Genomic DNA, 72089 nt, shown 5'->3' with positions numbered 1-72089 from the left:
TCATAATCTTGCCTGTTAATAAAGTTAAGTTTATTTTGTGCAAGTAGATTGTCTTTTAATTCTTTCAATTTAGTTTCTAGCAAATCTGTATCAACATGTTTTAAACTATTGTTTTTACTTTGTTGTTCACATAATGTCTTCAATTCGTCTGATTTCTGATCAAACAACGACCTACTAACATACTTTACCTCAATATCATCACTAATTGATTTAGACAATGTTTTCAATTGTGAATCGAAATACTGTTTTTGTTGTGCTATCTCCTTCAATATATCAGACATTGAATGCAATTTACTTTCAAACACTTTTTTAGTAATTAAATCAGACTGTAGTTTTTGGAATATACTAGTTGATATTGCAAGTAATTTGCTGTCTAAATATTTCCTATCTACTAAATCAGATGATTCAGTTTGCAATTTAGTGAATATATTTGTTGATATTTCAAGCAATTTACTGTCCAAGTATTCTTTGTTAACTAGCGGTGATGATTGATCAGACTGTAGTTTTTGGATTATACTAGTTGAAACTTCCTTTAATTTACTATCCAAGTATTCTCTGTTAACTAGCGGTGACAATGGATCAGACTGTAGTTTAGTGAATATATTTGATGATATTCAAGCAATTTACTGTCCAAGTATTCTCTGTTAACTAGCGGTGACAATGGATCAGACTGAAGTTTATTGAATATATTTGATGATATTTCAAGCAATTTACTGTCCAAGTATTCTCTGTTAACTAGCGGTGACAATGGATCAGACTGAAGTTTATTGAATATATTGATGATATTTCAAGCAATTTACTGTCCAAGTATTCTCTGTTAACTAGCGGTGACAATGGATCAGACTGAAGTTTATTGAATATATTTGATGATAATTCAAGTAGTTTACTGTCTAAATATTCTCTACTTGCTGCCACTAATGACGATGTTGCTTCTGCTGCTGCTGATGATTCACAACCACTGTTTAAAACTAATGGTGCTGTTGTATTAAACACATGATGTGTCCTACCAAATCGATCTATTGTACTACTCACTGCAGTGGCGCTACTGCCCGACATCTCTATTCTTGTCAAGTGTTAAACACATACTAACGACTAAAAGCAACATTGCCACCTAATATAATACCACTTTCTTTCAGTTCTTCAATAATAGAAGCTATTTCAACTGAATGTGATCTATTTCCCGCCTGCTGTGATGAAAGCAGAATATTTAATCTGTCTATCAGTTCATTTGGATTATCCCAGTAGACATACTGTCGACTAGTAGATTCATTTCTTATAAAACCCATACCACTAACAGCCGCATCATCAATCCTAGATCTTTTTCTTTTCCTACTACTACTCGATGGAAATAAAGATTGAATAATTTGTGATTCATAGCCTGTATTTCTCTTTACATAACCGCGTCTATCTAAATGAGCAGCGGTAAGCTGCAATATATTACAATATTTTCTTAAATCACGTTCTGTGTACAGTTTCTGGTCAGGCTGTTTTTTAAATAGAAGTTCACACAAACCAACTGTTAAACGATACTTATTATTATTGTCGATAATTAAATAACCATTGCCAATACTAATATCCTTTACACCCATATAGTATTCATTTACTTTACTATCATAACATATACCATAAGATATACAATTATTTATTTTTTCATTATGAAATTCACGTATATACTCATCAATAAAATCCACTGTTATTGTTGTTTTATTCAAAATATCACTTACATTAGATCTATTCAACCCTCATCCACATCCATTTCCTTGCCCGTATCTTTCTCCTCCTCCTCCTCCTCCTCCTCCTCCTCCTCCTCCTCCTCCTCCTCCTCATCGTCCTCTGATTCTTCTTTAAGTCTGCTACTAGTGTGTGCATGTTGTACAAGTGTATCTTTCAATTGTTTTAGTGGATTGATAATTGGTTCTAATGATTTTTGTCTAATCGAATCATTTTCCCTAATCATACTAGTTAATGATCTATGTTTATTAATAATTGACTTACGCAAACCTTTTATCCTGTCAATTACTTTACTAGTATGACGATGATCACGTTGCACTAGTCCTCGTCTTCGTCCTCGCCCTCCTCTTTGTTTTTTTCTTTTTAATTTAATTTTACGCATATTGCTAGTAGTAGAACAATAATTAGTTCTTTCACCTACACTGGCTCAACAACAAATGATGAGAATTGACACATGTCAATTGGTGCTATACACACTTGGATCAATATACTTACCAAGACAATTACGATATTTACCAGCATCTGGTTTACACTCAGTGAAAATTGAAATAAAACTATGATTTCCGCTTTGCCATACATGTGAACATAGATTTCTGAATGCAACAAATGTCATATCAGTTCCAACAAAATCTCTAAATATTAATTTTAAATTGTGCATATCCATTTTAAAAATAATCAGCATATTTGCGTTGTCTCTGATATGATGTTTTGAAATTGCACCATAGCTTTGAATTAAGTACACACAATCTATGCTTTTGTGTCTGCCCATTGTGAAAAAATTACGTATTTGCGGCACACGTGTAACATTCAAATCGTCAAATATTATCAGTGAATGAGTGTCGATATCATTCGGTTGCGGTATACTTTCAATATTGTCAGATTTATAGTAGTTTACACACTTGAGTTTTGAAAAAACAACATCCAATAATTTATATTTTTCCTGATACAAAGACTTACTGAACAAGTATAGGTTTTTGAATTTTAATCCATTTTTATCGAATATTAAATTCAGCAGTACATTTGTCTTTCCACAATTTGATGCACCGCAAATTAGAATTCTAGCTGAACTTGGCAAAAACTCACCATGCTTTTTTCTATCTAGACAATTTTTGCCCACTTGTTTTGTATCTACAATTAGATTATCAAAGTTAACTATTGCTATTGACTCTTTTGATGACGTCATAATAATAACAACAACTAATCATTAACTCTTGCTGCGCGCGCGCGCTTGCTGTTTACACATGCGTGTCTACAGTTCAACTATGCTGTTAACATCGCTACATCCGATGTGTATGTGTGTGTGTGTGTGTGTGTGTGTGTGTGTGTGTATACTACAAGCGGTTTATGAATGAAGAAAACACGCACATACAATGTTCACAGTTTATTAAAAATACTAGATACATACAAATTTAGCAGCAGCAGCTAAAACAAGTGTGCTGACAATATCTTACAAAGTTGACAATACATAAAAAGTTGAAAATACATACAAAGTTGACAGCTGCATACATAAAAGGTGAAAATATACATACAAAGTTGACAGCTGCAGTAAGGTAAGTGGCGACGAATCTGAGACAGTGATAATACATAGACAAAGTTGACAGTGTTTTTTGCTAATATTATAAAAAATTGTAAATTATTACAAAGCGTGTGTCTTTCCCTTTCACATAATACAGTATAGCTGTTAGCACCAGCGTCACGCGCATTAATTAAGATTAGCCATTGACATGCAATAATCTAAAATATAAATCAATATCTTTTCTTTCTTCTTATCATCATCATCATCTTCATCAACATCAGCTACATTAAAGTCTATTGATTTAATTTGCGAGTAAAGTATGTTTAGTTGCATAGAAAATTGAGCACAGATACAAGTATCTACTACATCAAATACGCTGCTTGCATTTTGAATTGCATCTTTTAAATTTTTATATGAACATATACTTAAATGAAACCTACTATCATCATCATCATCATCATCAACAACAACAACATCACTGAAAAATGTTTTTTTACATAAGCTAACTAGAAAGCATTTTTCAATATCAACACGTTTTACACACATCGCTTTAAGCGTACACAAAAGATCAATTATTCTTTTAATAACACTACACGCATCGTTACCATTCAGCAAATAGAACAACAGTGGCACATCCATTGCCATTGACATTATGTTTATATCATATCTGAAACAATATGCAAATAAATTTAATGATTTTTGCGCGTTGCACGCAGTTTCTTCTGTTTTACAGACGGAGTAATAATATCACTCTTATCTATCCAGCTAGTTTTATCAAAGCCTAACCATTTAACGAGATATTTATTGTTTGATTTTCGTATTATTCGTTCAACTAAATATGTATTTTGTTCGGACGGTGTTAAGTTTGTTTTCATCAATTGTTCACTATAGAATCTGCCTTGTATGATTTCATTGTTAAGATCGCGAATTACATAGGTTGGCGGTTGTGTGGGAAAAACACCGTGAATTATAAACAGTTCTGGCGACCAATTTAATCTAAAACTTTTATCAAAAACCTGACGAAACTTACTTATTCGCACTACTTCGCCTAATGCAAACTTTGGTCGATAAACTGTATGCGGCGGCGGCGGCGGCGATTGTTTTGTCTTTTTCAACTGTAACATGATCAAATGCTTTTCATGACGTCGTCTAACACTGGCCGGTGTCATGCCAATAGTGTTATTATATTGATAAACAATGTCCGGCAAAATGTTTAACCATTTTTGCGTACCTCTAGCAGTTAGTCGTTCATACAAACGTGATTTCAGTGTTCGGTTCAATCTTTCAACAAAAGCTGCCTTAATTTCAGAAAATACACTGTAATGATTAATGTTTAACCTATCGAATAGTTGTTTAACATCCTTATTGTAAAATTCACGACCTAAATCACTTTCCACGCTTTCGTATCTATACCGTTTGATTCAATGTATCTTTTTGTGTCAAATGGTGATAATGCAACTTTGGCACACGATATTTGATAAATATCATGTGAATAACTGCGTAATTGTGAAAAGCATTCACGTTGAACTAATCTATCTGTCAGACATTTCATGTACATATCATATCTTAGTTTATTGTTTATAATTGTTCTTGCTACGCCTTTAGCTGCGTGCTTACTAAATTTTTCATAAGAACTATCCTTAATACTACTACTACTATTACTACTACTACTGCTGCTGCTGCTACTAGCACTACTGCTTAGTACATATTCAAAACTGTAAAGTTTTGCACGAAGACCGCAAAAAGCGGTAATAATGCCAGATTTTAATTCATCTTTAAATGTGCCAGGCACACCATGGTTCAATTGACTATAACAACAATGTGTGACAGGATAAGCACTTGTGTCAAAATGTTGAAGATTTTGTTTGATAACTGCATAGATATCGTCCGATTTGATATGATATAGCAACGAGTCTGTATCGGTCATGCATAATTTAACACAGCTTGGATCGAACATTTTCAAGAAAATGTTGTAGTGGAAATTGAACATTGTAAATTTACTCAAATCAAGAATTGAAAAACCAGCATAAATTGGTCGATCTAATTTTATTTCTGTTTTACACATTTGTACAGCGACAATGTCTTTGTCAAACACAATCCATCGTTTACAGCTTGGTTTTGCAATCAAACTTTCCAATTTTTTCTGACAAGTAATTAGCTTAAAATCTATTCTTTTCCTATTATTCTCCATCAACTTTCCGAACAGACTATTTGAAAGAAATTTAAAGAGGGTACGTTCAAATGAATTTTTTGCTTCCTTTCTCAGTTGCGCATTCAAATCAATAAACGGTTTAAGCCAGTATGACTGATGAAAAGCGATTACTCTATGTACAGCAGTCAATTTCATGCCCAAGCTTAAATAAGTTTCAAATTTCTATAGTGGAGTACATATCGTTTACGATTATAAAGGGTGGCTAAAAGACGTGATGACGCGGCGGTGGTGTCGGGAGACGGGCGGCGCGCGGCCGCTTCTCTGCGCAGAGCAACAGTGTTGTCTGTTTGATATGAAGAGAACAGGTTGTAAGGCGGCTGATCTTTTAATGGTGCCAGGGGGAAGCTGTTATGTAATTCGTGTAAATTAACTGGATAGGACAGGTCTGCTTCAACTATATAGCCAGTCTCGGCTTCATCGTGAATGCTTGTAAAATCGCCTAAAGCTGTAATTTCATCTTGTGATAAAAATCTGAAATTTGATTCAGGTAGCTTGTAGGCAATCATTGTATGTGCGTATAAGCTTGTACAATCAAGATAGAGCAAAAAACTATTTTCAATAGCTGGGTTATAATTTGCGCCCATATATTTATTGTTTGCGACTGCATGACGGTGGGGAATAACTGACAGACCACCGCGTAAACCAGATTCTATGAGCAAGTTCATATCAGCATTGCTAATTAATTCTAAACGTACTTTAGTCAAATATAACATTGCATTCAACGAAAAATGTGGTAACGATACAAAGTGTGATACATCCAGTTTGTAAATTGCAAAAAATACAGTCCTAAAATTTTGAAAAATATCTGCCAGCAGTAAGCAATCTGACAAAAGGTAAAGATCATGATATTCACCCAATGAGTTTATGTTAAATTCGCGCCAAACTTTCTGTGCATGCTCGTAATCGTCTACTTGCAATGCTGTATTACTAAGTGTACTGTAAAATGAGTCAATTGCTGGCAATTGCTGTTCTTCAAATTTTTCAGCATCTGTTATGTACTGATACGGGTACACGCCTTTACATAGTAAAAGTTTTTGATGATTTTTATCGTTGAATATTTTACACATTACTTTGAAATTAGTATCAATGTTTTCTGTATCACTTGCAAGATTGGCAACAAGTGACTGTAGACTTGAGCTTAAGAATTGATAGCTGTCAAGGAAACGTACTCGATCTATTGTAATTGTGAGGAATTTTTCCGATGAGTTTGCAATACAATCAATTTTCTCCTTTCGTCCTGCTAATGCCTTAACAATGAAATGACTATCATATCCGCGAAAATTATGAAAAAAACAGTTTAATAGTTTTGGTGCTTTTGCATTTAAATTACATGACTTGTGCGTTGCACCGAGAAAATTTCCTGTTGTATGAGAATGGTGCCTAAAACGAATTTCGTTGGCTTTAAATTCATCGTTGCACAAAAAACATACTGTACTATTGTTAAAAGCTAATAATTGTTCTTCATTTAATTCAATCATGGGCACTTCTTGTTGCATATCAAAGGAACAGTTTCGACCTATGGCAATGATCTCATCAAGAAATTGCTCAATAATTTTCTCGCCAACACTTGTAGCTCTATAAACGCGTGGGCCGTAGAATATTTCACCTGATTCGTCTAAAATAATAAACGCATAGCCGCAAGCAACATGTTTTTGTGTTTTCCTTGTAAAGCTATTTCCTATATCAGTTCCGAGCAAATCATCAACATTTTCATCGTCGTCCTCCTCACCGTTATTTGTTGGTACAATAAAACTTTCAAAATCGGCAAATGCAATGTACTTATTTTTTAGTGTGTACGAAAAATTTTTAAACTTTAACATTTCACCCTGTTTAGGTAGTACTGTTCTTTGTATTGCAAATGTTGAACACAAATCCATATGTTTTTCTAGATTGGTTTTTCCATCACAATTTGCTTGCCGGTTAGTTGTAAATTTGTTAAAACAATATGGACAAATGAACACTTGACCATTATGCAAAGACAAGTGATGACTCAGTAGCCATGACAATCCGTTATACCCTTGACGCGTGTTTATCAGAACATAATGCCATTTTTTCGGTGTTGTATCATTTGACAATAGTAGAAGATTGATTTTATGTTCGCGTTGTCTGTAAATTGAACAATGGTACGGGAAAAACTTTTTTTTAGCAGAATCATAAGCAATCACTGTTATAGAAATGTTTAAATTTTGCACTTCAAATTTTTTAATGTCATGCACTGTAGTAGGAAACTTAATACCGGTCAAATTTAGATTATTTTCAAATTGCTTCAGATAGTCAACATTCATATTATTACGTCTGTAATGAAAATAGCTAAGTACACTCCATACAAAACATTTACTATCATTTGTGTTTTTTACATTTATAACGGCTTTTTTTGCTTTTATAAAATCAGGTGTTACAATGTATGTACTATTTCCGCCAGCTAAAGGATTGTAACGAGTAATATTCAAATCAAATGAAATGATTCTAACTACTGACCAACCACTGCCATATCTAATAAACTTATCAAGCGTTGATTCAATTTTCTCTACACCACTAATAAATTGGTCTTGCAAAATATCTAATTGTTCATCAAGATTAATTAACAATGACGTATAACTGTAAAACGATGCGTTTGTCATAGTTTCAACGATTTCTTCTTGTTGCGATTGATCGCCGCTATCAACATTTACTTTTTTCAATTGAACAGTTGTAACAAAATACCATTTAATATTTTTGTCAAAATTATCACTTTCTTCAACAATTAATTCAATTACTTTCGGCTTTAAAATTTGCAATAATGTTTGAACAACATCAATGAATATTTTTCTAAAAACAAATCTGTAGCGAACTGCACTCGAATTTATGCTAGTACTTCGTTCAATAGTATAATCCATAGTTTTTCGATTTTGCTAGTAGTAGTAGTAGTAGTAATAATAGGTTTTGCCGTCTTACCGCTTTGAAGAGGTTTGCTGCGGGTCAATGTTTTCAACTTCGTTGTCGATGTTAGTAGCAGTAGCGTTCACGATCCTCGGTTGTGATGAGTTTGTCACGTCTAGCAGAATCAATGATGATGATGATGCTTCAGCTTGCTGTCCACTATTGCGACTGGACTGTTGCAATGATGACTCCGCGCTCACTCCACCCACATCAATTTGGCGGCCTCTGCCCTGAGCGATGACGCGTCGTTGATCGGCAAAATAAATGCCGTGGCCCCGACCTTTTCCGCCACGTTTTGGCGTATCGCACGCTGTGGAAAAGTGCACACGTTTTGCCGGCGGCGAATCGCTGCTGTCAACCACACACCATTCCTCATCCGCCATTTCCACCTCCACCTCCTTGTCGACCGCTATCGTCTCAACCAGGCTGAAAAAACAAACATATAGAATGAAATAATTGTATAGAATAAAATGACTGTGTGTGTGTGTGTGTGTGTGTGTGTGTGTGTGTGTGTGTGTGTGTGTGTGTGTGTGTGTGTGTGTGTGTATACATTTATTTGCAAACGCACATTATTGAATGATCATAAATCAGATAGTATATTTTCCAGTTTACTTCAAGCACAATTATTACCTCCTCCTCAGCCGCCATTATACATATTTGTTTGCAGTTGTTAGAGCAAGACAATTGTTTTCAAAATTACATTTATTTGCAAACGCACATTATTGAATGATCATAAATCAGATAGTATATTTTCCAGTTTACTTCAAGCACAATTATTACCTCCTCCTCAGCCGCCATTATACATATTTGTTTGCAGTTGTTAGAGCAAGACAATTGTTTTCAAAATTTACATTTATTTGCAAACGCACATTATTGAATGATCATAAATCAGATAGTATATTTTCCAGTTTACTTCAAGCACAATTATTACCTCCTCAGCCGCCATTATACATATTTGTTTGCAGTTGTTAGAGCAAGACAATTGTTTTCAAAATTTACATTTATTTGCAAACGCACATTATTGAATGATCATAAATCAGATAGTATATTTTCCAGTTTACTTCAAGCACAATTATTACCTCCTCAGCCGCCATTATACATATTTGTTTGCAGTTGTTAGAGCAAGACAATTGTTTTCAAAATTTACATTTATTTGCAAACGCACATTATTGAATGATCATAAATCAGATAGTATATTTTCCAGTTTACTTCAAGCACAATTATTACCTCCTCCTCCTCAGCCGCCATTATACATATTTGTTTGCAGTTGTTAGAGCAAGACAATTGTTTTCAAAATAGAAATTAAAGTAGTCAAATTGTTTACTGCCGCTTTTTCAGTTTGATTGTTAGAGTATAACATTTTAATCATATTTGTTTTTCAATCATTATTGCCGATGAAAACGTGACAATGAAAACACTCACAAAACTTGTTGCTACTTTTTTACAGTTTGTAAATTAATTAAAAAAAATAGTTCATTATACTTACGTGTTGTTTGTTGGTGTTGCTGCTTCTTCGCTTGTTGCAGCTGCTGCTTTATCGGATTGTTGCTTGTCCATTTGCACTGTGCATGAAACGTCACACTATAATCGAATGCAAGCAATATCATGTCGCTCGATGCTTTTATAATTTTGAGCCGCTCGGTACCATCAACTGTCAGTTTGTTATCACGCAGAACATGTGGGGGTTGCAATAATTATATAAGTATGCATGTGCACTGCACAATGAATAAATTAATATCTTTCACTCAGCTAGCAGATGTTAAGTCCGTTACAGAGACACGCAAGGTGCACACATTTTGGCCGTTCCTTAAGAAATTTGCAAACGTTTCCTTATCAGTGTTCCGCACATCTGTACTAAATTTCGCATACAACATATGCACAAAACAGATATACTTTCTTTGAACTTCTTACCATCTATATTCATCAAGTTGATAATATATAATGACGAAAAACTGCGTCCTTCTGTTAGTATCAGTTTGAAACTCCTACAACACTACGACGATGTCAGCAGATCAATCCTCGCCTATGGCAGCGCCAATCAACAGCGAAACCAATGTAAGTTTATTGTTTCCATTTACTCATCTAGCAAACTGACTTGAAATACATTCTTCTAATCCAACAGTAGTTTTCTGTTTGTTGTCAGTTTTCTTCTCATACAAATTTAGCAAACTAATGTTATCAGTCTTTTTCAACTGAATACTTCTATCATACAAATAAAGTTCTTCTAATGTGCTCCTAAAACTGATTACCCAAATCTACTTATAGGAGGATGTCTTTGTTGTTCTTCACATGTACAATCTACTGCTAATTAAAACACTGTCATCCCTTTGCGCAATCAGTCTTTTTCAACTGAATACTTCTATCATACAAATAATGTTCTTCTAATGTCCCCTAAAACTGATTACCCAAATAACACTCTAGGTGGATGTCTTTGTTGTTCTTCACACGTACAAACTACTGCTAATTAAAACTTTGCGCAACTGGAATACTTATCACACACACACACACACACTGCTAATAGGTTATGTCTTTATCATCTTCTTCTTCTTCTTCTTCTTCTTCTTCTTCTTCTTCTGCTTCACACACTTGACTTTTTTTAACAAAATCGCAATTTGGCGATGATTGAATGTGTAAATCCCTCAATTGGTATTTATTGATCGATGTGTCTGCCCACATACGACAACCACTGCAAATAAGACCAAATCCATTCGAATTTGAAAAATCAATACCATAATAAAATCCCTCACTTGCTAACTGTTTGAAATTTTTCGGCAAACATTCCATTTTCATAAATGAATTTTCTCGTTCGTATTGTTCATTGTAGTCTGGTTTTTTCTGAAAAGTTGACGTTGTACGAATATTACCAACAAGATAATTGTTTATGAAGCCGCACTTCGGTGACCATTTTTTATGTTCAAAAATAGCATAATCACTCACTTCCCAATTTTCCAAAACTACATTGCAAAAAACACATTTTGTTCTATCGAAAACTTTTAAAAAGTAGAAGCCGGCCTCTGCTAAATGATTCGGTTTTGGATATTGATGCGGCCAAATAGTTTTATTACCTTTAAAAAATGAGTCAAGCCTATCGATTTCTTTAAAGTAATTTACCGCTTTCTTCTCATCACTATCGTTGTTGTCACTGTTGATGATGTCACTGTTGTTGGAACAATGAATGCAACGCTTTCTTGCTCGCGGCAACATTTTCAAACACCAACTGAAAAAAAATAGAAAATAATATATTTTTGCTTGATTTTTTTCTACAGGACATTTACACTAACGAGTTGTGGTCCGAGGACGGGGCAATGGCTATGCTGGAGGCTGAACTATTGAGAAGCGACGCCGCACCTGCCGATGCCGGCGTCGACCTGTTTGATGAAGACAACTCATTAATGGAACTATTGACCAGAGCTGAGAAGCAACTCAAGGAACAAAACCTCTGGCAGTATCCACCACTTCATCAAACGGTTCGACGCCAGCAACAGGTTTCCAGCCCCGATCACCCTCCCCCTTCATCACCGCATTGCCAGCAGCTTGTAATATACACGTCACCACCACCCGCCACCCGAGCTGCTGCGATCCCCCCCGCCTTCACCGTCACATCACACCAACAAGTCCGGATACCCCCCGCCCCCACAACAAGAATCCCCCCGCCTTCACCGTCACATCACACCAACAAGGTTGTCCCCCCGCCGCCGCCTCCGCCACCGCCGCTCATCCTTATAGACGTCCATGCGCAATCTTAGGATCTAACTCTATGCGGCATGAATTTGATTTTGATGGTCTGATAAGGTTTTCAGATCCATCCCGACGTCGTACAATTGCGTTAAAACATTTATCCGATGCATTTCAGTATCCTGTTTTAGGTGCGCGTGTTGTGCGCTCCTACAACAAGGATGCTGTTATCATTAGGGTAGCAAATGTAGGACGTCGGGGCAACGAAGATGCCGAAATTGAAACTTTCATGCCGCATAGATTTACTGCTAAGATTACGCGTGCGAATGTACAGTCATTTAATTCAGGTTGCCACAATTTAATAATGCAAGTTGTACATAATGAAGGTCGTTCCTCTGATATAAGGCTGAATCGACGGTCGCGGCAGCGGCCGTAGATTCAGCTGATCAGAGGAACATTTTTAAATTAATAATATTTAAAATTTAAAATTTTTTTTTTTTTTCAAATTGTGGCAATTTGAATTAAAGGATTAGGTTTCTTATAAATTTATAATTAATTTCTTATAATAAATTATATATATATGTTGATTATTGCACTTCATTTAACTTACCTTGTGTGTGTGTGTGATCAACAACTGTGCACAACTGATGTACAATCATTGTTCTGCATGACTATTTATAGTCAAAGGTTAATGACTCAGACATGTTCAGACATGTCTGGTCATGCATAGCTGCACACACGCGTCATACATGAATGCATTCAGTTGCATGTCACTGCAAACTTAGTTTGCCAGCAGACACGATGGGAGTCAAGTCAATAGGACAAGAAATGAAAATAATCATAGTATTTGTTACATTCATAATATACACAATTAGTATGATATTACTCTTATACTATACTCTGAGTACTTGTACATTGCACAATATTAGAGTTGAAAATGTGTTAAATTTTTCATCATTAAACCAATCTGTAAAAGACAGCAGCAGCAGCAGTACTGCCAATTTAAGCGTAAAAGCTTATAATAAAGCACATATATTATCTTATATAAAACTATGTGTTCAATCTCAAATGAATTATAAAACATCGAAATTATTTGATGATGGACTAGACAAATGGTATGCTTATATGAATGATCAACGTAAGGTTATTTGTAATTTTTTTAACAATTATACAGCATTGAACAGTTGTATAAACATAAACCCATCGTCTGGTGATAGTATTTCGAATTTTCTACTAATAACAACATTACAACTTTGTAATATTTTTGATAGCGAGCCGGAGCCGACAGGTCTTAAGGGGATTAACTAATTTCTATTTAGTCAGGTTTCAACATTGCTATTGAAAGGATGGTAGCAAAAAAGACTTGTCGTCGTCGTCGACGAGTGCGACGTAAAATTGGCACTGGTATTTTATCGAAACTTAGCGGATTTGCATCAACCGCCCTTAATAAAATTGTCGATACATTACCCCTGGAGTTGCATATCCCCTCCTACCGCTTTTGCGGACCCGGCACCAAATTAGATAAAAGATTAAGGAGGGGGGACAAAGGAATAAATAGTCTGGATGAAGCATGTAAAGAGCATGATATAGCGTATGCGCAGAATAGTGATAATTCGTCGCGAAATGTGGCTGATCGTCGTTTGGCTGATAAAGCATGGTCTGTTTTTAAAAATCCAAACACAGGTTTAACTGAAAAAGCAGCCGCATACTTAGTTACAAATTTGATCAAAGCTAAAGCTGCCTTTGGTGGGGGTAGAGTACAACGGAGGCGGCGGAATAATAGAAGAGAAGGTTGGAAAAATAATTCATCACTACAAGAACAAAGAAGTGCACATTTACGACAAAAAGCAATTAAACATTTAAGTAAGCACATAGCTGGTCAAGGTTTTTATTTAAGACCATATGCGCCCTTGTATAAAGGCGGTAGAATCATTGAAACACCTTCACAAAGAAGAAGGACAACAAAGAAGAAGAGGAGGAGGAGAAGAGCGCCAAAGAAAGTGAGAAAATGAAGATTAATATACAAGGACCACTGTCAAATTATGATCTACTAGATTGGGCTGATATTTTAGATATTAAATTGCGTGGTATTTATATGATTGATACATTGCCAAAAAGAATTAATTTAAATGAAAAATCGATCATAAATTTAGACTCGATCATGAACAGTGGAACACACTGGGTGGCTTACAAAAAACATGCACAAAAAGTATATTATTTTGATCCAATTGGTAATTTACAGCCGCCCATACAATTGATAAACTATTTCAAACAACAACCAAATGTTGAAATTTATTTCAATTATGATCAATTACAAACACTAAATAGTAATGTATGTGGTCATTTTTGTCTTTTATTTCTTGCAGATGCGTTATAGCAGACAGTTCACTTGTAGATGTGTATGAAAGAAGGTGGTAAAACAGTAGTACACAATGGTTGTAATAACATTATCATCTAAAGACAGTAGCAGCAGCAGTTGTTTAATTGAAGTACTTCCCACTGTACTAGAGCTAGACGCACGCTATCAATATGAAATTGGATTGATTAATTTATGGACATACAATAGTGTACCGAATATAATTAAAAATGTCAACTCATCTTTTAAGTATGGTGATAGCTTGATTGATTTGGATACAGGCTCCTACGAAATTGATCGTATAATAAATGAAATAAAGAGAAAATTGAACGTTGATAGTTCAAATCTAATTATACAAGGAAATAATACGACAATGCTATGTGAATTGAAAGCGGATAAAGATGTTGATTTAACAATGAACACATCACTAGCCGATATACTCGGTTTTGATAGAGAAATTCTTGTAGCAAATAAATGGCATTATTCTAAACGTTTAGTATCCATTACAAATATAACATCGTTCCAGGTTACTTGTAATATTGCATGCGGCAGTTATCGAAATGGGCAAGAGGTTCATACAATTTTTGAATTTCTACCAAAGGTTGCACCTGGTTTTCTAATAAATGAATCACCATCGCCAATTATTTACTTTCCATTAAACACGCACAGAATTCAATCTATTGTAATTCAAGTAGTTGATCAGAATGGTAAACTAGTTGATTTCCGCGGCGATAGTATAACAATAAGAGTACACATTAGAAAGAAGGAATAGAGAGAGAGAGAGAGAGGCGACGGTGGATCAAGCATGTGTTAGAATGATGTGAGCATTAGTCACGCAAACAACACAAGCGAGAGAGCAAGAAGGAATCGCGCTACAGAATGGGTTTTGTTGTGTATAACAACCTAGGTGCGGCAAGTAGGAGGGAGTGGAGTGGCGGTAGGACTGCTTTTAGCATGCAGCAACCGACACCGGTTAGTACTTATCAGTCCGTGAAACTGATAACACATAATCGAGCAAGGTTTTTAGAAAAGCTTGGTTTTAAAGTGAATTGGAAATATGTCATCAAAACACGCGGCCGCAATTAGTGACATACTAAATGTTGAACAAGACATACACTATTATTCAGATATAACAAAATTTGATTATCATACGCATGCGCCGTATGGTAATTTGAAATTTAATAACAATGATGAAATACGTTTGTCGAAATCGTCTCATGACCTTATTTCATTAGTTGCAAAATCTTTTCTTATTGTTGAGGGGAAAATTACATGTACAAAACCGCCGGCAAAAGACAAACCTGATGATCCGCCGGTCGAGGCTGTATATACGCTCAGTTCAAATGCAGTAGCACATATGTTTGATGAGATACGATTTGAGTTGGCAGGTACAGTCGTTGCAAAGAGTCGACTAGTAGGTATTACTTCTACTATTAAATCATATTTAGTGAAACAACTAAACGATAAAAATACATATAATTTAGCAGGTTTCACTGATAGTGCATCAACACTAACTAATAATACTTTTGCTTATTGCGTACCGTTAAAATTACTTCTGCCATTTTTCGAAGATTTTCAACATGTAATTTTGAATATGAGACAAGAGCTTGTGCTTTTGAGGTCCGCAACAGATATTAATTGTATTCAGTCGTCGCAAGCAACATCAATGTCGTTGGAAATAACAAAATTGCTTTGGAAAGTGCCCTATATTCATGTAGATGATCATTTAAGATTGAAATTTCTGAAAATTGTTGATCAGGATAGGCCATTGAAAATTGCATTCAGAAAATGGGATATCCACGAATATCCTCAGCTGCCGAACAGTGTTAGCACGATTTGGACTATAAAGACGGCTTCAAAAGCTGATACACCGCGATTTGTAATATTAGCATTTCAGACAAACAGGAAAAATGTAATGGGAAAGTCAATGTCGAAATTTGATATGTGCAAATTGCATGATGTTAAACTTTTCCTGAATAGTGAATATCTGCCGTATGATCGTATAAATGGAAACAATCAACTTTTGTACAAAATGTTTATTGAATTTGCGCCCAGCTATTATAATTTAGGACTTCATACTGATTATGGTACAGTTGTAGATTATAAAACTTTTACTGATTGCTGTCCAATAATTGTACTAGATTGTTCACATCAAGCTGATCATTTAACATCGTCAACAGACATTCGATTGGAAATGGAGTTTACAGAAAATGTGCCAAATTTAACGACTGCATATTGTATTTTGATAAGTGACACATTAGTAGAATACAAACCATTGAGCGCATTAGTTCGTGAAGTACAGTAATTTGACGCAAGAGCGAGCTATGCATGACGAAGGAGGAGGGGGGTATATAAAAGTGCGTGTATGAACAGTAATTACATCAGTGTTCAGTTGTAATGTGTTCTAATAGCTTGAATAATAACATAGATATTCCTCAGTCGTCGTCATCGTCGTTATCATCATCATCATCATCATTGTCATCATTGACAAAAGCAAAATTTGATGCATTTGTACATAGAATGTGTGCATGCACCGACGGACAACAGAAAATGGACGATGATGAGCAAGTATCAACAAAATTTCGAGACTTTGGCATACAATGCGACTTGGATAAAGAAGAAGAAGAAGAATTGGAGAAGGAGGCAGCAAGAATTAAGGAGGAGAAGACGAATGTTCGTGAAGAAGAATGGGACAGGTTTTCGAAAAATGATGACATTGATTTTGCTGTAGTCGAGTTTCATTTTTTCAAAAGTGATGATAATTTTATCATTATTAAAGAGGTAGCCATAATCGATTACAAACTACGACATATTGTGCTACACTTTAAATCACCATTTCCGAAAACATTACTGAGTAGAAAAATGTACCGTGATGTCAGCTGGCTTGAACATAACTATCATAAAATTAGATGGGACCAAGGCGACTTAATTTACACTGACGCGCTGCTTGCTTCATATTTGCAAAATTATACCACAATCTATACAAAGGGAAGAGAAAAAGCACAGTTTTTGAAAAGGTTACACGACAATGTGCTTACTATGCCAGAGGATATTCAAAAACCAGACTATACAATGTTTGAAAATTCTTGGTGTTTTAGTGTATGCAAAATTCATAACAAATCGTCCAATGCTCGGTGTGCACTTTTCAGTGCGTATCATTATTTGACAATCTTGATGTGTAACAAGCAAACAAAGGAGAATAGTGCTGCTTCAATGCCTACAAACAATATGAGTTCATTGAATCGTAATGCTGCTGCTGATATCGATTATACATGCGAAAATAATAGAATGGAAAGTATGAAACATTGTAAACTGCTAACTAAACAACGAAGACGCAACTATGCCCGACAAGGTTTTTATTTTGATGGGGAAAGCATACTGTGTGTTTATTGTGGATTTGATTTGATTTCGCATAAAGCGAGAGTATGCAGTCTGACCTGTAGCGAAAATGTAGGTGGTGGAAGGGAGAAGCGAAAAGCAATAAATTTCACTGTTCTAGTACCACTCATTTAGTGTACCTTCGGTAGCAGCAGCAGATTGAAGAGCTATAATGAATCCACAAACTTGGTCTTATGCGCCAGAATGTTTAGAAATTAAATTACAAAACTACATTGAATGGTATGATTTGTGTCAAAAAGCAATAGAGACAAAAAACAGTAGTATTGCTAGACAATTGAAAGCAATATTTCTAAATACAGTTAATATTAACGATATCAGTGATTACTTAGCTTATTACAGACCCTTTAGTTTGAATGTAAACAAGCTAATAAGAATTGAAGAAGAAATTTTAAGATCGCTAGAGGTGAACAGAGGAGAAGAAGATGCGACTAGCTGTAAAGAAGAGGTGAACAGCGGAGAAGAAAGGAATGCGCCTACATGTAAAGAAGAAGATGCGACTAGCTGTAAAGAAGAAGAAGAGGTGAACAGCGGAGAAGAAAGGAATGCGGCTACATGTAAAGAAGAAGAAGGTAGAAAGCGAGAGTGCGTGTAAAGGTGACGGAGGGGAGACAACATCATGATACGGCGGGAAGTCAACAGAAGGAAAGGTGTGAGGAGGCGTGGCGGAGGGGAGAACGAGTCATCAGAAGGAATGTGGAAGGAGTCGACAGGAAACGGAATGGGTTGTGGGGGGCTGACGGCTTAACAGGTTTGCTCAGTCTTCAACCGACAACCCACATTGAAGCAAGCATAGCTTATTACTCTTGCACTCGAACGCGCGCGCGCGGTAAGCTTTTATTATTATGGATCACCATCTACAGAGAAGCAACACTGGAAATGATAGACTTTTTAGTATGAAGTCATTCAATTATATTTCGAAAACTGAATATCCAACGGTCTCACTCAAAGATCTTGACCATGATTCGTGGTACCGTGTTGTACACGCTAGATTGGTGAGAACACAGCAGGGACAGCGAATCATAATGAGGTTATACGATCATGACAGCAATGGTGACTATTATTGCGAAGTTTACTTACCTGAGAAATTTCTGAGTGTATTGAATCTTCAAACACTTGAGGATTTCAACAAACAAAAACTCTATCTGAAGTGTGTACAGCGAGAAGGTGAATCGCCTCTTGTTCTTCTAGAAGAAGAAAGGAATATATGAAAAAAAAAAAAAAAAAAAAAAAAAAACAACCCATTCCCATCATTGATTGTGCAATAGGCCTAATGTTGATTAATACTTTGTAATGAATAACTATAGTAGTATGTAGAATAGATTAGCCTATCTATTCTACATCCTATTATAGTGACATTCAATTAGAGTTTTCTCAATATGGGGATAGCACATTAAAAAAAGCGCCACCATTCCTTTTACAGCATAGTGTGGGGAAAATGACATCTCATACTAACAAATATGAAATGTAATTTTTTTCATTCTTCCTGTGGTGGAGGAAAAAAGGAACATGCACTATATTGTTGTGCAATAGGCCTAATGTTGATTAACACTTTGTAATGAATAACTATAGTAGTATGTAGAATAGATTAGCCTATCTATTCTACATACTATTATAGCGACATTCAATTAGAGTTTTCTCAATATGGGGAAAGCACATTAAAAAAAGCGCCACCATTCCTTTTACAGCATAGTGTGGGGAAAATGACATCTCATACGAACAAATATGAAATGTAATTTTTTTCATTCTTCCTGTGGTGGAGGAAAACAAGGAACATATTATTGTAGTTTAATTTGCACCAAACTTTGAACGCTAGTAGTGTAGTTTGAGAGTTTAGCGCTAGTAGTGTAGTTTGAGAGTTTAGCGCTAGTAGTGTAGTTTGAGATATCTGTGATTTTAAAGATTTTAAATGTGGGGATATTTTTAATATGCTAATTGGCACCACTTAGAAGCAGGTGTGACTGGGGCAGATGTTTTTGACAGAACACCTGCTACAACAAAGATGGCCGTCGGGGGCACTTCCTGGGTAGGGGAACCTATTGGTTGGGGGCGGGGACTTTGGTGGGGGATGACAGATGTTTTTGACACCTGCTACAACAAAGATGGCTGGCACTTCCTGGGGAACCTCTTCCTATTGGTTGGGGCGGTGGGGGACAAAATGGCCGACACTAGGGAAGGGGGGTGGAGGGGGAAGGGGACCACCATTTTGGCCACGCCCCCAACCAATAGGAAGCAAGGGGCGGGGCCAAAATGGCGGACTGGGGGGGCGTGGCCACGCCCCTTGATTCCTATTGGCTGGGGGCGGGGCCAAAATGGCCTACTGGGGCAGGGGGGGTGGAGGGAGAGGCCACACCCCTCGATTTCTATTGGATACGCAGCTCTCTCAAAACACCACTACTAGCATAGCAGGAGATATGGTGAGACCCACCTACTCCATAGGAAGATGGCCTTTAACTCCAAATTAAACAAACCCATTGCCCCAGTTGCACAAAAGCCTGTTGAATTTTAATCATGATTAAATGACAAAAGAACCAATCAGGTCAGTCTTTTTTGAAAAGAAGGCGCCTCTTTTCATAGCATTCAATCACAGTTAAAGTTTGACAGGCTTCTGTGCAACCGACCCTATACAGAGCTGGATGGCTACCTGCTGGCTGTTGTTTCTCCATCTCTTTCTATTCAATACCATTTCCTATCTTCTTCCTTGTCTCTCAGTTCAATGGCTTTGCAATGGCTTTTGTAATGGCTTCCTCGAAACAATGGCTTTTGTATAATTCATGAGAGAAGAATTGAAATAAATTCAGAATTATCTAACTTTTTACTGGATAATTTTATCAAAAAAGCTAAAGGAATAAGACGTTCAGAAAATTAATCTGAGTTGAATGGAAGAGAATGGTTAGAAAATAAGGGAAATGCAAGTTAATTCATTTTAAAAATATCAAGCACACTAAAAGGTTGAAACAAATAATTTTTTAGGCCTCAAAAACTTTCTAACCCTAAAAATGTCCAACCCAAACCTTTAATCACTCCAATTAAACATTGTGTGGTGCAAGGGGGCACAGCCCAATCCCAAATTAAAAAAAAAATCAACCAAAAATAACATATACCAGAAAAACATTTTCAGGGGTGCCACAGGCGAAGCCCCCTGCTGAGCGCAAAGTGCGAGTTATAAATACTAGGCACAGGAATAATCTTAGAACTGAATTTCTACAAATTGCAAGATCTCAAAAAAGGTGGTATCACACAGGTACAAAATTATATGCCTCATTATATATAGTAATTGTTAGAGATCTTTCGGGTATAGTTTTTAAAAACATAGTAAAACATATTTTTAAGGAAGAATGTTTATGTAACGTTGTTGATTTTTCAAATCAACTTCCTAGATTATATGAAAAGGTAAATTTGTTCATTACTCTAAGCATCATACTATATAACCTTTTTCTATTATCTGAAGCTTATTAATTTCATAACTTTTAAATTATTTATAACTTTAAATTCTTGTAGCTTTGAAAGTTCAGCATGTAAAATAAAGATACCAGCATCTTTCCATCCTCCAATTGAGTTTCATCAACAAAGGTGTTCAAGTCATATACATTCCAGTACTTGGACTGGAAAAACTAAAACATATTTTTAAGTAATGGGAATCTATTACTTCTGCATTATGCCTCCTTCATTGACAAATCTAAATATTTATCTATCTTCTATCCATCTATAAGACGAGATGGTGTCTGTCTTTCTGTCTGTTTGTATGTGAGCTCATCACACTTGAAATACTTGACTGATTAAGCTGTAATTCTTCACAAAGATGATCGTTCTGAAAATCCTTTAAGGATAAGCCCCATCTACCTTCAAAGTTCATATGCTTTTTTCAAGAAAGTTTCCATTATTTGGTTTTCAACAAATCAGAAGTTATAATCATTACAAAATGTATTTTGTCTGGAATCGCAGTAGGATGTGTCCTCAACTGTCGCCTGCTGCAAGCGAGTCTCTAATTTTTGTACAGGCCTGACAGTCGAGACCAGCGACATTCGAGGCCAGCGACGGTAGAGGACTCCTGAAAAAGAGGCCTCAAATGTCGCCTGCATTAGGCGACAGTTGAGGCCTCTCCAATTTTTGTACAGCCCCGACAGTCGAGACCTACTAGGACTGTAAAACAGTCCTCTACTGTCGCAGGCCTCGAATGTCGTCGGTCTCGACTGTCGCGCCCCCAATTTCAAAAACCCTTACCCATATATCGACGCGCAATTCAAAAAGGAACATTCCTATCAGTCAATTTCTAGAAAAAGCTGTTTGGCCAAGAATTCGTGGCAAACACAGCCATAAAACGCTCATTATCTGACAAGAGCTTTTTATAGTAGATTTTGTCTTGCGCGACGTCACACTTTCTCAGTTTCAATCTCTTATACATATTCTTTTAATAAAAGTGAATCATCAATCAATCTTTTGGGAGATAAAAACGAAATCTTAATAAAGGACAAATAGGATAAGTAGGCTACAATATTTATAATTTATCAAAAATGTAATTTTGCTACACTGACAGAATACGTACATTTTCTTGGATGGGAAGATACTGTTCTACGAACAGTGTCAATTAAAGCAGCTCAATTTGAGCCCGGAAAAGTCAAGATCAAACGCAATACTCGTCCCGAAAGTGGTGCCTTTCCAATCAATTCTATTTTCTGTATTTTAAATGGGAGAATTAAATGTGCATGGCAAGAAAATCCCTGGTTCTCACAGTTTTCACGTCATGCAGTACCTACAGATGGGATTGACAATCAATAAGAAGTCTAATCAGCTATTTCTATTCACAACTTTTTGATCTTTTGAATATGGACTATGAAGTTTTGTAATAATTCATTTGTTGTTATTTACTCATTTACATATTATTTACTGATAGTGAAGCAAAAAATATCATGCATTACTTGACCGTGAATGTCTTGCATTATCCTCAGGGGTTGCATGAAACATCATGTTCTCCCTGCTAACGGTCACTTCCCGGTCACGTGACTTGAATAGTCAGTAAGTTCAGTGTGTCATTTTTATTGTAAAGTGAATGATAAATAAGCTAGAACATGGAAGACAAAAATATACATTGATTGCTTCCCCAATTGACATAACAATAAGGGAGCGCCACATGGTTTTTATTACCATAGATTGATCGCAATAGGTAATTTGAAGAAATTTACGGTAGTATTAGAGAGTATTGAAACATTGATGAATAAAAAAACCCAGTTTGTTGAAAAACTATTTAAAGTAGGTTCAACTTACAGAATGGTTCGCCTCTTTGTTATTAGAAGTAATCCACTTGTAAAAATTGTGCGGATGAAACTCTGGTTCTGTCGAATTCCTCCTTGATTGGATAGTTGTATTTGATCCTTTGCTCCATGTTTGCTGCAGTATAAATTGAAATCTGTAAAACAATAACAGAGCTATCTAAGTAATGAAATTAATTTTCATCAATTACAATAAAGTGTAATTACAACAAATATAGGTGAAGTGAAACTTCCCAATTGAATGAAAAATCATAAAAATACACAATTGTGTGTCTAAATATTAAGATTAGGGCGTACAGAAGGCAAGTGTAAGGTCCAAACTTTTCAAACGGAGTTTTTTCCGCGTACAGAAGGCAAGTGTAAGGTCCAAACTTTTCAAACGGAGTTTTTTCCGCTTGTTAACAGGATGCATGCATTTTGCCGAGGCGCGTCTATTCCGCTCGACGGTTCTTCCCATAAAATACAATGCATCTTGCAAATGAGTGGAAAATTCCTCGCATCTATACAGCTCTTTTACTTTGTGCCAAAAGGTGCAATTCCTAATCAACGACTCTAGATGGGCGTCTTCACAAACTGTTGTTGCCCAGTCTAATATTCTTGTAGAAGAGGCTTGCCAGTGGTTTAAATCAAACAAACTGTGTCTAAATGAGGGGAAAACACAGAACCTGTTGTGAACCTTAAGGCGTGGTCAGGCTCATGGTGAGGCGGAGGTCAAACTCTTGGGTTTTGTGATGGACCCCACTCTATGGTGGGATCAACATATTGGTATGCTGTGCAATCGACTGGCCAGGGTGACGTTTTTGATGCAGAAGCTGAAGCAACATGTGCCTGCCAACTACTTAATTACAGCCTACCATGGATTGTTCCATAGTCATATAAGCAATGGAATAGTACTATGGAGCCATGCGGGTAGCTGTGAAAGGATTCTCCTTTTACAGAAGAAAGTTCTTCGTGTCATCACATCATCGCATTACCTGGAGCACTGCCGGCCAATTTTCAAACATCTGAAAATACTGACAGTGTACAGTCAGTACATGTACAGCTCCCCACGGCTCCTAAGGAGTGAGGTACATGCCTACCAGGAGAGGGGCCAGCTGCACAACCACAATACCAGGAGACGGAACAACATTGACCTGCCCTCCTCCAGACTATCGAAAGCACATGAATGCTACGGATGCTAAAATTTTTCAACAGACTGCTGCTTCATGTTCGTGAGCTGGAGTATGGGAAATTTTGTAGGCTGGTACATCAAAAACTCATCAACTACCCTCTGTACTCACTGAGAGATGATGAGACCTGTGAACTTGTGGACCAGTTTAAGATTATTTCATGATTTAGTATTGCAGTCCATCTACAGAGCCACATGAAATGACCTATCTGCAGCCATCTCTAGTCATTTGTGTATTAATTGTTTCATATTTTGACGAAGTCTGTCTGGTGACTGCCGGTCATAGACTGAATATACTGTATTACACTAGAGCCATCGCCCGTCGCTAAGGAATTGTACCTTTAGGGAATGATCACATTGAATGCGTGCATGTGAAAGTACACATCAGATCATGCAAGAGCAGAGCAGAGAAATAAAATCTGGAAAGAGTGATTGAAACACGTTGTTACTCGTTTGTAAAACAACCAGCATGCGTTCAGTGTGAGTGATCCTATTGTAGCAGTATTCATTGTTCCAATAATTGTGAACGATGAGGATTTTGTGAATTATCATGAGAAGTCAGCCTGTTATGGAAATGGATTTCGCTGTTTTGGTTTTCTGTGTTGTGTTGTGTCGACTCTGCATGTGTGTGCATAGAAGTTATAGTACTAAGAAAATCAATGATTTTCTTGGAGCATCAGTGCTGGCTCATGACCTCTCTTGCTGTCACTCGGTGGGAGAATGTATCTTAAATTGTAGTTGTACCATTCCTTTCTTTTGGCAGAAATTATGATGAATATTTTCAATAATATGGTAACTGCCAATCACAGTTATCATTGGTTAGGTCTATCTATTATGGACGATCACACAGCTCCTAGACCAGGCAAGTGTACCATAGTGCATTCACTCAGCATCTGTCCTCTGTTGTAAGCAGTACAAAATGTAGTTTTTTGGGCTTTTGAAGGTTATAACTAAAAAAATATGCGTTTTAGAGGAAAATTTTATAGAATCAAAATCTGTAGAGGAAGATTTTAAAAATATTTTCGTCTAGAAAAAATGGTTGAATATCTTGAACAGTTATTGAAGTACAAGCGATATAGTAAAACCCTGAAAATTTTGGTGGCCATCTTGTTTCCGAGGTGTTTGCCTGTGATTTCGACCTATCATCATCATGATCCTTATCATGCTAGACCTAATGGAGAAATTGAGACATCTTCCACGGCTGTTACTCAAAAATGACCACGGAGTGCCTTATTCATGACATTTGCACCCTAACTATGTTTCAAATTATCTCTAACAAGTTTGATTATTCTGAAAGTTTGATTATCGGGGAGGTTCAGGGCAGAACTAGCAATGTGTGCTGGGGTGATATGTTCATGGCATTCAAGAGAGTAAACAAAACGTAGACAATCATTTTGGCAGCGCTGCATTTTATCATTGAGTGTAACTTGCATGTCAGAGTGTAACTTGCATTGAGGACAGAGTTGCAGTATGTGAAATGTGGAAAAATCAAAGATTGGACCAGTAATAATCGTATACTTCTAGGAAGGACATCTTGCAATTTTTTAAGTGAATGCATTGCTGAGAAAACCTTTCTACAGGTTTTACTGACTTGTTGTGACCAGTCGAGGTTTTTATCCATAATGATGCCTAGGTTTTTCAGAGAGAGATACCTTGATAAATTTGGATACACATTCATAAAATCAAGCACTATCCAATAATCAATATATGTTTTATATTATATTGTATTGATATAATTTTTTGTGTATTATTTTTATTGATAACTCTAGCCTATTGATACTTTAACAATATTGAACCTCCATTTAAATGGTGGTTGGCGCTTCATGCCTTGATAACAGATTACAGATTATCAACAAAAATTACAAGATAAAAGTCCAAGTAGCACTAACATATTATTCAAAATTTGAAATTTCTCATTAGTCAATTTATTTTTAATCTCTTATTCTTATTGTAATTCAAATCATTACAATAGTTTATTGTTTAATATTATACTTTCTGCACCAGTAAAAATTCAGACTAAATGCAACTCAAATCTGAGACCAGTTGAGGTGGGTGAAATATAGCCTGATATTAATAATAGCTAGGTAAACTGTTGCTCGAACTCGAATTTCATCATTTTCAACATTCATTTCTATGAAATCGTAATTATAACAGATCTTCAACACCCTCTGTGTTTAAAGGACGAGTCCGGCTCGTGGATCGGGCTCACAGGCCCCATCCGGCAAGTTGGGCTCAGAAGAAAATGGAATTAGAAGACTTGAGTTTATGATTTTTTTTCTGACGTTTGAGATATAAATTAGACATTTCTTGTATATTGGAATATGGGCTTAAGTACACTCAACAATAAATTTTCCATTTTTTGACCGAATTTGACTTATGATGCATGATTTAGACCGCCTTGACAAGCCGAGAATGAAGTGTAGTACGATGAAATCTGAGCATTGAGTCAAAAGTTAAAAGTGATTGAAATTTTGATCCTAAATAATAATAATATCGAGTGACCTGGCTGGCTCAGGTCTGGTGTCAGAGTTTTCAGGTCGCAACTGATCAGGTCTTAAGGTGTCCTTAAGAGCGCCTCTCCATTAGGAAATACTGAAATGAAGGAAGTGCATTTAACGGGTGATTCACATAGATCATAATATCATGAACGTATGTCATTTTGCGAAATATTAATGTGAGGACAATGTAGTTGGTGATGATGGTTGAAGCTGAAAATAAGGTGTTTTTCACAATACAAGGAGCATTGTTGTCAGGTGTACCTGGAAATATATATGAGATAGAGCGCTCTACCTGATCTCAGATTGTAGAGCACAAAAATACGCCCAGAGGGGTTTTGAATTATAACAAAAACTAAAATTCATGAAAATTGATTTTTTTCTTCAAATTTCACTCATTTTTGAAAAATCAAAACTCAATACTCATTGGAGATAAAGAGTTCCGAATGATCTCATTTCATACAGAATTTCATAATTTAAAACAAAAGCGAGAGCAAATTTTTCTGTCCGATTAGGAGATTTGGCTGAAAACTGGAAAATGAGCCGAAAACATGAGGTTTTTGGGACACTCTGTATCTAGCACAAGGAAATTTTGCATGAAGAAATTGGTTCTGGACTTCTCTTATGTACCCAAATAATATATTAAAAAATCAGAACTACGATATAAATTGCAGCACCAATGTATATAGTGACTGGACTTAGTAGATCTGGTAGACTTAATAAATAATGAGCTTCAAAGATACAGTAAAAGGGGCGACCATATAAGCTATAAGCTACCTGAATTGTGAATATTGTTCCAAACAGGGCGGAATTGCAGAAACTACAAAACGGAATTAGTCAAGGGCTTCCGGCGAGTGATTAGTTCTATAGATGTGTAGTCCATCTGACATGGGTCAATGTAATTTTCGTATTGTTATTTGGGACGTTGACTGATTTATTCTTTAGCGCTCTTTTACTCTTCTCTCTTTCACTCATCCTCTCACACACTCACTCACTCTCTCTCTCTCTCTCATTCACACCCTCTCCCTCACTCCCTCATTCTTTCTCTCTCACACACTCACACACACAAATTAATACACCAATGCTTAGGCACACACTTTACGCACTAAACGGGCTTTAGGGTTGAGTGGCAGAGAGGAACATGAGTCCTAACTTCGCCCTAATAAAGGCAATTAATCAATCAATCAATATCTTACTCACTCACTCTCTCTCTCTCTCTCTCTCTCTCTCTTTGATAGGGAGTTAGTGGGAAGGATATTTTGAATATTCTTTCCAAAGAATGGACATTGATATGTCCAAAGCTCCGCCAATTTATGTAGATGCATAACAATATTATCTATAGCTATTACCAATTGCTTCTTTCATATCATATGCAGTTCAATAATCATTTTCTTAGTCTATATTATGTAAATTCATCTATAATTTTGCTGTATTGTAAGCTATTGTATATAAGTGTATAAGCCAGTATATATTGTAATCTACATAAATAAAGTACTCAATCAATCTCATCTCTCTCTCTCTCTCTCTATTTGTTTAAATCAAAGCTTCTGTCATCATTAATGAATGATACATTAGCATAAGGTCACCAGCTTGGTAGGGTTTGGTGCATTCATGCTCTCATTTCATTCATAGATTCATAATTACCTCTCTTCTTTTTTATTTAAAGTCTGATCACAATGTTTTGTAATAGGACAGTAGGAATTCTTCATGAAGAAACGACTGAAGAAAGAGAAACAAACCAACTTGAAAATCAGAATGAGTTGGTTGATGAATCATTGAAGGAGTACATGTTTGTGGTGAAATCGTTGAACTCAAACACACCTTTCGAGATGTGTACCGCAGAGTTTGTCGATCAGCAAGTTACTCACCTGCTGGCAGATTTGAACGAGGAAGAGGAATCAACTGTTGGTAATGGGCAAAGTGTCTATTTGTTTTGCACAAAATATGAAGCCAGCAGGTTGAGTATACCCTACGGTCATTGGGTGGGGTGCTATCACTGCATTAAATTTGTGATAAAGAGGCAGTATTTACAGATGACAAATGGAGATTGATCGATAAGTACTGAGTATGAGCACGGAATAAATATACCATATTGTGAGTTCTTATATTGTTGTACCATATTGTAAGTGCTTCACTATTGTAAGTTCGAAACACATTACAGTGTGAGAGCTTGTAGGCTATTAAGTTGCGTACAGATATACGCGCCGCGAACATGAGCAATTCACTTTTAATCAGCTGACTATATCTGTATTTTTACTACCGATTTGAATAATAGTTATTCTCATAGCTGGCCTGGAGATTTGCCAGCCATTTTGAAATTACCTGCTCAGACCTACTACAAATTTATTACTTTGCATTTGAACTATTCTATAGCTGGCCTAGAGATTTTTGCCAGTCATTTTAAATCATTTTTATTATTTAGACTACTTATTTTCACTGGCATTTGTATATTAATACATAACTTGTATTTGACTCATTTTGTATCATCCTTTGGTGATACTTAATCTTAATAAGCTTTTTCATTTCAATAATTTACTTCATTAAGTCAAAGCTGTTTTAGACATTTTGATTGATTAATTTAAGGTTATTTTTTCTAGTTTCAATTGTTTCCAAATCAATTAAATTCTCAGATTCAATCATTCCTAATTCAGTTATTTATTTTCAATATCAATTAATAGCCTACAGTTTAAATATTCCAAATTTTACTTACATTACTGATTTTTCAATTTGCTAATAAAATATTACTACTTTTATACTATTTTTCAATGCTGTATTTCTGTTCACAGATACTTTGGATTAATTTTCAATTTTGGGCATCAAATGCCATCTTAATAATATTTTTGGATTATATAGCATACCTATTTTTGACCATCCTCTATGGCATATATTCAATATTTGTAATTGTTTTACTATTGAAGCCCGGGAGCTTCCCTCATAAAAATTTATTACTATTACCGTATCATCAATAAATATTATAAATTGTTGAATCTGTTTTATTATTGAATGATGCCTGCTCTTTACTTTAATTCTTGAACCTTGCTCTCTCATCTGATGATAAGGGGAACAAGGCTCTGGTCCTCCTGGTTATTATTTCACTACTATCAATTCTCATTCATTCTCCAGTGAAGTGGTGCATGTTTACTCAACTCCCCAGTGGCATCAGTTGTAATTTAATCATAAGCAATCCACTGCCAGCTGTGCGGAGTGCATGCAATGCTTCACTCAATGACAGGCATAAATTCCAATCATCATTATAATAGTAATTAAATGAAAATTGTTTGTATTGTACATTGTTCGACGTAAGATAAGCTACATCTTTAAGGTAATCAACGTATTTAGGATTATCATGTTTATGAATGAAAGCGAGACTGTGATAGAAGATAAGTCAAACTGAAATATAAACATTATATACAATTCATCAACTATATATTATATTCCTGATCAACTATAATTACAAATGATAATATCAAGCCGAAATTAATTGAGCAACTGAATTTCAAAGTTACTATCCACTGTTCAAATCGCACTGTGATTTCCTTTTACTTCCAAATGGATTGAATTGCCTCACTCTTCAACGTAACAATTATTGTAAAAAAACCAGTGGAATGTGAACGTCATCCAAATAGCATTTGAATTTCAATTTTCAGATCATGAAATTCATAAAAAACTAATTCTTGAGAGAATAGTGATGAATTTCAAACAGTGCAAGTAACATTGATACAAAGCGATACAATGAAAATCAACATCGATTAATTTAATACTGGACTTATCAAATTTATATTACCGTTTATTTATATTATATTAAGCTTTATTCATAAAGCTTATAAAATGTAAAACCAACATTTTAAATTTTCTCTACTGGAGCAAAACTTCGATAGAAAATAAGGAAGAGCCCATTATAAGCACAATATAGTTGTGTAGTAAAATTCACTTGAACTAACTCATCACTTCAACCCTTCAATGATCACAATGAACTAGAATGGTATAAAAAACCATGACATTGATAATCAGGTACATTTATCAAATAGCTTCACCCAACTAAATCTGTGAATGCAAAGTCATAAGAAATCATGTTCAATAGATTTAATTTGAATGCTTCAAATAGAAAATGATCTATTCTTTTGGTGCCCTAATCAAAATTAATTTCAATCAACATTAATCGACATAAAGAAAAGCTTCTGCCAACCTTGTGTAATGAATGACAAGATGCGAGTGGAGGTGAAAAATCGATATGTTAACAAAAATAATAGAAGATGATGAATCATCTTTCAATCAATCTTATACGGTAGGGTACTTTGTGGTTAAATGTGAAACACTTTCATGATTTTCCTACCTTTTATGCATGCTTACTCTTCCTTAATTTGTTTTTTTGCATGGCTTTCATCTTTAGAATCTACTAAATTTTCATATTGGACTGTCTAAATAATGTAGATTCAACTAGTAAGAACGGAAGATGAGCTACTTTACAGAGAGAATCATAGAAAGTTTCAACTCAACAAGCCCAATGTATAATTTTTTTTATGCCTCAGCCGTCATATATATTTGGCTCAACTGAAGGTATATTATCAACCTGGCTTGGAGAATATTAACTGTAGAAAACAGCAAACACTGCAGGCTATGATTTTTCAGGAAATTGCCACTGTTAACACTATTGTAATCGATGATTTATCTCAGTTTTTGACATTCATAACTAATAATAAATTTCAGCATAGAATTATGATCATACACACATATTTTAAATATGAATTATATTATGTAATAGTCTAGTATGAATATTTTATCAGTTGCCAACAAGAAAGTACATGTCAGAGAATATTATGTCTGCTGATAACAACTGCAAAGCAGCCTAGGACATCAGGAGTTGCCTGACTGTGGCTCGAATCCCATAAACAATGTAGGACAGGTGCAACATCAGATGATTGACTGGAAGCTGATGAGTGCTGACCGTGTGACCAACATTGTTTCAGACCTGAAAAACTCCAGGTCTCAGGATATCTATGGACTTTCAACCTTTGTGCTAAAGGAACCAGCAAAACAAATAGCTGAACCATTGGCTGCAGCCATTAACAGCTGTTTCGTGGCAGGAAGGTTTCCAGACTGTCTCAAGACAGCAAGAACAGTGCCAATTCACAAGAAAGGGGAGACCAGTGATCCAGCAAACTTCAGGCCAATCTCCTTGATGCCTATCTTCTCAAAGATGATCGAGACAGAGATGAAAATGCAGATGACCAACTTTTTCGAGGGGAATAGACTGCTGTCATAATCGCAACATGGATTTAGAAACAGACGATCCACAACTACTGCTCTCCTGGTTTTGACAGAAAACATTCAGGTAAGTTTTGAGGATAGTGAATCCCTTGCCCTCACATTGTGTGACCTTAGCAAGGCCTTCGATTGCGTACCTCACAGGATATTGGTTGGAAAGCTGGAGAAATATGGTCTGGGTGGCGGGGTCCTTAAGACAGTGACATCCTATCTGGAGAATAGGAAACAGGTGGTGCAGCTGAGAGGTGCTGGCTCGAGGCTGAGAGGTGTTAAGCATGAAGTATCACAGGGCTCGGTTTTGGGCCCTCTGTTGTTCAAATTACTCATGAATGACTTCTCAAGTAGTCAGGGGGCAGTGCTATTTGTGAATGACACCACCTTGATTGCCAGAGGTGTCACTGTGGAACAGGCAAAGGAGGAGTCCACCAGACTCATCGAAGTAGCTAAGTTGTGGTTTCTTACCAACAAGCTCAATCTAAATGAGGATGAAACAAACATCTTGGTTTGCTCATTGAAAAGACAGCCAGTTGTATAGGATCCAGTAAAACTATTAGGATTTTGGTTGGATGAGCAATTGAGCTGGAATCATCATGTGAATCAAGTATGCAGGAAATTGTCCAGAGTGATGTACCTCCTTCGTGAGCTGAGATGTGTGGTGGATCAGAGAATTCTTGTCATAGCCTATCATTCGCTGTCTCACAACCATATCATCTATGGATTGCTCCTGTGGGGTCACGCACCAGCTGTCCACAATGTGCTGCTACTGCAAAAGAAGGCTCTGAGGATAGTGACATTTTCCGGCTTCAGGGATCACTGCAGGCCACTATTTAGGGATCTTGGGATACTCACGGTTTACAGTCAATATGTGTTGTGCTCGCTGATGTATATCAAGAAGAACCTGGAGCAGTTTCAAAAAAGGTGTGATATACACAGCCACAATACGTGACATGCCACTAGATTGGAGGTGCCCCAGAGCCAACTGGCGGGGAACTACAATAGCTTTCCAATAGCAGGCAATAAGATTTTTTAACAGCCTTCCTAGACAAATTCAGGAAACACGGAACTCTTGGTTCTAAACCACGTTGAAAAATAAACTCCTGAAAAAGCCACTCTACTCACTGCAGCATTTTCACAGTGAACCTCTTTTTGGGAGTCAAGCACCTCCAAAGTGTGAATGACCATGTAGGTTATTCTTAATTGAGAATTCCGACACTGCCTATCTGGAAATCCCAGTCATTGGCAACGACCTCAAGTATCAAGTTGCTGACACACAATCAGCTGGTATAGTGAGGTCCACGTTGTAATGGCAGTGTAGGAAGATAGGAGAAAAGGGTTGCCAGCTGAGATCTGGCGACCAAAACAGCTGATACTGGTATATCTGATGAACTTAACTGTTTAAAATTTAACTTAACATTTTTTTTTAAATACTTAATCATATTTTATTTGTCAGATATATTTCTTTAAGATGTGATAATAAATTTTCATGATTGAGATGAAATATTTTGTCAATTAGTTGAATTTCTACATTGTTGATAAACGATGTGGCAACATCGCAATGCATGAAAGAGATAGTGCCATCTGCTTTGTTGAACAATAGACAAGAGTAGTATAAAAAGGGGGAGTCTGGGACACAAGTGTCCCAGACTCCCCCTTTACCTCAAGGTCATCCAGGTCAACCACCCCCAACCTCAAGGTCATCCAGGTCAACCACCCTCAACCTCAAGGTCATCCAGGTCAACCACACCCACCTCAAGGTCATCTAGGTCAACCACACCTACCTCAAGGTCATCCAGGTCAACCACACCCACCTCAAGGTCATCCAGGTCAACCACCCTAACCTCAAGGTCATCCAGGTCAACCACCCTGACCTCAAGGTCATACAAAAAAAAAAAATCAAAAAAATAAAAATAAAAAAAATAATAAAAGAAAAAAATAAAAAAAAAAAAAAATTAAAAGAAAAAAAAATTAAAAAAAATTGAAAAAAAAATTGAAAAAAAAATAAAAAATTAAAAAAAAAATTAAAAGAAAAAAAAATTAAAAAAATAAAAAAAAATTGAAAAAAAAATTAAAAAAAAAAATAAAAAAAAAAAAAAAAAAAAATCAAAAACACATAAAATCGGGAATAAATGGGAAAAAAGGGAAGAAAGGGAAAAAAATTTCCCTCCGGATCCTGAACTGGGGTATAAAAGGAGTTGTTCTGCAAGGAGTGGGACATTGTGTCTTGGGCAGTTGTGCCGTCAGTACGTGTGTGTACCACCAGTACGTGTGTGTGTGATTTTAGTATATTGGTTTTGGATCACTTTCATCTTTATCAACATCAAGAGTAAGTACCAGTGCATTTTATAGTTCTATATATATATTTATATTATATTCATGATTTAACAATTAAGTCCAAAAGAGTAGAATTTTGAAGTAGATGGTTTGAGACTGACAATTAAATTCTAAAATGACTTAAATTCGAAAATGACAAGTTTAATTATGAATTAGGTTCCAATACATAGAGTAAATGACATAGTCAAAAATGACTAGTGTAATTATGAATTAGGTTCCAATACATACAAGTTATGAGTTTAATTATGAATTAGGTTCTTCGAGTTGGTGGTTGTAATCCATCCTAACCTAAAAAACGTATAATCACAAAGTAGATCCTAGACCCCCATTCACATTCCCCCATACAGCTCCGGACCATCATCCCTAGAACATAAACACCATAGAGTAAATGACATAGTCAAAAATGACTAGTGTAATTATGAATTAGGTTCCAATACATACAAGTTATGAGTTAAATTATGAATTAGGTTCTTCGAGTTGGTGGTTGTAATCCATCCTAACCTAAAAAACATATAATCACAAAGTAGATCCTAGACCCCCATTCACATTCCCCCATACAGCTCCGGACCATCATCCCTAGAACATAAACACTGTAAGGTATCAAATTTGGGTAGATAAAAATCCCTAACCGAAACTGTAATAGGTCTGAAAATAAAGTAACCGGCTAATATCGCCAAATAGATAATAACTAAGATTAGATAGCATCAGCTTGTTCTGGCTTAATGGTACAAAAAACCTAAAAAGGATTTGAAGGAATTTTGTTGCTCGCAAATAGATTATTATATAAGACATTTTGAAGATTGAGGTTAGGTACATGTATTCACGGATCGGTGACCTAGAGATCGATCAAATCGAGAAACGTAGAATCTGACCAAAACCCCTTGGCAGAGCTCTATTGCAATCAAATAGTGTGCAATGTGAAAAAACACCTGATCACGTGGCTAATTATTAGGTAGCATGAAATTAATATTAATGTATAGAATATTAGCTAGCATGTAAAGAGCATAACAAATAAACCAAATAAAAATAATTAAGTGTATTCAGGAAATAAGAGGTACCAGGCGCATGAATACCGAATAAAATTTGCATGCACCAATAGTAAAACGGCAGTTAATAGGCGGCAATTGTAGGCCAATTCAAAAATATTTATATATATTTCTATAAATGTTCGGAATCTATGTTGAATTGTTGTATAGTCTATGTTATCGATATGGCTCGAAAGCAAAGAAATTATTAATCATACAATCTAAGTAATATTTTGGTATTTTTTGTAAGATCTATTTGAACCTAATGGCGGAGGACTAAGATATTTAAATTTTATGCTAATTTGAAAGTCGGAAATAGGATCTGTAAAACTTGAGAAAGGAGAACCAGCACTCGCCAACCAAATGCCACCAGGAGAGGACCCCAAATATTGTAGAGCGTAGTACCTTGATAATGATTTTGTAAAAGTTAAAGTTAAATTAAATTATTAAATTTCTTAAAAGACTTCGTGATGCTATTGTGAAGCAGAAGTCATTTTCATTTTTAAATAAATTTATAACCCCTTGGAGGAGACGATTCCGGCTACCATATTCCCGGACCACATGGAGTTGGATCGACATCGGCGGCTTACAAGAAGATTTTCGACACGTGAGTGATAAATTTGAATTAGTGATGGGCGCCCTAGTGCTTCGAATTAATCTGATGATCAAAGCTAGCTCGCCGAAAGGGTTTTTATTATAAATTAAGAAATTAATAAGAGTAATACTTGCGCAAGTAAAATTAGTATTAAAGGTATTTTATTGAAAGAAAAATATAGATCAATATTTCAGAAATTTCTATTAAATCAAAGAAGTACAAAATCTAGGCTATTAAAACATATGCATATGATATTTAATTTTTGCAATATAATTTGCGATAGTTTATTATAGCTCTAATTCACTAGATGAATGGCTCTACCTATTCCGTCAGGTGCCGAATCTTGCACCCTGAGATAAAAATATATATTCGATACAAAGAAATCTACTAAGTACTAGAGATTTTAATATATATATATTTGGATTATTAGTGGCTAATTTATCAAGCTGATCTTAAAGCACACATTTTTAATTGAATTGTCCAAGTCGACAAGTATTAGCAAGCGCATATCGCAGCTACATGCAAAAGAATGCATATGATTTTAAGATAAAGGCACATGGTAATGATTCGTGCCATAAATCTAGAATATAAAGTTTAGCCTGTGATATTTTATTGATTTCAATTATTGTTCTATTTTTATATTATATTTTTTATCGCTCTTTATATATTTTTTGCCTCGATTTATTTTTTGCATTATTTGTGTAATATATGTATGAAACGTTTATGGTGTGCAATTTATTTATTATTCCTCAACACTATTGTATAAGTATCATATTTATATATATTTATTTTTTATTGAATTACAAGAGTTATAGGAGAAGCCATACCTAGGCCTAGAAAGATTTAAGACTGAATACTATTAGAAAACCACGACCTAATTATATAATTATATCAAATCTCATGCTTTACCGACTGATGCCAAGCAGGAGGCTAATCGTTATTTAAATATAAAGAATAACGTGACATAAAGACATGCCGTACCAACGTGGGACTGATGATGAGAGCCAAGCTCATTGAATAATTATTTGAAATTAAGTCAATAACCATATTGAAAATTATAGATAACTTATACGAGTTTTGAGGAAAACTGGCGAAGTGAAATTTGTATTACTTTTTGGGGAATCAATAGCTTTAAATAAGAGAAATTATATGTTTTAAAGAAAATTTTATATTATTAGTACTGTAAAAAATACATGTTTATAGAGAGAGATTATATTTTATAAGCCTAAACTGCTATTACTTTCTAGTCAAAAATATATTATGTGTTTAAGCCGGTTGGAAAATAAGTCACAGCCTGTAAACTAGCCAAGAATAAATTAAAACAAAACATTGGGGGCGCTAGAGCATTATAAAAAACTTAAGTATAAATACCTTGTCTTTGAGTATCCAAACACTTTGCACATCACTGTTTCACTGTAAGTCCCGGTTTGTGTCTCTTTTTTAAGCATTTTCGCTTATCATTTATCACTTTTAATTAGCATTTATCATATTTGACATAATGAATCACACTCCCGCAAACTCTGAAGTTTCATATATGTACGGCGGTTGCACAGATCCCACTTTGTCGACTCCAAGCACATCAAACCCCACCACGGTAGATGCCAATACGCCATGAGAAAGGGAACCAGGAAGCGTCGGGTCGATAGTCTTCGATCCACCAGGTCTGCAACCTCTATCATCCACTCGAATCGACGCCGCTGACACACCATTGAATCAACGGATAGCAGAGATCAACTTTGAAGGGGGCGAGGAGCAGCCTGCAGAACCCGCATCGCCGGAGGCCGAGTCACACCTGGGCAAACAAAGTATATTTTCAATCACAGAGTTAGATCCGCTTCAAAAGGTAATAATGGAACAAACTAGCAGTACTTTCAATATTATGTTACAAAAAACAATGGATAATATGATGCAGGAGATTAAAAAGAGATTGCTACAGTAAAAGAGGAAAATAAACAAACAGTGGAACAGGGCATGAAAGAGACCGCAGGCGCTATAAAATCAGTAGAACAACGGTTGGATAATATTGAAACTAAAGTAGAGAATCATAGGGAAGAATTAAAAGCAATGATAACCCTACAAAAAGAAAGTCAGGATAAAGTTACGGCAGGATTATCGGAAAGGTTGGATACGGTTACATGTGAACTCAATGAAAGGATAGATAACCTAACCATACAAATCACTACACCCATTCAGGATATAACAATAACATTAAGGCCGATTGCCACCAAAAAATCCACAAACAAATTACCGTTGCCAATCAAACATTAACAACTACAGTTGACAAAAATATTAACAGTATTAAAGAAATACAAAATAAACAGATTAATATGTCCACAAAAATGAACCAACTGCAAGGTAGCATCAATCAAAATACTGAAACCTGTAAAGCTTTAAACGGAACTCTACTAATTCAAAAATCCACTCTGACTCAATTAAATCAAGAAATAAACGCAAATAAAATTACACATAATAGTCAATGGCAGATAACACAGGAAAAAATAACAGCATTAGAAAATCACATTCAACAACGACCTCAAGGGATTCAAACAGACAACCTCAACGTACATAGTATATTACAAGGACTAGGAAAATTTGATAATACTGATCGCCATTTGCAACCTCAACCATTCATTGATCAGATAAAATTAGTACAAACTCTTGCACCTACCTCTTGGAATTTTTGGCGTCTTCGTTTGACTAGTTTATTGATTGGCGAACCCCTGATGTTCTTTCGGAGTAGAGCCCATGAATTTACATCATTGGATGAGTTTGTAGCTGTCTTCCTGGAACAGTATTGGAGCAGAAGTAAACAGTTGGACGTGCTAGCGGACATTATATCATGCGATTTCAACCCTAACTTAGACGGTGCATGTACCACTTTCGTCACTGCCCTACAGTTTAAAAATTCTCAATTGAGCGAGCCCATTAACGAATCGGCATTAGCAAGTATTATTTTAAAGAAGCTACCGTATCAAGTTAGAATGGCACTCGCCACACAACCCATCACTGATTGCAAGCAGCTGATAAATCATTTATATGGCATACAGTCTGTGATGGCAATATCAAACCACCGTTCAGACCAGAGATACGCACCAAATCAACATAACTCAAAATTTAATCAGTATAACAGCCAAAATTATGAACCGGTATCATATGATCGCTACCGATCTGCTCCTCAATTTGAACGCCGCTATGAGCACAGGCAAAATGGTAACTGGAATAATGAAAAATTTCAAAATCGCACAACCAACCACTATGCCCAGCAGAGCAATCGTAAGAATCATTATGATGGCCGTGATCGATTAAACTCACATAATAATCACACACAAAACAATTACAACAGAAATTATAAACCGCCACCTCAACAAGTAAGCACAAATTATACATTAGCACATGCAATAGGATTGAATCAACAAAAAACCCGGAACCCAGCACCCAACGACCCGCCACCAGATATACAGAAAACTACAGCTAATAAACCAGGACTATATGATACCCCCGATATAACAAGCACAAGCTCAAATGAAACAAACCAAGAAAAGCAGGATATTTCAACGTCATACACCACATTCAGAAGTGATTTACCGAAAACATTATTAGAAGAACCGAAAATATTAGAAAAACAGATAACAATACAAGACAGCCTACCGGACAAAAGGAGCGACCACCGCAAGGCCCGGAGACGGAGGCGCCCGAGGACACCCGACCGGCATCAGGACGAGGAGGACGGCATTCGGGAGAACATGCATCGTAAGGCCCGGAGGCGGAAGAAGTGACGAAGGAGGAACCGCGCGCGCGCATACCGGCCGCATGCACGCTTCAAGAGGCAAAGAAGAACACCGGACCGACACCAAGGAGGACAGGAGCGGACCGACGGCGTGCATCCGCGGCACATACGCTTTAAAGGCTATGATCAGCGATGTGACCGAAAAAAGGAAGCAAATAATTGGAACAAAAATGGAACTGGTAACAAAGCAACTATGGATTCATGCCGGGAAAATAATGGAGTGGACTACTTGTGGAGATTAATTAAGGATAAACGGTGTTTGAGAAGAATGGAAGAAATAAAAAGTAATATAAAGAAAGTGAAAGTACCTGGATATGATATGATTAGAGATTATGTTATTAAAAAGATGATAAATGTTTGGATATGGTGTTTAATGTTTGTTATAATGGCTGTGATGTTTGCTAAAAATTGTGATGTTAATGGAATAATGAAGAGGATAATATTATTGAAGAAGTTTATGGCCTATGAAAAATCTCGCTTTACGAAACTGTTTCCTGATATGATTAAGGTTGTTTATAAAGAAACTATGTGGATAGTATTGAAAGAAAATAAATGGAAGGCTTTGGATCAATTAAAAGAAATTATTATTAAAGGAACAAGGATTTATTTGAAGAAAGAATACACAAGATACCAGGGCTTTAAATTTATGAAGGATAAGTTATCAATAGGACAGCCTCACAAATCAACAGCAGATAACCTCACCAGCCTACAACATCTACAAACAGAATGCAAGAAGATGCAAGTAAACCACGGGATTTTTACATGCAATATTGTCAAATTTGAAATAATATGATAAGAAATCAAGGAAAACATTATTATCAAACCGATTACTAACCTTCCTTAATAAATTTAATCTTGGCATAGGACCGCGTGGCAACAATCCAATGTTTTAATTCCTTCCAGCCGTTAGAAGCCTGCAATAAGAAAAAGAATAATTTTTAAATGTGTAATTAAATTAGCTACATCCACTAAAAAAGGACACAAGCGGGGATAGTATATTTAAAATTTGTAAATTACCTTTAAAGAGAAAAAATGCAGCAGTTAGGTTAATTATGAAATTCGACAGCAAATTCTGTAGAATCAGTGACCAGCTGGGCAAGGCCACCTGAATCAAATATGTAATGCCTGCAAACATATGATTATGAAAAAGTATAGTTACCCCAAAAATTGTTATTTATCATTGTTATTTATTGTTGTTATTTATCATATTTATTAATGTCGGTATATTTATTTATATGTTTTATATTTATTACTTTTAATTATGCCACGTTTGTTACCTGAAAAGACCTAAAGTGAATACAAGCTACCAAAAAACCAAAGAGCCATTAGCAAAAGAAAAGTATTGTACCTGATGTATAGAAAATTATTTGTATTAAGACCTAAGAAATACTATAAGATATAAGCCCAGAAGTTTGTGAATCGAAATTATTGTCTAAAAGGAATCATTTATGAGAATTATGAAATGTGTGTAGTTAGGTTGGCGGCCCTGCAAGCGGCGAATTTAAAATTATTATGTTTTAAGTGTTGTCAGGAGGAGTGCGTTTAGAAGTTTATATTTATGATATTTTATGTGTGTTGAGGAGAAGAATTTGTTATTGTATTTGATAAGGTATAAAGGAGATGCAGCAAATATGTCTGCGAACTGTGATAGAAGTATGAGAGTATAATTTATAATAAAGTATAGTGTATATCGATGTATTGAAGGGTGGGTTTTCATTAAAAACATTATGATTCTCAAATATTTTGAATTCAAACCCAGAAGCGCGTGTAAGGTATCAAATTTGGGTAGATAAAAATCCCTAACCGAAACTGTAATAGGTCTGAAAATAAAGTAACCGGCTAATATCGCCAAATAGATAATAACTAAGATTAGATAGCATCAGCTTGTTCTGGCTTAATGGTACAAAAAACCTAAAAAGGATTTGAAGGAATTTTGTTGCTCGCAAATAGATTATTATATAAGACATTTTGAAGATTGAGGTTAGGTACATGTATTCACGGATCGGTGACCTAGAGATCGATCAAATCGAGAAACGTAGAATCTGACCAAAACCCCTTGGCAGAGCTCTATTGCAATCAAATAGTGTGCAATGTGAAAAAACACCTGTTCACGTGGCTAATTATTAGGTAGCATGAAATTAATATTAATGTATAGAATATTAGCTAGCATGTAAAGAGCATAACAAATAAACCAAATAAAAATAATTAAGTGTATTCAGGAAATAAGAGTTACCAGGCGCATGAATACCGAATAAAATTTGCATGCACCAATAGTAAAACGGCAGTTAATAGGCGGCAATTGTAGGCCAATTCAAAAATATTTATATATTTCTATAAATGTTCGGAATCTATGTTGAATTGTTGTATAGTCTATGTTATCGATATGGCTCGAAAGCAAAGAAATTATTAATCATACAATCTAAGTAATATTTTGGTATTTTTTGTAAGATCTATTTGAACCTAATGGCGGAGGACTAAGATATTTAAATTTTATGCTAATTTGAAAGTCGGAAATAGGATCTGTAAAACTCGAGAAAGGAGAACCAGCACTCGCCAACCAAATGCCACCAGGAGAGGACCCCAAATATTGTAGAGCGTAGTACCTTGATAATGATTTTGTAAAAGTTAAAGTTAAATTAAATTATTAAATTTCTTAAAAGACTTCGTGATGCTATTGTGAAGCAGAAGTCATTTTCATTTTTTAAATAAATTTATAACCCCTTGGAGGAGACGATTCCGGCTACCATATTCCCGGACCACATGGAGTTGGATCGACATCGGCGGCTTACAAGAAGATTTTCGACACGTGAGTGATAAATTTGAATTAGTGATGGGCGCCCTAGTGCTTCGAATTAATTTAATAATCAAAGCTAGCTCGCCGAAAGGGTTTTTATTATAAATTAAGAAATTAATAAGAGTAATACTTGCGCAAGTAAAATTAGTATTAAAGGTATTTTATTGAAAGAAAAATATAGATCAATATTTCAGAAATTTCTATTAAATCAAAGAAGTACGAAATCTAGGCTATTAAAACATATGCATATGATATTTAATTTTTGCAATATAATTTGCGATAGTTTATTATAGCTCTAATTCACTAGATGAATGGCTCTACCTATTCCGTCAGGTGCCGAATCTTGCACCCTGAGATAAAAATATATATTCGATACAAAGAAATCTACTAAGTACTAGAGATTTTAATATATATATATATTTGGATTATTAGTGGCTAATTTATCAAGCTGATCTTAAAGCACACATTTTTAATTGAATTGTCCAAGTCGACAAGTATTAGCAAGCGCATATCGCAGCTACATGCAAAAGAATGCATATGATTTTAAGATAAAGGCACATGGTAATGATTCGTGCCATAAATCTAGAATATAAAGTTTAGCCTGTGATATTTTATTGATTTCAATTATTGTTCTATTTTTATATTATATTTTTTATCGCTCTATATATATTTTTTGCCTCGATTTATTTTTTGCATTATTTGTGTAATATATGTATGAAACGTTTATGGTGTGCAATTTATTTATTATTCCTCAACACTATTGTATAAGTATCATATTTATATATATTTATTTTTATTGAATTACAAGAGTTATAGGAGAAGCCATACCTAGGCCTAGAAAGATTTAAGACTGAATACTATTAGAAAACCACGACCTAATTATATAATTATATCAAATCTCATGCTTTACCGACTGATGCCAAGCAGGAGGCTAATCGTTATTTAAATATAAAGAATAACGTGACAACACCTATGAACCTCCATCCCTGACCCACGATCCTAGATACCGATTCACCACCTTCATCCCCCACATCCGTTGATAGTGATATATATATATATATATATATATATATATATATATATATATATATATATATATATATATATATATAGAGTTGAATACTGCATACCATACTAATACAATATTGTTCTGCATTGTTCCAGATGAGCAAAGCTGTACGATGTCAGCAAACAGCAAACTCAGTGGACGAGTTTGTTGTCCTGGAGGAGGCATTCAAATCCCGACTCACGACTCTATACTACAATAATGCATACAAGGATGAGCCTGCCAAAGATTTCCACACCTTTCTGAGCAGTCTGAAGGATAAAATTGTTCACATCATCAGTCAACAACTGCAGACACATGGAGCAATGAAGTTCAATCTAGTATTGGAGGCAACATATTTCCGCAGCACCCTTGATAAGACCTTCTTCGAACAAGAAGAGTTTCAGAATGTCGCCTTCAAATCTCCAAACTACACCATCTTCAGTATCATCAATCTTCCAGACATCATCAACCAAGCGTGCATGACCCTACTGGATGAGGAGTCGAAATTCGAAGGAAATTCAAGTGGATGGAGTTTGCTTATCATCGATGGATTGCTCATCAGGATTAGCAAACATACTCCCCTGTGTGGATCATCCTACATCAGTCTTCCACCTCTTCTATCAGCACGAAAGGCAATCATCAATCCTATAAACAAGGACCAGCAATGTTTCAAATGGGCTATCATCGCCAAACATGTACAAGGCAACCATCCTGAACGAGTCAATGAGCGATACCATCAATTGGAAGAGAGATACAACTTTTCAGGCATTGGATTTCCCACTACCATCAACCAAATCGATATATTTGAGAAAGATAATCCAGAGGTATCAGTTAATATTTATGGTGTGGATGAGAAGAACGTTATATTTCCAAGAAGAGTTGGAAATGCAATGAAGGCAGATCACTGTGATCTTCTCCTCCTCTGTGAGAGTAAGGATGATGATGAAAACAGCACCCTTGAGGATGTCAATGAACATAAATCAAATAGCCACTACTGCTACATTAAAAATTTTGAAAGACTTGTGGGATCCCAACTCACAAAACATCAGCATAAAATTATCATCTGCAGACGATGTTTCACCCATTACACCCAGAACAGAGATGGAGAACGCAGGATGGCTGAGCATGAGGAGTATTGTGCTAGCAATAATACAGCAAGAATCATCATGCCACAGGTTGGAAAAGATGGTAAACCTCCAACCTTGAAGTTTGAGAAACATGTGCAAAAGTATAGAGTACCTGTTGTAGCATACGCCGATTTTGAGTGCATCCTGGAGAAACCTGATGAAGACAATGAACAATGGATTGGTGAAGCTACCAAAGTTATCCAGTATCATCGGGCAATGAGTTACTGCTTATACTTTGTGCGGGACCCATATTTGGAAGATTCCTGGCTGACAATCACTAACCTAATCCCTCATGAGCCGATTGTCTACAGGGGTCCTGATGCCGCCAAACATTTCATGAAGACCCTCACCATGTATGCAAAAGATTTAGATGAGGCAATTGACTGCAGGAATATCAAGTTGCTCCCACTAACCAAAAGAGAGAAAGAACGACATAATGCAGCTGATTTCTGTGAGGCCTGCAATGAACGGTTCAATAAAGATAAGGTGTATGACCATTGTCATATAACTGGTATCTACCGGAATGCATTATGCCGTAAATGCAACCTGCAGCGAGAGCGACAATCATTCATACCAGTGTTTCTCCACAACTCTTCAAACTACGATACACACCTCATTATTCCAGAGCTGGGTAGAGATAAGGATCGGCTGTCTGTCATCCCAAACTCATCGGAAAAGTATATATCATTCACCAAACAAATATCTCCAAAAATGCACCTTCGATTCATCGATACATTCAGGTTTACACCTGATAGTTTAGACAATCTGGTCACTAACCTAGTCAAATCAGCATCGAGTCCAGAAGACTTGTCCAAAGTGCTGCCACATACTGCCAAGGTGTTTGGAAACAAATTGAGCCTTGTCTCAAGGAAAGGAGTGTTTCCATACGACTACTGCGATTCATGGCAGAGACTTGAAGAAAAATTGCTACCACCCAAAGAGGCATTTTTCAGCAAGCTGGTTGATAGGAGTGTTAGCAGTGATGATTATGAACATGCTCAAACTGTGTGGAACCAATTCAGTTGTAGAACTCTGGGAGAATACAGTGACCTATACTTGAAAACAGATGTTCTCCTGCTGGCTGATGTCTTTGAGAGCTTCTGCGATGTATGCATGAAGACTTATGATTTGGATTGTGCTCACTACTTTACATCTCCAGGCTTTTCCTTTGATGTCATGCTGAAATATACTAAAGTCGAGCTTGAGCTCCTTACTGACTATGACATGTACATGTTTATCGAGCGAGGTATCAGAGGAGGAATAACAAATTGTATACCCCGTCATGCTGTAGCCAACAATGCCTACACAGGAGCGCCTATTGACCCCGAGAAGCCTACATCATATCTCTTGTACACAGATGCGAACAACCTGTATGGCTGGGCAATGTGCCAACCACTTCCATGCCGGAAATTCCAGTGGATGGAGAAAGATGAGTTGGAGGGGGTGAGCAGAGGTATTGAGGGTGTTGGAGATGTTCAAAAGATTGGCTACATCTTGGAGGTGGACATTGAGTACCCTTCTGAATTGCATGATGAGCACAACGACTTCCCATTCCTGGCAGAGAACAAAAAAACTCTTAAATCTAATCATGTATGACTCATGACAGCTCTAAGCAACCGTGAACGATATGTATGTCATTACCGCACCCTCAAGCAAGCAGTACAGCATGGATTGAAAATCACTAAAGTTCATTGAGGTGTGCAGTTTGAGCAGGAGGACTTCCTAGCACCCTACATCATGCTAAACACCAGACTTCGACAGCAGTCGAAGAATAAGTTTGAAAAGAACTTTTTCAAACTTATGAACAACGCTGTGTTTGGTAAGACAATGGAGAATGTACGAAAAAGGATGAGTATGGAGCTAGTGAATGACGAGAATCGATTGAAGAAACTGATTGCTCGACCAGTGTACAAGGACCGCATCATCTTTGGTGAGAATATCTGTGCTGTTACAATGCATAAAGAGAAAGTGGAGCTCAATAAGCCCATCTACATAGGGTTATCAGTGCTCGACATCAGCAAAACCCTCATGTATGAATTCCACTACGATGTGATGAAGCCCATCTACAAGGACCGTCTTCAACTCCTATATCAAGATACTGATAGCTTATTCTACCTTGTCAAGACAGAGGACATGTACAACGACATCATCAACAACCAGCAGCTCAGAGATACCTTTGACACCTCAGAGTACCCTGCAGACCACCCATGCTACTCAGATGCAAACAAAATGGTGCTTGGCAAGTTTAAAGATGAATATGCTGGCCAAGCGCCACTTGAGTATGTAGGCTTACAATCGAAGCTATATGGCTGTAGGTGTTACAATAGTGATCCAAATCAGCTGACAAGTGGATTCATAAAGAAAGCTAAAGGAGTGAGGAGACCAATACTTGGGCGAGAACTCTCAAAAATGCATCCAGATGCTGAACGTTACATAGGCTTCCAAGACTATCTAGATTGTCTATATGGTGATGAGGATATCTATAGAGAACGAGTGATGTTTGGTACTAGGAAACATCAGATCATGACCCAAGTCATGAGAAAGAAGGCACTGAGCAAAGCTGATGAGAAGAGGTATATTCTAGATGATGGAATTACAACTCTTGCACATGGACATTACAAGATCCCCACTCTAGCACACATTGATGAGGAGGATGAGGAGGAGGAGGAGGAGGAGGATGAGGAGGAAGAGATGATTGACTCTCAAGAAATTCCTAAGGTTCAGGCAGCTAGCAGTACTACAACAGCTAAACGGTTACATTCCTCATCACATGATGAGCTCATTAATAAAGTCAATGAGTCAGGAAGCAGTACTATCCCTGCTAAACGGTCACGTCCCTTATCAAATGATGAGCTTGTTGATATGACCAATGACTATAAAATAGATGGTGATGCATCCCAGTACAGCATTCTGAGAAAATTGCTTGAAAAGTGAGTCATACCTCATGCCAGGAAGTGTCAACAAATCCACTGCGCATATGTCTTCGCCCTACATTCACATCGCAAGACTTTTTGGAAGTGGTCATCATCAGTTGAGGTCTGTGCACCGTGCTGTAAAGAACTAGCATCAGCTACAACTAGAACTCCAGCTACTACTCCAGCTAGTACCCCTGCTGTTACCACTACCACTGCCATCATCAGCCTGCAGTGGAGCAAGCAGATATGTGTGAGTGTGGAGACTGTCTACTAGTAACCAGCAACCAATGGATTGTACAACCATTTCTGAAGTTTGGAGATAAGGACCTACCAGAACCGTTTGGAACAGCTCAAAACTTTCTAGAGACACTAACATCCATCTTTCATGATGCCGAAGTGTCAAGCTATACCGACCTATGCGAGGGAGCAGCCATCTTGAAATTCTCATTCAGCAGAGGATTCTGCGAAATAAGTGATAGATTGGGTGAATTATATCACTGGATAGTTCTCGATATATTGGACTGAATCTATTGAATTGTAATGTAAATAATCTTATTATTCATATGAATGCTCAGTTTATATATTATGCTATGTATCAATAAAAGAGAGAGTGTGTTATTTCAAGAGAAATATGTTGTACATCTTATTCCATACACCCTTCAACTTCTAGAGTAAGCACTCTTAGACATTTAAGGTATAGTAAATACAATAGGAAGCATCCTTCTATGATAAACTTGTCTTTATCATACCATGTAGGAAGTTCATGATGGTTGAGCTCAACAGCCTGATGCCTATATAAATGCTAATTAGCAAGTTCATATATCCAGTATGGATAAGACAGTATTAGCACAAGAGCTGCACAAGCAAGCTTGTTGGAACTTCCCAACAAGAAAGGTTACAGTCAAAGGTCTTTATGACCTCTATCAAGCTGACCTTGTTGAGATGATACCATATGCTCAACAGAACAAAGGTTATAGATACATAATTACTATTATCAATTGTCTTAGTAAGTTCGCCTTTGCTATACCAATTAAAAGCAAGTCAGCTGATGATGTGGTCAAGGCAATCAGATACAGAAAATAACTCTTTCCTTATTCCTATTGGGGTTATGCTCTAGAACATCTAGCTTGATTCTAATTTCATAATTCAAATCTATGTTGGGGCTCTCAACTTCTTCCTCTATCCAATAGTTTGACACATACAATGCTTCCAGGTTTCCAAACTGTAAAATATATCAACTATTGTTCCTACGGTATACATAGTATAGGAGTTATAAGAAGGCTAGAATTTGTCATTATTGTAATCAAACAGGTATATTGTAGGAACAATAGTTAAGAGTACAAGGCACATCCTGCACTATCAACTCCTATAGTAAATTTCTATTGGAAACATCTATGGATAGTCATATAGTGCTAACAAAGTAAAGTATTAGTGAGTTATGATATTATATGATGTTATGAATCGAAATTTATAAATTTATTAGAATAAATGGGTTTGTTTCAATTCAGAACTGGGATGAATCTGAATTTCAGGTTCATGATTTGGGAATTTCTATCAGAATCGATGAATGGGAGAATACAAAAAAAAAGGTACTTGGTAACTTCTATTCCATTTTAATAATTTCAGAAGCCATACAGAGAACAGTGAGTATATTAAGTTAATATTGGATTATTCAATTTCATTTCAGTATAAGGCCAACGATTTTCATTCATGAATGGAGCTGATATGACAGACAATTCCACTTTAGTCAATATCTTTCAAGTTATATTACAACTTGAATTTCTACTTTTCTCATTCTATCACCCAGGCATCAAATTAATGCAATTGGTAGTTATTATAATGAAATCATATAGAGCTCTAATTTTATACAAAATTGGCATTTCCAATAATGTTTCACTATGTATGGATCTCTCAATTAAGCTTTCCGCATCCAATGCATGAGTTGTAACAGTAATGCAGCCAAGAGTTGCCGGTAATCCTTCCTACAACTTCATGTGACTTTAGAATTTGATACATAGAATGTGAGACTATCAGCAGTAGATTGCTTTTAGCGAAGTGAAGTAATAAGTTTTTATAGAACTAGATAATTTGCACCGCATATCCTGTTTCAATATTGATAAGAGTGGAAGGAATAAACACTTCATAATAGAACAAATTCACACCTGGACTAAGAATAGAGTTCGTGGGAAATGATTCACACCACATATATACTGCTTTTATTTTTATTAGAGTGGAAGGAATAGAGGAAACATTGTTTTGTGTGAATGAGATAATAGGATGTTTTTCCTAATCATTGAATGGAAAGGATATGCGGTCAAGAAGTGGAGCAATTTTTAGAACAGGAAACCATAAACAGCTTTACTCGCAAACTTATTATTTATATACTTTTCTCATTGGAAATATACATATCATCTCCCAACGATAAAGTCGGCTTATCCATAAGGAAATATCCTACACAATCCCGTTTTTTTTTTTTTGCATGTTGGGGAGATAAATCTTCTTCAATGTGTTAGAAGCTCTTAGAAATTTACTATAGAAGTTGATAGTGCAGGATGTGCCTTGTACTCTTAACTATTGTTCTTACAATATACCTGTTTGATTGCAATAATGATCAATTCTAGCCTTCTTCTAACTCCTATACTATGTATACTTTAACAACTATGTCTAAGCTCATTGCAGCTTGCTGTAAGTGAACAGTGACTGATCAGTGACTGATCAGTTACTGATCAGACTGATCAGTGACTGAACAGTGACTGATCAGTTACTGATCAGACTGATCAGTGACTGAACAGTGACTGATCAGTTACTGATCAGACTGATCAGTGACTGAACAGTGACTGATCAGTTACTGATCAGACTGATCAGTGACTGAACAGTGACTGAACAGTGACTGAACAGTGACTGATCAGACTGATCAGTGACTGTTCAGTGACTGATCAGTAACTGAATAGACTGATCAGTAATTGAACTGACTGACCACTGAGTGGACGACCCAATTATGCTATACAGACATGTGACAGGAGGAGTGAGGGTCATTGAGAATATGTCATGTCTGAGCATGGAGTGGGAGTCATTGAAAATATCTATCTTCAATACCATTTTGATCTCTAGAGCAGCATGACCATATTGATCTAGACTCTCTCATGGACATCTTGATCCAGTAGGTCTACCATGTACATATTGATCTGGAGTGATAGGTCTCCATGAGCATGTAGAGTGACAGGTCGTGCATGACCATCTTGAGCTAGAGTCCTTAATGCTGGTAGCCATTGGTCATGTGACAGAGGGAGGTGGAGTGGGGGTCGTTGAAATTACAATGCTTAAAGTAAAGTAAGGTGATTTTTTTACCTATATGAATTAATGAAACTCTCAATCAATGGTTAACACAAAAAAATGAGGTTTATTTCATACATGTTTACATCATCACATGAGAGTAGTTTTAGACAGTGGATCAGCCAATGAGGGTTTATTTCTTTATTATCATATTACAATGGTTATACATTCAATAGTATTTTACTTTCTCGAACATTATTACAATAATACTTTCCCTTATCATACAGCAAACTTACTGGTGATTCTTTATCGCCATCTGGTATCAATGACATTTGACTGAGTTGACATCTGACTGAATTGGAAGCAGTAACAATGGGTATTACAGGTTTAGGGGATGATATAGAGATTGGATACATTCTAGAGGTGGACATTGAGTACCCTTCCGAATTGCATGATGAGCACAATGATTTCCCATTTCTTGCAGAGAACAAGAAAACTCTTGAATCTAATCATATACGACTCATGACAGCTCTAAGCAACCGTGAACGATATGTATGTCACTACCGCACCCTCAAGCAAGCAGTACAGAATGGAATGAAAATCACTAAAGTTCATCGAGGTGTAAGGTTTGAGCAGGAGGACTTCCTAGCACCCTACATCATGCTAAACACCAGACTTCGACAGCAGTCGAAGAATAAGTTTGAAAAGAACTTTTTCAAACTCATGAACAACGCTGTGTTTGGTAAGACAGTGGAGAATGTGTGAAAAAGAATGTGTATGGAGCTAGTGAATGATGAGAATCGATTGAAGAAACTGATTGCTCGACCAGTGTACAAAGATCATATCATATTTGGAGAGAATATCTGTGCTGTTACAATGCATAAAGAGAAAGTGGAGCTCAATAAGCCCATCTATATAGGGTTATCAGTGCTTGACATCAGCAAGACCCTTATGTACCAGTTCCACTACGATGTGATGAAACCTACATACAAAGAGAACCTACAACTGCTTTATCAGGATACCAATAGCTTATTCTACCTTGTCAAGACAGAGGACATGTACAATGACATCATCAACAATCAGCAGCTTAAAGATATCTTTGACACTTCAGAGTACCCTGCAGACCACCCATGCTACTCGGATGCAAACAAAATGGTGCTTGGAAAGTTCAAAGACGAATATGCTGGCTGAGCGCCACTTGAGTATGTAGGCCTACGATCAAAGCTATATGCATGTAGGTGTTGTGGTTATATAACTGGCGGTGATAGTGGGGCAACAGGTGGCGATAGTGGGGCAACTGGTGACGATAGTGGGGTGACTGGTGGCGATAGTGGGGCGACTGGCGGCGATAGTGGGGCGACTGGCAGCGATAGTGGGATGACTGGCGGTGATAGTGGGGCGACTGGTGGCGATAGTGGGGTGACTGGTGACGATAGTGGGGCAACTGGTGGCGATAGTGGGGCGACTGGCGGCGATAGTGGGGCGACTGGCGGCAATAGTGGGACGACTGGCGGCAATAGTGGGGTGACTCTTGGCGATAGTGGGGCGACTCTTGGCGATAGTGAGGCGACTGGTGGCGATAGTGGGGCGACTGGTGGCGATAGTGGGACGACTGGTGGCGATAGTGGGATGACTGGCAACGATAGTGGGGCGACTGGTGGCGATAGTGAAACGACTGGCGGCGATAGTGGGGCGACTGGTGGCGATAGTGGGACGACTGGCGGCGATAGTGGGACAACTGGTGACGATGGTGGGGCGACTGGTGGCGATAGTGGGGCGACTGGTGGCGATAGTGGGACGACTGGTGACGATGGTGGGGCGACTGGTGGCGATAGTGGGGCGACTGGCGGCGATAGTGGGGCAACTGGTGGCGATAGTGGGACGACTGGTGGCGATAGTGGGACGACTGGCGGCGATAGTAGAGCGACTGGTGGCGATAGTGAGACGACTGGCGGCAATAGTGGGGCGACTGGTGGCGATAGTGGGACGACTGGCGGCGATAGTGGGACGACTGGTGACGATGGTGGGGCAACTGGTGGCGATAGTGGGGCGACTGGTGGCGATAGTGGGACGACTGGTGACAATGGTGGGGCGACTGGTGGCGGTTGGATTACTGGTTGTGGTTGGATGACTGGTGTTATGGATTGAGGTCTACTTCTGATGAGCAATCCATCAATGATAAGCAAACTCCATCCACTGGAATTTCCTTCGAATTTCGACTCCTCATCCAGTAGGGTCATGCACGCTTGGTTGATGATGTCTGGAAGATTGATGATACTGAAGATGGTGTAGTTTGGAGTTTTGAAGGCGACATTCTGAAACTCTTCTTGTTCAAAGAAGGTCTTATCAAGGGTGCTGCGGAAATATGTTGCCTCCAATACTAGATTGAACTTCATTGCTCCATGTGTCTGCAGTTGTTGACTGATGATGTGAACAATTTTATCCTTCAGACTGCTCAGAAAGGTGTGGAAATCTTTGGCAGGCTCATCCTTGTATGCATTATTGTAGTATAGAGTCGTGAGTCGGGATTTGAATGCCTCCTCCAGGACAACAAACTCATCCACTGAGTTTGCTGTTTGCTGACATCGTACAGCTTTGCTCATCTGGAACAATGCAGAACAATATTGTATTAGTATGGTATGCAGTATTCAACTCTCTCTCTCTCTCTCTCTCTCTCTCTCTCTATATATATATATATATATATATATATATATATATATATATATATATCACTATCAACGGATGTGGGGGATGAAGGTGGTGATCGGTATCTAGGATCGTGGGTCGGGGATGGAGGTTCATAGGTGTTTATGTTCTAGGGATGATGGTCCGGAGCTGTATGGGGGAATGTGAATGGGGGTCAAGGATCTACTTTGTGATTATATGTTTTTCAGGTTAGGATGGATTACAACCACCAACTTGAAGAACCTAATTCATAATTTAACTCATAACTTGTATGTATTGGAACCTAATTCATAATTTAACTTGTCATTTTCGAATTTAATTGTCAGTCTCAAACCATCTACTTCAAAATTCTACTCTTTTGGACTTAATTGTTAAATTATGAATATAATATAAATATATATATAGAACTATAAAATGCACTGGTACTTACTCTTGATGTTGATAAAGATGAAAGTGATCCAAAACCAATATACTAAAATCACACACACACGTACTGGTGGTACACACACGTACTGACGGCACGACTGCCCAAGACACAATGTCCCACTCCTTGCAGAACAACTCCTTTTATACCCCAGTTCAGGATCCGGAGAGAATTTTTTCTCCCTTTTTTCCCTTTTTTCCCATTTATTTCCAATTTTATGTGTTTTTAATTTTTTTTTTTTTTATTTTTTTTTATTTTTTTTTATTTTTTTTTTTTCTATTTTTTTTTATTTTTATTTTTTTTTATTTTTATTTTTTTTTATTTTTATTTTCATTTTTATTTTTTTTTATTTTTTTTTGTGATCTTGAGGTTAGGGTGGTTGATCTGGATGACCTTGAGGTTAGGGTGGTTGACCTGGATGACCTTGAGGTGGGTGTGGTTGACCTGGATGACCTCGAGGTAGGTGTGGTTGACCTAGATGACCTTGAGGTGGGTGTGGTTGACCTGGATGACCTTGAGGTGGGTGTGGTTGACCTGGATGACCTTGAGGTGGGTGTGGTTGACCTGGATGACCTTGAGGTAGGTGTGGTTGACCTAGATGACCTTGAGGTGGGTGTGGTAGACCTGGATGACCTTGAGGTTGGGGGTGGTTGACCTGGATGACCTTGAGGTTGGGGGTGGTTGACCTGGATGACCTTGAGGCGCCTGGATGACCTTGAGATAAAGGTGGGTCCTGGGACACTTGTGTCCCAGGACCCGCCTTTTTATACTACTGACAAGGATAGCAATACCATTGCAAATCATACACTATCATTATAACGTGGACCTCACTATAGATACTCAAAGAATACTTTTGAATAACTATGTGATAACTGTGACTGTTGCTGGCCGTTACTCTGTTTCTGTGACAAAGAGAAGCTGCTGCATTGCAAAATCACTATTTTATGGGGTTCTAGTTAGCAGCTTCTCTTTGTCCCAGAAACAGAGTAACGGCCAGCAACAGTCACAGTTATCACATAGTTAATCAAAAGTATTTTTTACGTTACATTCAAAGAACTGACTGAATTGATTGGGAAAAAAACCGTTACTAACGCATGCGCGATACGGTGCTGACTGTGACCAAGAGTGGTTTGTTGCAATGCTCCACGGGATTGTGTCCTTAGACCAGTTATAGAATAGACACGGCCCATTGTATATTCATACTGAAAGTCGATGAAGCCAACATTTACTGCCAAATCACCACATCATGACGCCGGCATCGTATAGACTAGTAGTTCTGTGAACAGCAGACCTCACGCAGTATTCTCATCCACAAGTACCAGATGTCAACTGTTATAAATGTTAACAAACTCAGTTCACTTTTGAATTTGTATTCCTTATGATATAATTCATCCAGTTCTGTGATGATCTTTATTTCTGATAAAAATTATTTTTTTAGAATCAAAAATATTATAATTTTTCCAGCATTATTTAGTTCATTTGTTTATTTTTATCCACCTATCAAATTAGTTTTCTTCGAATGTGACAATATTTATACTGATGGGCACACATAATAATATCATGACCGCAAAACAAAATATTGAAACCAAAGACCTTAAAGCTCCGATTAGACCAAATTTATCAAAAAAATGTTAATAACTCAATCCTTTTAGATAATATTAGATTGAACATAACTTATCATACACATGATGAACATATGTGTTTGTCAACTTCTGTTCAATCTAATAGAATCTATAAGGATTAAGTTATAAGCATTTTGTTAATAACTTTGGTGTAAACCCAGCTTAAAGATGCATACCTCTTTAATGTCTTTGATTGAAACTATAGACCTGAGTAATTTGGGCGAAATTGAAGCGTAACCTCCAATCTTCTAAGCGGACTGCAATGATTGTGACATTAGGAGTCAAGATCTGAATTGCAACTCTCAATGAGACCACCCAAACTGTCCTCATAAGAGACTCTGATAAGCAAAAAAGGAATGATATTTAAGAGAGTTATTGATCAGCTGTAGTTGAAATTGAATATATGAATTTATAGTACCATCTTGGAACAGGTAGGCTAAATGACATACAAGGATTAGAATCATAAAGAATATTATAATGATCATGAATACATAACAGACCTTCTAAAAGGTGTAATTTGGTTTGTTTTATTACCTTAGAATAGTAAAGCATGTACATACAATGGTGGGTCCACACAGTTGGACAATTATGTTGACAAATAAAAAGAGAATTCAGAATCTTCAAAATACAATCGTTTTGAATTTATTGTAGAACTCCTAGTCACAAAAATCGTGTAATTAATGAAATTCCAGCTGTTGCATAAACAAACAAATATTGAAAGTCTTCTGCAAGACAAGAGAAATTGAAAAGGGACCGCGACGAATAATTGGGACCGCGGAAAAGTCTATCTTTAAATATATGACCTCAAAAAGTAAATATGAAAAATGTAATTTAAAAATATTTCTAAAAACAAATGTAAATGAAAATGGTTGAACAATGAATCGGTAAGTGCACAGAAGCACAGAACAAAATACTTAACCAAGAGATTAGATGTCTTCACCAGCTGGCTTAAAGAAAACCAGTAGGATTTCTGGAAGGTCTGCGATGCCCATGGGCTGGACACCAAGTAGGCGTTGGCATTGAATTGGACCAGATACCTGGACAAAACCGGCAACAGGATGGCAGGGAGCCATGGAACCAAGTACCAGGGCGGCGTCGGCGGCGAACTGTGCTGAATCCTCAGACCGACCGGCAGTGAGACGGCAGGGAGCCGTGCAGAAGTTGAATCAACTCCAAGTGTGACCAGCAGCAGGTAATGATGGTAACAAGGGCGCTGTACTAAGCGCTACAACTCAGTAGGTTTGTTACAAATGGAGATAGAATTGAATCCAAGTCAGTAGGATGATGATTACAGATGTCATCACGGCAGGTGTTGCACGATAATGCGTAGGCTTGTGCATGGACAAGATGTTGTTAGAGAAAACTAGTAACTCCAGGTAAGTGAGTAGATCACAAATGTAAATTGTTGTGGTGATATGGACGAAGCACACACAGATTCTGATAAACCACAATGGTGATGATGATAGTTCAATGAAGGTGTACACACGGCAGGCGCAATGTAACTTAGCAGCATACAAGTAGATTGATAGCCGCGACCCAATAAAGCAATTTCAAACATGAACAGTTCTAGGTTACAATGAGGTGGCAACTGGTGGCCAAAATAGTGCGCAATAGTCACTGATAAAAGAAATCACAATGATGTAGATTTCAAATGATGAGAGGAAATTACAAGGGTTGATGTAATTCCAGGAAGAATTGTCATGGACAAGCCTCTTCAAATCCTAGATGCAGGATAAATTGTAACCTTGCTTAGTAACTAGTTCAATGCAGAAATGTCTAATGCATAAGTGATGTTTTTAATGCATTGAGTGTAGTGGAACTATATATTTTCTTGATGATTGAAAATTGTCAGTTGCTGACAAAAATGTTCTTGCAAGTGAGAGATTGCAAACAAGGTTCATGATGAAACAAATAACCTAACATGTATCATTTGGACACAGCTAGAATTGAATACAGAGAATAAAGTTCTTCTGAGCCTTCTTCCAGTAAAAATAGCTCATTCTGGATATCATCGTTGTTGGATCAATAGTTCTTCAGAATTAGAAGCACAAATTTGATAAATGTCAAAATTCGAAGTTGAGGGACAAAGCATATTGCGTGCGAGTAATGTCGTTCGGTTACTTACAAGTTTTTTGACACAAATAATGATGAATGTTGAGAACTAGAATACCACATCGAGAATAGATATTTATGAATTGATGAGACACATTTTCAATGCGAATTTGTCACTTTTAGATTAAAAAGGATAAATTTGAAACTTGGAAATACACTTTCTTCAACCATTCCATCGAGAGGAGCAGGTAGGAACTCAGCTTATAAGGCAGTGTACCAACTGTGAAACAATGAATCCACCAGCAGAAGAAAATGGCAAATTTAAATGAATAATGCCATAATAGGCTAAAATAGGACTAATGCTGAACTAAGTATAATAAATCTAATTGATAAATCGATTGAAAATGACAAACTTGAGGAATAAAAATTAAAACTATCAAAATCGACAGGGCAACTGTGAATACAAGCACCAGCGCTCCAAGCGGCAGCAACCAAAACAAGTGGTGACACACAAGCACCAGCGCTCCAGGAGGCGGCGACCAAAACAAGTGGTGACTGCAAATGCCAGATTTAACAAGACCTTATACAAATACAGTAATAGACTGGCTTCTCCACACATCTGTGTAATCACTTGTCAGCTGATTTATGATGAATAATTCTATAGTCTGATTTTCACTCTAATATTGGCGTATGAAGGAGGCTCCTTTTTCCTTTTACATTATCCTTGAAATGCAAATTTCCTAAAACCTTGTATATACGTCAATGCACAATTTAAAAAGGGACATACCTGTCAAATTTCATGAAAATCTATTACCACGTTTCGTCATGAATGCCCAACATATAAATATATAAACATTTAAACATTAAGAGAAATGCCAAACCATCGACTTGAATCTTAGACCTCATCGCACTTCATTTGGTCAAAAACTTTTCTGTAGAGTTTGTAAATTAGATGGATCTTATATTTCTATGTATAATAATCTTCAATAATCTACTTCCATCTGAAATAGACACAATCTGCTATGGAAAACAATAGGGGTATTCACAATGTTGTTTTAGCCAGCTGAAGTGCTATTTGATAACTGTGGATTGTGAACGCCCCATCTAAAAAACCATCTGCTATTAGCTAACTGCAGTAGCGATCCAAGCGGATAATTTGTGTAACTTGAAGTTAGTTTGAAAAAGTAAGATCATAAACATATGGCTGCTGCTTTAATAGAGATAGCTAGAGTTAGCCGACTCAAACCTGCGCTATCTGCCACCTCGTCTGTTAATTTTTTTCTAATGTACCACTATAGCATTGAGTTAACACAGACTTAGCAAATAGCTGGATATAGCGAATAGCTCGACTTAGCCAGCTATCTCCAACATTGTGAATACCCCTAGTGTAAACAAAGTCTACAAAAAAGTTTTCTGTCTGATGCTGATGTCACGATATGGTGATATGGCAGAAGATGTTGGCTTCAGATGCTAGACTTCCCAGCGTGTCTAATCTATAACTGGTCTAAGATTGTGTCATGACCTGTTGTATTTTATAGACCTTGATAATTATTGAACTACTCTAGGGACAATTCGAGCAATTCTAACTTTCCAAACCCTATGAAGATTGTTTCCCACTTAGACCAGTTATAGAATAGACACGCTGGGAAGTCTAGCCTCTGAAGCCAACATCTATACTGAGGTCCACGTCAGTAGCGGCTCGTGATCTTCCAGCTTGGGGGTTCAACCTCATGATCTATTGGGGACAAAGGTCAAGAGGATATGGAGTATTGAGCATAATCAAGTGTAAAGGTGATCAATAATAATTTCAAGGAATTACACCCCAAAGATTGAGCATAAATTTTCTACAAATATAAATTTTTTGTCCTGTTCATATTTTTCTTCTTTGATTCTTCGGGAGTCTACAATTATGTTTTATTTCACACCTATCCTTGATATTAATATTGTTTGTATTCAACAAAAAATGCTGAACCTTATTCATATTTCTTCATCAAAATGCTGTTACGGTAACACAACAAATTATATTCACACTCTCACTAAAAGAAAATGGACACACAAGAAATACTCACGAGTACACATGAAACACATTAGAAATTACTATATTCTTCTACATGCAAAACAAATTTATATAACGAAAAATGCAGTGAAATCTATCACAGTGTATACAGTGTATACACGAAACCATACCGTATAACCTCAAAACTGTCACGCTTAGGCTACTTCTTGTTTACCACTTTTTTACTGTTTACTGGCAACAAATTTAAATTTATGGGTTATGAGCAAGTTCAAGATGGCACTGTATCCATATCACGAATACTCACGATTCATTCCGAGATTTACTGAATGCTTCACTTGCCTCGGCTAGGTTCGGCTACTCTCGGATGAACTCGTGCAAACTTGGTTCAGACAGGATTGTGAACCAAATCCGTGCTAGCAAACCGATTTCCCTCCTCCGTTCTGCTACCTCACCCAGCCCTGTTTTTTGGTTCACATCGGGGAATGAACACTGCTTTCCACCACCACCCGTCTCATCATGCCATTCGGTGCTGTTCCATCATGCTGTATCAAGCAAGCCACTCCGGGCTCTCAGGCACCGGCCGCAAAACATCGACGTTAAGTTTATGTAGATGAAAATAATGTTGTGAAGTAATTTCATGAGTAAAAAATGAAAATATATAATTATTTGAGTTGCTAATTCATCATTGTATATGAATTTGATTCAATTATGGGAGTTCAATGAACCATTGAACACATAGGACGAGCCGCCACTGGTCCACGTTATAATGACAGTATTTGATGACTTTGGTTTTGCTATCCTTGTCTATCATTCGACAAAGTCGGTGGTACTATCCTTTTCTAGGTCCACAACGATGCCAAATATGTTATTGACAGTGTAGAAATATAATTAATCATTTCAGAGAATCGACATCGCTATTCTTCCATCTTCATCCACTGCCATTATAACGTGGACCTCACTATTGTCATGAACCACAAGGTTTGACATACCCCCAAACATCAGTTCCTTCCTTAAGAAGAGAAATAATTTTTTTTCAACTTTAAAAACTAAAAGCTGATCAGACAGTTTTGGCTGACAGACTAAAAACGCTTAGGAGAGGTAGAAGTGGGGCTAGCATTCTAGTCTCCTTTCCAGCAAGCTTGTGGGAAAAGCTTTCCACTTTTCTTCTGAATAATTCCACACACTTTTTGATCGCCCACCTCCAGAGACAGACCGAGCTGCCCCGTGGCTGGACATCCCCATGACAACTTAGGATGGACATCAACTGTATAATGGTATCGTTCCACATTCAATTTATTTTTCCTATATTGTTTTGATTTTAGAAATACCAAATTAATTATAAATGAATAATTTTTTTTGAACTGTCAAATAACTTGTTTAAATAAAAAACACAATAATCTGTCCAGCACAATTCTGTCTAACGTTTTGAAAAATCATTGGCAACAAGTTTATTTTAATTTTTTTTAAATTGATTAAATGCTCAAAATTTCATATCCCTCCTTAATTGTTCTGTATTAGAATAGTTGTAGCATAACTAATTTTATAAAGCCAAAATATGTTAAAATTCACATTTAAATCAAACAGAAATCTCTTCTTTTAAATAAAATAAATCTGACTCATGAAAAAAATTTTTTTCTTTCAAATTCCAAAAAACATCTAGTTGATAATATAAAAAACCAACTGCTTTTGCTCTACCATCAAATGCTATGCAACAACAATTTACAATTTATGGCTGGGAACTGGTGGATCGCCCCCTTTTATTACTCGTACCAAACAGGTCACCAATCATTTATTACAAATTAATGATGGATACCACTGTCCAATCAATTTAATGTTACAAATTGGCTCCCCGGCGGGGAATCGAACCCCGGTCTCTCGCGTGACAGGTGGAGATACTGACCACTATACTACCGAGGAATTAAGCTGTGTGTGAAATTATTCAGAAGAAAAGTGGAAAGCTTTTTCCACAAGCCTGCTAGAGGGGAGAATAGAATGCTAGCCTCACTTCTACCTCTCCTCAGCGTTTTTAGTCTGCCAGTCAAAAATGTCTGATCAGCTTTCAGTTTTCAAAGTTGGAAAATAGTTATTTGTGCAACTAGTGCGCAAAGTGACAGTTTGCTGCACCGAAAGAAACGTTTACGCCCAAGCCGTAGGCGAGGGTGGAATGGCTTCTAGAGTGCAGCAGAGGAACTTTGCGCATGTATTTCACATTAAACTTTTCCTACAGTTACCATCAAATTTGAGAAGTGGTTGATTATGGATAAAATGATGGCTGAAATCCATCAAATGTTTGTGTGTGTGATGCTGTTATTAATAACAACCTTAATTCATTTAAAAATTAATAATCCAATTGAAGTTGAAAATTTTCAGCCAAAGTTCTCATTTTTATTCATTCAAGAAACAAAAAAAAAAATACAGATAAAACAAAAAATTCGCATCCAAAATACACACCAACAGCTGGTTTGGATGACTGCAAAATGGCTGAACCGACAAGCACGCGACCTAGCGGGAAGAATCGTACCTAACTTTGTTCTTTCATCTAGCTAAAAACAGTATTCATATATTCAGAATTATGATTAACTAGAATCACCGAAAAATACTATAAGTAAACTAAAAAATATTTATAAAATAACATAGACAACAGAAAATATTCTATTGTAGTATATTCTAATGTTATTTTATTAATTCTATTAACATGGATTTCGAACGGTAATTATTTAACCTGAAAATTTGAATTTCAAAATGTGTGTTTGCTACATTTCTCATTGCTTGGAGTTGAATAATTATTACTGTCAATAGAAAATAAACATTATTTATTATTGAATGATGAGAAGTTATTATTTAATTATGGTTTAGATAAACATTATTCTTGTTTTGGATTTCTAGATTGGGATTTTATCATAAACTAGCAGGAACCCGTACTTTGCAAGGATCTATTTTCAAACTTGATAATCTATAAACTTGACATAATGAAATTTTGATGAATTGAAAATAGGCCTATAACCATCCTTGGATAGTTAAGAATCTAGCCTACATGCAAAATTTCAAGTTAATTAATTAGTCCAGTAGTTCAGACGTGATGATGCGTCGAACATAATTTTCCTATCCCTTATGTGTATAAGCCAACTCTTTATTTTATTATAGATAATTATGGTTAACGACTGCAAGGAGTGTGGAACAGAATAGTTGTGAAACCATGATAGTGCCAGAATTGTCTCAAACACAATAATAGGTACTACATGAACTTTTTGAAAGTGATATGAAAAAAAATGTTTAAACAACAGAACTGAAAGCTATCAACCTTATCATTCTACTTCCATTTAGAGAGGCTTTTGTTTGAACCGAATGAAATCTTCTATATATATTTTAAAAAATGAATTTCTGTTTGTGTGTTTGTTCCCTATGAATTGAAAAATATTTGACATAATGGCATGAAACTTTGGGAATATGTTGTGTGAATATTGGGGATGGTTTCTGACCAGAAAAATATTTGACATAACGGCATGAAACTTTGGGAATATGCTGTGTGAATATTGGGGATGGTTTCTGACCAGAAATTTTACAGACCTATGTTTTCGAAATTGTCGGCCTAGTGGCTACCAAAGAACAGAAAAATGATCATGATTCAAGATCATATCGAGATAATATGATTCAACATCTAAAGTTACCAGCTGTAATAAACACGTCACCCTATGATAAATTGTGTAGGCTACTGGTATTACAACAGTAGTTTGGAGTTGAAGTGTAGTTGATTGGTACCAGCTGTAGATAATGGTTCCTTAGAAGACCTATACCAATACCTACTATCACTTCCAAGTAATAGTAGGTATTGCCTATACCAATACAAAAAATCTGGTGTGGCGCACTCACACAACTTTCCTTGCCATTATAAGAATTGATCACCTGACGCTAGTGTTCTCACGCATCTCAAGTAGGGATGGGTATTGAAAGACAAAACATCGTTTATCTCCCTACAATTTTATGGATGATACTATTAGTCCAGTCAATATAGACATAAAAAAGGGGGTGTGCTTGCAATTTATATTGTAGTTTTTATTTTTCAATATTATTATTTGGGTACATAAGAGAAGTCCAGAACCAATTTCTTCATGCAAGATTTCCTTGTGCTAGATACAAGATAGCCCAAAAACCTCGTATTTTCGGCTCATTCTCCAGTTTTCAGCTATTTCTGCCAAGTCTCTCCCAGATTATATAATTCTGAGAAAAATGAGATCACTCAGAACTCTCTATCTCCAATGAGTACTTTGTTATAATTTTTCAAAAATGAGTAAAATTTGAAGAAAAAATCAATTTTGATGAATTTTAGTTTTTAATCAACAATATCTTCCGATTGTTACAATTTAGATGTAGCCTATATTTCAAAATCCCTCCAGGCGTATTTTTGTGCTATACATTCTGAGATCAGGTAGAGCGCTCTATGTCATATAGATTTCCAGGTACACCTGACAACAATGCTCCTTGTATTGTGGAAAACACCTAATTTTCAGCTTCACCATCTACTTTGTCCTTACATTGATATTTCGCACAATGACATAAGTTCATGGGTAAGAATCACCCATTAGATGCACTTAATTTCAGTATTTCCTAGTAGAGGCACGCTTATTAAGGACACCTCAAGCATCAAAATTTCAAACACTTATAATTCACTTTTGACACAATGCTCAGATTTCATCGTACTACAGTTCATTCTTCTCGGCTCGCCAAGGCGGTTCAAAATCATGCATCAACAGTCAAATTCAGTCAAAAAATCAGAAAATTTATTGTTAAGTGTAGGTACTTATTCATATTCAATACATGAGAAATGGCCAATTTCTATATTCAAAGCTATGTATCTCGGTAACCCCTTGTAGAATATTAGAAATAAATAAGTCTCAAAGATTAATACTCAACGTGTGTAATCTCTATTAAAACATGTAGGATAGAGTGAATTCCAATCAACAAACTATTAAATATTATAACTGATTTATGTCATCTGTTTTGCATAACATCTGGTTTCTGGTATACTACATCTTCCCCCTTTCTTCTTAAGTTCAATCTGCATATCGCAGTTGATCAGCGTGGCATCTTCTCATCGTTTCCTCAACATTCACTAAGTATGAGTATGGTCCATTTACTTTAACGATTTTTCCTTTTTTGTATCCTTTGCCTGATCTGTCTAGTACCCATACGCCATCGCCCTCTCCGAACACCTTTGCGTTGACTCTCGGCTTGCTGTTCCCTTGTCTAACTAACTCTTTGTCTACTCTGTCGTTAACATCTGGTAGTAATAGATCTATTTTGCAGCGTAACTCGCGACCGAACATCATAAAAGCAGGTGTTTTTCCCTTTGCTCTCTTTGGGGATGTTCTATGAGCGAATAAAAATTTATTTAGTTTTTCTTGTAAGGTGCCAGTACTTCCTTTTGAAATTCCCATACGTTCTTTGAACGTTCGTACACAATGCTCCGCCAATCCATTGCTTTTTGGGTGATATGGGGTGATACGTGCATGTTTTATGTTCAGTTCTTTGCAGAAATTTTGGAATTCATACGAAGTAAGTTGAGGACCGTTGTCACTTACAATTATTCTTGGGTAGCCAAATTTAGAAAATAGATCTTGTAATATATTGATTGTGGATTTTGTTGTGGTTGTTGACATGGGTACTACTTCGAGCCATTTCGATCTAGCATCTACAACGACTAACCACATTTTCCCTAAAAATGGTCCTGCGAAATCTATGTGGATTCTAGACCACACTTCTGTTGGAAGAGTCCATGAGAAAAGTGGCATCTCAACATCTCTGTTTCTGTTTTCTTGACATGCGGTGCAGTGTTTTACATGATCCTCTAAATCTTTGTCCAGTCCAGGCCACCATACTTGGAATCGTGTTTTTCCTTTCATTGCTACAATTCCTGGATGACCTTCATGAAGAATTTGTAGTACTTTTGTTCTTAATCTTGTGGGTATGACTAAACGACCCGACCAGAGGAGTATGCCATTTTCAAATGATAGTTCTTCTTGTTTATTGTAATATGGTAGTAGTTCTTTGTTTACATTTGTATCTGTTGTCCAACCACTTTGGAGATATTTTGTAACTTTTGCAAGTGTTGTGTCATGTTTTGTTGTTTCTTGTAAGCTCTTTGTTGATAATGGTATATCTTGAAATCGAAGGTGGAAAAGATGTGCTCTATTGTTTTCCCCTAACTTTTCGTTTTTTGACTTCAATACATTTTCCAAAGGAAACCTTGATAGCATATCCGCCGTTGCATTATCTGCACCTCTGTGATAATTTATTGAGTAGTCGTATGAGCTCAAAATTAAAGCCCATCTAGCAATACGGTTGGAAACAACTTTTGGAATAGAGTCATTTTCACCGAAAACTTTCACTAAAGCTTTATGATCAGTACGAATCTCAAAGTGTCTGCCATAGAGGAACTGTTCAAAACGTGTTACTCCGAAAATTAAACCTAATGCTTCTTTTTCAATCACACTGTACCATTTTTCAGCTTTGTCAAGTCGTCTTGATGCAAACAAAATTGGCCTTTCAGTACCATCAGTATATCTGTGAAAAAGAGCTGCACCTAATCCGACTTCACTTGCGTCTGTGGCAAGAATTAGAGGAAGTGATTCATCATAATGAGCTAAAGTATCTGATGTTGTTAATAAATGTCTCAATTTTGTAGCGATTTGTTCATGTTTTTTATCCCAGTGCCAATTTGCTCCTTTTTGAAGTAATTTGTGTAACGGAACGCACAGTGATTGTAAATGTGGAACAAATTTACTGTAGTAGTTGATTGATCCCAAGAAGGATCTTAGTTCTTTGACATTTTTCGGTGATGGCATATCTTCTACGGCTTTGATGTGTTCAGTTGTGGGGTGTATACCTGTTTGATCTATTCTGTGTCCCAAATAGTTTACTGATTCCTCAAACCATTTACATTTTGTGGTTTGTACTCGAAGTCCATTGTTTTCAAAACATTTTAACACTTCCCTGACTCTGTTAATGTGTTCTTCTCTTGTGGGAGCTGTTATTATTACATCGTCTAAAAGACATGCATCGCCTTCCAAGCCAGCCAAAATTTGATCCATTTTACACTGAAAAGCTGCTGTTGCTATTTTTATCCCAAAAGGAAGGCGTGAATATCTGAAAAATCCTTTATGAGTAGAAATAGTGAGATACTTTTGTACAGAAGTATCAACTTCCATTTGTAGATATGCATCCTTCAAATCAATAATTGTCAATTCTTTCCCTCCTGTAAGTTTTGAAGTGATTTCTTCAAACCTAGGTAGGGGATAGTTGTCTGGACTTATAAACTTGTTTATGGTGGTTTTAAAATCAGCACATATCCGGACTGCTCCTGTAGGTTTTACCACAATAACTATTGGTGAGGACCATGTGATAGGTTCTTCACTTGTGTTTACAGGTGATAGTACATTACTGTCTACTAAACGTTGTAGTTCCATTTCTACTGCTTTTCTTAAGGAAAACGGAACTGGACGTGGTTTTGCAACTATTGGTATGGCATTTTTTGACATGTGGAAAAGTACCTTGCAGTTCTTTATTGGTCCCAGATTTGGATTGAAAACATCAGAAAAATCTGTGATTATTTTATTTACCAAAACTGAGTTCTTTTTTTGTGGAGAGCTTATCGTTTTTTTTACTGAGCATATTCCAGCACCGGGAGGTAAGGGTAGATTGAATTTGAGGACCCAATTAAGTCCAAACAAAGGTATGTCATCTTTCTTTATAACAATTACTGGTAATTTCCTGGAGTCACCAAAAGCATTGACATTTATATGTGTTTCTCCAAGTGTTTCAATGTCAATTCCTGTGTATGCCATGAGGTTTCTTGTTGGTTTTAAAATGGGACTTCCAATTTTTTCCCATAATTTCTCGTTAATAACGCTGTAAGCGGCACCTGGATCATACAGCATTTTCACTGTGTTGTTGTTGAGTTTAACGTTCACCATTACTTTACAGTTTTTTTCCAGAGTTCTTATATGTTCAATATCGGAAAGTGACAGGTTGTCATCTTCTATTGATAAATTTTCGCGGACCTGATTTATCTGTTTGTCTTTTACAATTGTAGCATTCCCTACTTTCAGACATGCTCTAGCAAAATGGTTCTTACCTCCGCAAGCTTTACAAAATTAGTTATTTGCAGTGCACATGACACCATCAGAATGTCGCCGGTTTCCACAATGGAGACAATGTGTATTTTTGTTCAATTTTAGAGTCGATTTCTTTTCATATTTTTCGTTGTACTTTTGAGGGTTAGATTCCATTGCCTGATGTTTATCAGAAATTTTTACTCTATTCAAATTTGTAGAACTGTTTTTAATTTCTTGCTGTTGAAGGTTAACGGTTTCTAGTAATTTTGCTGATTCTACTATTTTTGTAAAAGTTGTTTGTGTTGATGCATGCATTCTCAATAACTCAAGTTGCCAACTATTGTTGTTGATGCCTAATATGAACTGATCTCTTAAACGTTCATCCAGGTTATCACCAAAATTACAATTTCCTGCGAGAAACCTTAAATCTAGTTCAAATTGAGTTATGGTCTCACCTTCATTCCGGAATCGTCGAGAAAAACAAACTCTCTGGGATAGAGGTGCTTGTGGTTTCGTGTAGTATTTGTTTAAGACTTCTATGGCATCATTAAATCCAATGTTGTTTATGGGGGTCGGATGCATAGAATCGAGAACTATCTTGAATGGTTGCGGTCCCAGATTCTCAAGTAGTGAGTCTCGTTTTTTTTCTTCGTTTTTGATGTTTCCATTTCTTAGGAAAATCTTGAAACTTTTTGTGCCAATATATCCAATCTTCGGTTGTTCTGTCGAATGGTTGACATTTGCTGTGATTTTTATTTACCGACTGCGCCATGTAGAATATTAGAAATAAATAAGTCTCAAAGATTAATACTCAACGGGTGTAATCTCTATTAAAACATGTAGGATAGAGTGAATTCCAATCAACAAACTATTAAATATTATAACTGATTTATGTCATCTGTTTTGCATAACATCTGGTCTCTGGTATACTACACCCCTTATTATAAAATTATTACATGATCTTGAAATATACAATAGAATTTTCTATTTCATCTGCTGTAAACAATTCATGAAAAAATATGTTCGTAAAGTGAGATTTGATTGTTGAAAAAAATCCAGAAATTGTAGATATTTCTCTCATATTAACGGTTTTGGCAGTTCTATGATAGCGAAAAGTGATTCAAGATGGATTTTAGGCAACTGAGCTCGTAGAGGATGAATTTATCTACAATTTGTAATCAATCGTAAGTTTCTATGACGTATCAGACTCGTTTTAGAAACTCTTGATCAACAGTAAAATTATGAAAAAAATGTAAAAACTGAAATCACCATTTTTTAAATCTCAACTTCCAAATTGTTTTGGAATTGAAAGTATTATTTATTGGATTGGGTAGAGGGGGACAATTTTCATATTCTCACTAGATTTGGAAATTTTATCAGAAGTATTTCACAAGACATGCAACTTTGAATATAGAAATTGGTCATTTTCTGTGTATTGGAATATGGGCTTAAGTACACTCAACAATGAATTTTCCATTTTTCGACCGAATTTGATTAATGATGCATGATTTTGAACCACCGTGACGAACCGAGAAGGATGAAGTCTGTATGATGAAGGATGAAGGAGTACGATGAAATCTGAGCATTGTGTCAGAAGTTATGTGTTTGAAATTTTGATCCTTCAGGTGTCCTTAAGCGCGCCTCTCCACCAGGAAATACTGAAATTAAGTGTATCTTACGGGTGGTTCTCATAGAAAATAATCTCAAGAACTTATGTCGTTGTGCGAAATATCAATGTGAGGACGATGTAGTTGGTGATGATGCTTGAAGCTGAAAATTAGGTGTTTTTCACAATACAAGGAGCATTGTTGTCAGGTGTACCTGGAATATGAGATAGATCGCTATACCTGATCTCAGATTGTAGAGCACAAAAAGAGCTTCCAAAGTGACTACAATTTTATCTGGAGCTATTGTTCCAATATTTCAACAGTTACTAACTGGAATCACAGCAATTTTGGACTTGTGGTATTCAAGTAACAGTCTTTCGAATAATTGAAGTCAGGTTGTGACTAGAAAGATACATCAACTCTAGTTCACAAGATTTTGTCATCTTCATGGTTTAGTCTGAAACCTCTCGGGATATCCTTGAGGATTCGGTCTTGAAATTTCACCCTAAGCTAATTTTAGCAATCATTGATACTCATATCGTATTCATTCAATACCCGATAGATTTTTTAGGAAATAAAATAGATTAAGTTTTTTTATATGGATATCTGCACTCCTTACAATACGAGGATCTCTTTTCCAGAGCTAGATTTATTAGTGTTAAACACATGTTGAGGAAATAATTGTAGTAAGAAAAAACTCTTTCTCCCTAAGAAATGAAGAATCTGACCTCTTATTCAATTCTAAATAACTAACTATCTAACCTTGACATGGGCCACAGAAGTAATGTAAATCTTCAAGAGTATCCAACAGTCTCACATAAAAATACAGAGAGCCTGATTGAAAAATAAAAATAGCAATCCGCAGGAAATCAAAACTTATGCGAGATCTTTCACAAGAGTGATCTATATTCACAAAAAACACTGAACAGAATACTACACTAAATATGATGGAGATAATGATTGTAATTCTGTTACTATTGCTTATTGCTCTCAAGATAAACCTCTTCAAACAAAAAAAAACTTGTATCAAATTAAAAAATTAGATTTGTTTTTACTTTTTAGTTGGGAGTAGATGAGATTTAAGAGTTCAGACCAGTTTTTTTGCTCCAAAACCCCCTCCCCTCTCTCCCCCCTCGTCCATCCCGCCACCCCTTCCCACCGCCCACTGGGTGGGGGGTGTTGGGGGGTGTTCTAAAAATAGATTTCCCCTTCCCCCTGACCAGTGGGGATGAGGGGGATGAAAAGAGATATCTCTCTCTCTATCCCCTTCCCCTTGGCCCAGTATAGATGATGGAAAAAATAATTTCCCTCTGAGGGGGAAAAATTCCCTTGCTGACAGATTGAAGTGAATCCTTTTCTCTAATGCTATACTGACAGATTGAAGTGAATCCTTCACTCTACATCTATACTGACAGATTGAAGTGAATCCTTCACTCTACATCTATACTGACAGATTAAAGTGAATCCTTTTCTCTAATGCTATACTGACAGATTGAAGTGAATTGAGAAATTCCCTATCACTCTACATCTAATGCTATACTGTCAGATTAAAGTGAATCCTTATCTCTATTGCTATGCTGACAGATTGAAGTGAATCCTTTTCTCTAATGCTATACTGACAGATTAAAGTGAATCCCTCTCTCACATCTATACTGTACTAGTGAATCCAGAGAGAGAGAAAGAGGTCAATGATTCTCTCTACAGAGAACTCGTTGAAACTCTCCCAATCAAAATAGTTAGACAGCATGATGACAGTTCGAGCGTTTAGACTAAAGTGACGCGTGCGCCTGCTTGTGTGCGTGCTAGACTCCCTTGTCTAGACAAATGACACATGCGCTCTGCTCCCTGTGAGGTCCCCCTCTACAGATAAGCCCGATAACTCCTGCACCGAAAAACCGTTACATTCAATCATAGACACATGAAAAAATGTCTAGACTGAAATTTGAAGCGACATGTGTTTAACCGTTAAAGCTCATTATACTTCAAATTTCACTCTCCCATAATATGTCAAGTGTTATCCTTTCACATAATTTCTGAGACCAAACCCTTTATACTCGCCATCTTCATCTTGAAGCAGCATGTGTTTATCCATTAAAGTTCATTATACTTCAAATTTCACTTACTCTCTCTCATCATATGTCATCCTTTTACAAGATTTATGGAAAAACCGTTACATTCAATCATAGACACATGAAAAAATGTCTAGACTGATTTATTGTGTTGAAGCAGCATGTGTTTAACCGTTAAAGTTCATTATACTTCAAATTTCACTCTCTGACGCAAGTGTCATCCTTTTACAAGATTTATGGAAAAACCGTTACATTCAATCATAGACACATGAAAAAATATCTAGACTGATTTATCGTGTTGAAGCAGCATGTGTTTAACCATTAAAGTTCACCATGCTTCAAATTTCACTCTCTCTCATAATATGTTATCCTTTTACAAGATTTTATGTTTTTGGGGTCAATAAGACCCATTTGTACTGTGCTAGCCCCATTTTTTCTGTAATAATTTCGGCTACCTGATTTTCTGTAAGGTTATGTTGTTTGGCCTCTATCCACTTCATATTAAAACTCACGCGTGCGTATCCGCTCACAATATCGAAGGCCACTCTGTGGATGAATAAATTAAGATAATCTATGAATGGAGCCGAACATTGCAGTCTCATAA

The 72089-nt window shown here is 36.5% G+C and overlaps 1 protein-coding gene across 1 annotated transcript; it reads left to right on the top strand.

The window, feature by feature from the left end:
• The first annotated feature begins 46738 nt into the window (after positions 1-46738).
• Positions 46739-48714, top strand: LOC120352390. The gene has a single exon (XM_039432631.1). It carries the CDS (start codon positions 46739-46741, stop codon positions 47642-47644), a length of 906 nt encoding a protein of 301 aa, XP_039288565.1. The 3' UTR covers positions 47645-48714.
• Positions 48715-72089: the final 23375 nt, after the last annotated feature.

This window comes from Nilaparvata lugens, chromosome 7 (genome assembly GCF_014356525.2).
Source record: "Nilaparvata lugens isolate BPH chromosome 7, ASM1435652v1, whole genome shotgun sequence".
Classification (NCBI taxonomy): domain Eukaryota; kingdom Metazoa; phylum Arthropoda; class Insecta; order Hemiptera; family Delphacidae; genus Nilaparvata; species Nilaparvata lugens.
This window is presented reverse-complemented; position numbering and strand designations above follow the sequence as displayed.

Coding starts and splice junctions, on each gene's coding strand:
- LOC120352390 (XM_039432631.1), top strand. CDS start 46,739: ATGTATGAATTCCACTACGATGTGATGAAGCCCATCTACAAGGACCGT.